The sequence below is a fragment of the Ochotona curzoniae genome, unplaced genomic scaffold, assembly GCF_017591425.1.
Source record: "Ochotona curzoniae isolate NIBS_2020 unplaced genomic scaffold, NIBS_Ocur_1.0 contig_2210, whole genome shotgun sequence".
NCBI classification, from domain to species: Eukaryota; Metazoa; Chordata; class Mammalia; order Lagomorpha; family Ochotonidae; genus Ochotona; species Ochotona curzoniae.
Genome location: NW_024465369.1, coordinates 15,194,534 through 15,266,622, shown reverse-complemented (window position 1 = coordinate 15,266,622; position 72,089 = coordinate 15,194,534). Strand labels below are relative to the sequence as shown.

General features: G+C 40.8%; 1 protein-coding gene across 1 annotated transcript; it reads left to right on the top strand.

Annotated features, from left to right (window-relative positions):
- Positions 1–46,544: 46,544 nt before the first annotated feature.
- MMADHC (metabolism of cobalamin associated D) lies at positions 46,545–63,247 on the top strand. The gene is made up of 8 exons (XM_040971555.1): positions 46,545–46,707; positions 47,388–47,445; positions 51,928–52,072; positions 54,537–54,754; positions 57,504–57,609; positions 58,442–58,572; positions 61,226–61,312; positions 62,495–63,247. Exons 2-8 carry the CDS (start codon positions 47,437–47,439, stop codon positions 62,687–62,689), a joined length of 891 nt encoding a protein of 296 aa, XP_040827489.1. The 5' UTR covers positions 46,545–46,707; positions 47,388–47,436; the 3' UTR covers positions 62,690–63,247.
- Positions 63,248–72,089: the final 8,842 nt, after the last annotated feature.

Below are 72,089 nucleotides of genomic sequence, written 5' to 3'. Positions count from 1 at the left end.
ATGGAAATGCTGATCAATGTGGGCAAAAAGAAAACTGAAGGACACAATAAAAAGGAAGGGGTCATGTATCATTCTGGCATTAAATGACAAATAATACATAATAGCAGACTCAGAAAAAAAAAATAAAGCTGTAATTTTGACCTGCAGGATGTGTTGCCCATCTCAGACAGCACCACTCTGGTATAACCAGAAACTCATGGTGCTGTAGGTCTTTTGAGTTTCATGGCTGCACCCTGGGCCTCTGGGCTTCACTATATTCCCCAAGTCCTCTGGAAACTGAAACTGAGCTCACAGGCATAACATTTTCCCGGCCAGCTGCACAGAATGTGTTCTCCTACCACAGTGGAGCTCCTGAGAGAAGTGGACAGCTGTGGGCAGAGGCCCAGAATCTAAGCCAAAATGAAGCTAAAACTGAGAAACTACAATACTTGATCTCTCCTCCAGTTACATCTTCAGCAAACACTTATCAAGCTCCTGCTTTTCTATCACGGATATGAAGATCTCTGGCAGTCTGACAGGAGCAAGTAGGAAGAAGCTGCTCTGTCACTAGGGAAGCCAAAGTTGTAGACAAGATTGTCATGATCTCACTTCTTTTCCAATGGCTCAGTGTCAAAATCTGCCCCTACTCCACTCCTGTCCAACCATATCATCCTTGGGGGACATCAGTCAAATCCACCTCTGGGTTAAAAGAGGATATCCTCAGCTGGCAGCAAACTCCAGTGTAGTCCCTCTTAGTCACAACAGATGTCATTGTCTTTACAGGGACTTGTGGGATATTAGCAAAAATCAGTAATTTTTGTTGAAATTTTCCACAGGATAATGATACTCTGGGAATTTTTAAAAATTAAAGATTTAGTCACATGAGAAGTTTATGATTCACTTCATACAAAACAAATTGTCAGTAGGAATCCTGATATATTTATTTCAACCTTTTATGAAACTCTTGCAAACTTAATGATCTGCAATAAAGATTTCTGTAGTATGGGCACCAAGGACTGTATCCCAACTGCCAAAGAGATCACAGGGAATTGGAGTGCCCTCGTTGGCCAAGAACTCTGAGGTCACCCATTCCCTATTGGATCTCCCACACGGGATGGAAGAAGCCCCGATCCTTCCTCACAGGATCTACTGTCATTGGGACAACAGCCAGGAGCCCTGAGTGGTCCTCAGAAACAAAAGGAAAAGTAAACTTCCTTTGGGACTTGGGAGGGGAGCTTTCTCTGGTCCTTACTTAGTTCCAACTTTGGCTCCCCACTCTCTCTTGCAATGACCATCAGGGTCACTCCAGAGCCCCCAAAATTAAATCTGAGAGACAGACACCAATGAGCAAAGCTTAAAACAGACAAGAAAAAATCAGCTTGGACTCCCATATACCTTATCAGGTAGGACACAAAGATCAGTTATTCCTCACTAAGGTATTGAAGCTTTCTCTGCATATCCCTCCTACAACTGTTCTGCTCCTCAATCATTAAGATATGACTCGTTAGAGTTATAAACCTGTTTGGACTAGCCTAAAATTTGCGAAGTTCAGCAACAATCACGCTTGAATACTATAAGCTGCTACATACAAATATAAAAAAAAGACATGAGACAGCAGAATAGTACCCTATAACCATTTTAAGGTTTATAGCAGCCGGTTATTTATCAACTAAAACTGAAATGTCAATGAAGTAATTACAGGATATGGTTAAGAACTTGCATTTTCTAACATATTGGTCACTCAATACCATGTCAATTAACTACATGATGCTGTAAATTTCCATGTTTCTTCCTGTTGCTGAAGATGTGTAGTGGCTTTTTATTGGAGGGAATGATACTCTGACAGCTCTACTTTCAGACCAAGGATGGTCTCCCAATGAAACTGTTGAATTTATCTGGACAATAAGATGCTGGACTCTCTGCACGGTCCATGCCCGCAATGATAAAATTATGACTGGTTATGAGCTGTACTGCTGTAACAATATGGAGGAAGTCAATAAGGGGAGAGGGTTTGGAGAGGGGTTGGGGAATCCCAGAGCTAAAGGAACAGTGTTATAAAATGAAATAATTAATTAATTCATTAATTAATTAAAGGTGTCTACCAAGGATGCTACTTTCACTGTAGGAAAACCAAAACAAAAGAAAGAAACCAAAAATGATTGTTGATCTACATGGAATTATCCTTACAGATTAATACAAAATAAACATTTTTTAAGGACTATTTGAAATTAGAGACATTCTGAGGTGAAAAAAAAATCAATTCAATACTGTGTTCCTAGATTACTCTCTAAGACAGATTAAGTTTCTACTTTTTACGTGGAATGTTATTCAGATTTCTAAAGAAAAAAATGGAAATCAGGGCCCAGCCAGCATAGCCTAGCAGCTAAAATCCTCGCCTTGAACGTCCCGGGATCCCATATGGATGCAGATTCTGATCCCCACAGCTCCACTTCCCATCCAGCTCCCTGCTTGTGGCCTGGGAAAGCAGTCAAGGACGGCCCAAAGCCTTGGGACCCTGCACCTGTGTGGGAGACCGGGAAAAGGTTCCGGGTTCCCAGCTTTAAATTAGCGCAGTACCGGGCGTTGTGGACACTTGGGGAGTGATTCACTGGATGGAAGATCTGTCTCTCCTCCTCTCTGTATATCCGACTTTGTAGTAAAAATAAATAAATCTTGAAAAAAAAAAAAAGAAAGAAATGGAAATCTTAGAAACTAAGCCTATGGAGGATATTACTGATCTTGAAGCGAAATGATAGTCTCCATTACACAGTTACTATACATCCCCTTAAATGAAGAGGCACAAAACAAGATCAATAACGGGAAGAAAAAAAAAGAAATTAACAACACTATGAAGTTAAATAACATGCTACTAAATGACTAATGGGTTGCTGTAGAAATGAAAATCAAGAAACTTCTTGAAGAAAATGATGCTATTGTATAATCTTTCATCACTGAAGAATTTAATGAGAAAGTTCTGAAGAGATGAAACTAAAAAAACAAAAATTAAAATCCATGAGATATTACTTCCGCTGATCTTTGTTGGTGAAACGTTTCTCCTGTAGGCAACAAATAGATGGGTTTTGTTATTTTAATCCAGTCTAATAATCTAAGACATTTTGTTGGTGAGTTTAAGCCATTTACATTCAGGGTTAATATGAATGGGTGGTCATTTGGTTCTGTCATTTTAGCAATGGGTTGTTCATTGATTTAGTCTTCTGTTGTTATTTTACTGGGATGTTCTTCACATTTGCCTTTGGTTTGGGTGGACGCTATTCCTTTTCTCTGTCAAGAGAACATCTTTAAGTATCGTTTGTAGGGCAGATTTAGAAGAGGCATATTCTTTCCACTTTTCTTTATAGTGGAAGAATTTTATTTCATTTTCAAAGACAAAGGAAAGTTTTGCTAAGTACATTATCCTGGGCCAACAATTTTTTGCTTTTATAATCTGGAATATGTTGCTCCATTCTCTTCTGGCCTGTAGAGTTTCCTAGGAGAGGTCTCCTGTGAGTTTAATTGGCATTCCTTTACATGTCAGTTGATTTTTTTTTTCACGTGTACATTTAAGGATTTTTTTCCTTATGTTTGGTTGAAGCTAGCTTGATGATCATGTCTCGAGGTGAATATGACTTTTGGTCAACCCAGTTGGGACTTCTGTGCCCGTCCTGGATGTTACTTCCCAATTCTTTTCTCTAAATTTTCCTAACCTATGATATGTTCAAAATTGCTTTGAAGTTAGGGGAAGTGAGAAAAGGCAGAGGAGACGAGCCTTCAACACAATGGATTAGAAGGACAGTAAGAAATGAAGAAAGCTGATTTAGGTCCTTTTTCTAAAGAACCAACTTCTTTACTGTAATGGTGGCAGCCTTGTTAGAAAAAGATTAGCTTCCAATTCTTAAAGTCCTTGAATGCTTTCAAAGCCACTTTAACATCTGCCCACTCACCTGCACCTACTCAAACTGTAAGCACCACATTTGAGAAAGGCAAGAACCCTCCCTTCTTAAAAGGAATTATTCCTCCACTTTACCGATTAATACTATTAAGATTGTATGGTTTCTATTGTTTTTATTGAAAATACAGTGTATTTAAACCAATCTATAGATGTTTTAAAACAGTCATTTTTGGTTCAATTCACAAACACAAATATATTTATATTTATTATATGAATTGCAAACATTTACATTGGAAATAAAACATATGGATCTTTCTAAAAAATCTAGCTTCTAGCACGTTCACATTTGTAACATTCAATTATTTGGAAACTCTATAGCTGAGAATTGTGAAAACAAGCAGAGTAATATTTTAGTGTCATTACAATAAATTCTGACTTCATAGATCAGCCTAAATCAGTATCTTCTTAACCCCTACATAAATTTTATTGGACAGCCAGCCAAGTGAGTATTCACTAATGATAAAGGGCAATTTTTATGGAGTCAAATGTATCAGCAAGTCCCTAAAACTGTGCCAAAAATTTTCAAATCTGTCATGTTTCAATATTTTGTTTTTTTATTTGTTTGCTTTAGCTCATTTACTAACTCCCTGCTAAAATAAGTAGTCAGCACCCAAAAGTCAAGTGTGGCTCTTCTCTCCCAATATAAGCTATTTGGAATCATGAACAAATTCAAGACAAACACTACACAAGGTAAAGTCTACTGTTAAGTCTTCCCTATAGGCTTAAAATGGACTAGACTTGAGATCTTAAGCATATAAAATCTGCAGAAAAAAAAAAAAGGAAATTGTGTGCAATATTCTAAAATCAGTGGTTAGAACCCAACCTTCCTGGAGACCAGGTTTGCCTCCCATCTGTGTATTCATCAGGGGTGTGTGAAAGAGTAGGAGAAAACATTTATTTAAAAGGATAATCTTCACAAAGAACTTGATATACCAATTGCAAATCTCCCAAAGGATGTAGATGACTTCTTCAACAGGACTGTTCTTGGGGATAAAAGAAACTCATTATTCCATCAATATTGATTTGTCATGGTGTGTACAGTCACTTCTCAGTGTAAAATTGGCACAAGCAAATACTTTCAGGCTGTCTCTAGGGGGTCCACAATGCCATCAGTTGACAGTGTTGATAAAGATATGCTCTAAGAAATATGAACTTGCCCATTATTTTTTTTCTGGGAATAGCAGCCAAAACCAATAGCCAAGAAATGACCCAATGCTGTCAGGCTGGCAGGCATTCTTTACTACATTTCATACCAATTATTTCTTCTCTCACATGATAAGCAGGCATTAATTTTAAACCCTTGACCTATATTTCACATAGCAGGGTTTCAGACCAAAAGAAACACTTGCAATCATAAAAATGCTATGACTATCTGCCACATGATGGAAAATCTAATTTAGGTGTCCAATCAACAAGACTGGGTTGAGTCTGTGAAAATTTTCATATGGTATAAAGATGCAGTAGGAAAAAGGATGATTATCCTCCATTCCTTGAGAAGTTCTCTGTTTTCAATATCTGCTACATTCAAAGATGTAGAAAAATGACGGGACAAGTAATAATCCAATAGCTGCTTGTCTTCTTATTATCTCCAAGACCTAGTAGACTCTGTCCCTGACTGCTACTACTGTCTCAAGCACATAAAAATCATCCAAGAAAAAAGAGGAATATCCTGCTGTCTCTCTGCCTGCCTGCCTTACATAATGCAAGAACACAGGATGGGCAACAGAGGACACTCTGGACAAAAATCTTATGATGGGGCATGTATTTGTGTGAATTGGATGTCATTGTCAGTGGCACTTCTGATGGCTGAGTAAGGATCTTAATATGATAGCACATGTTCATTAAAGTACTCCACTAGAACATTAGAAAGGAAGAGTACCAAAAAAAAAAAAAGGATCCAAAAGGTCCTATCATCCTGCCAGGGGCAGCTTTTTCAGGGAATGAATCTAATTCTGCAGAGACTCAAAATGTGCTCAACTCAAAAACATAATGAAGACAAATATCCAGCTCTCTAAAGCAGACCCTGGAAGCAGAGAAAGAATCAGATCACATGTTTTCAGATTATCACGAAATTAGTTGTACATCCAGCAGGGAAATTAATGTAATTTTCTAAGGTAGAAGAATAAATCAAGAATTAGAGGTTTTTAAAGGAGTTCATCTTGCCTGATTACTATATCAAGTGCTTAAATAATAAGCCAATGACTAGCTCCAATTTTATTTTCAATTTCAAATACTATTTCTAACATAAGTATGGGGCAAGGTACCTGAAAGTATATTGAATTGTTATGCAAAGTAGAGCCTCAGTATGTTTCTTTATTCATTCATTCACTTTATTCAATTGCTAATTCTTTTGAAAATGTTTTCCTATTAAATTACTTTATTTTTAAAAATTGAATAATATATAATTCTTGCACATATTTATGAGGTACACTGCAATATTCCAATGCCTACACACATCATGAAGCAATCAAACCAGGCAACTAGTCTTTCCATTTCTATTTCTTTTCTCTACTACATGCCTCTAAGCCTCTTTATTTCAGGACCTTATATTGTCAATAACATGGTATTATGAACAATAGTTTCTGCACAATGCAATGGAACATGAGAACTTGTTACTTCTAGCCGACTATGGCCTCTTATCTTTTATCCAGCATCTCTTTATCACAACTGAGCTCAGATTAACACTTGCTATAACTTCTGCATATCAGAGGGTAGAAGTTATCCAGTTTATTTGGCTTTAAATAACAAACACTAGCTCACTCCATTAATTTTTTTCTTTTGCAGATGTCAGTATTCAATTCTTTTTGATAGCTAAATAATATTCAGTTGTGCATTTACACTGAATTTCTTTATCCATTCTTCCATCAATGGACACCTGGATTGATTTTATGCATTTGCTACCCTTCCTATTACTGCAATGAATACAAGAATGCAGGTATCTCTTTCACATGATAATTACATTTCCTTTGAATGCATTTCTGGAAGGAAAATAGCTACCTCATACAACAGATTTTTTTGTTTTATAGAAACCTCCATGTCATTCTCCATAATGGCTATACTAATTTGCATTTCCAATAACAGTGTATTAGTATTTTCTTCCACATTGTAATCAACACTTATTCTGCTTTTTTTTTTCAATCTAGCAGAAGCTTTTATGTCAGTAATTAAAAGAATGAAACTAACATAATTTATACTAATTAAAACTGACCATGCAGCTCTACCTAAAACTGCTGTGTCTTTGGCCTAAATTCTTACTTAGGTACATGTTCAAGATTTTTGTACTCCACTGTATGGAGCAAGTTAACTTCTCTGTAAAAGTCTGGCCACAAGGATAATTCTGTTTGTTGTATACAATCCTGTCTGACCAGAGGCCTTCAGATTCTCAACCTGACTGTGGTATCTTGTGGCCATATTTTGTAATAAATATTTAGGTAAATCATAGCAGAGAGCAGGGAAGTCAAACCAAAACACAAAGTGTACCACAGAAACACACTATAGATGCTTTTCCAGCACTAGCAGTCAGACACAAGATAAGGAGGCCCACAGTCAAGTGCCAAGTTATTCCTCACAATTGCTGCCATTTTGCACAAAGATCCACATCTCCCCAAAAACCTACAATGAATCCACACAAATAAACATTTACTTTTGTGGTCCCACTATCAAATTAAAAAAAATAGAAAATTGTTAAGGGAAACTTGAAAACAGCATAGTCATATATACAGTAATATGCATCTGATAGTTTCCCAGTCTTCTGTCAATTATCTTCACTAAAACAAAAAATGCAAAAAAAAAAAAAAACCCACACACATGTGACCTTCAAATCCTACACACAAAGTGATGGGCTTTAGTCCATTTTCATTTGACAGGATTTCCCAAGAGTGACAAAAGTAGGGATCGATCCCCCATAGCCATTTGTTTAATCATCCCATCAATCACTCTTCAGTTGTTTGAACTATCTTCCTTTTCTAAAGAGGTAATGCTGAGGTCAATCAGGCTTTCTGAGAAAACTGTTTTGTATTTCTGGGTCTGGTCCAGTTGATTCAAGAGGGATTGGCTTGTATCCATCAAGTGCTCGACACAGTTTGCAAAATAGGCCTCAACTTCTCCTGGGGAAGTTCAGTCATCTGGCACATCAGCTGCTAAAAGCATATTTAGGTCTCCCACTGAACTGCTCCAACTGTGGATCCCCTGTGCCCAAACTCACTGCAGAGGAAGACTGTAATGGGGCACCACAATTGATGGGACACATCGCTTGCCAGGTCAATTGACAGTGGGCAGAGTATGGAGTTTCCGGCTCTTCCTACCTCCTCTCACACCATTCAAGTTAATTGAAGGCACAAGTGCACTCTGCCCCTCCTGCCTTCCACACCATTCACAACAACTGACAGTGCAGTGCCACACACCTGGCCCCTCCTGTTTCCAGTTGTGCTTTGTTAGGTTAGTTAACCACAGGAAAACTTTGGGCTCTGGTAACTCCCTTCTTACCTAAAACTTTGTACTGCATAGTTCTCAATCAAATTGGAGGATAAAGGATGAAAGCTTAAAAACCCCTGATTTTCACTGCTCAGTTCAGTGGCTCCTGAAGTGTAGCAGGAGCTGCTGCCACCAAGCTTGGGAAATAAAGACTCCTCCTAACAGCCTACACTTGGGTCCAATGTGATATCACTCACACTATGCAACAAGTTGAAGGGAATCCATACCTTCAAAGCCACTTGTACAATTCAAGACTGAACCAATAAATGAAAGTGCTTTCCCTCTAATGTTTAAAATGAAAAATACCACATATGCTTTTCTTTAAAAAAAAATTTTTTTTAATTAGAAAGTCAGATTTACTGAGAGAAAGATTTTCCATCCACTGGTTCACTCTCCAAATGGCTGCAACGCCAGAGATGAGCCAATCTGAAGCCAGGAGACACCTCCAGGTCTCCCACGAGGCTGCAAGGTCCCATGGCTTTGGGCCATCCTTGACTGAGTTCCCAAATCATAAGCAGGGAGTTGAATGAGAACTGGAGCCTCTAGGATACAAACTGGTGCCCACATAGGATACTGGTGCATGCAAGGTGAGGACTTTATCCACGAGGTTACCATGCCAGACTGATACATGGTATGTTTCTAATTCTTTGAATTGAGACTTGTTTTTACCTAACATATTGTTTTTCCTAAAGAGTATTCAATGTGATGATGAAAATAATCTATACTCTAAAGCTTTCCTATGATTTAGGTCCTACACAAGTTGATACCCACAAAATTGGAATGAAGTGAACAAGAATCCTGTCTTCACAGAGAAGCAAATCAGTTAAGCCAATTGCACATGGAACAAAAGATGAATTTTTAGCTGAAGCAAAGTGCAGGGCCTAATTACTCCATGATATACATGTTCAAGATGGCCAACCTCTGCCAAAAGTATGATTTGTAAATTGTGTTCTTCCCTCTGTTACTCCTCTCAAGCAAGTCATGAATACTTTCTGAAACCTGGTTCAGAGGCAACGTCAACTGTTTCAACAATTGTTATATGTAGAGCCAAGACCCGAGAATAAATATGAAGTTTATAAAGCACTGCAAAAACATATTACTACAAAAATTAGAAAACTTTTATAGCAGAAATATTTAAGAATTACCATTCTATTGGCTATGTAATTCAAGCCTAATAAAAAAATATATCTGCTGTCAAAGATGAGAATCATAAGAGAAAAGCAGATGGAAATTATAAGTAAACACACAGTGAATCCTGAAGAACATACAATATTCAGTTCTGAATGAAATCTCACATTAGAATATAATAATGTGTTGCTGTTTTATTTAAATAGATCACAAATCATGTAGTAAATATGCACTCTGCCTCGCACTTTTCAGAAGCAAATAGGACAAATAAGAGAAATAGGACAAATGGCCTTTTTTCTTGCAGACAAAAATGACTTTTAAAAAAGATTATTTATTCAAAGGATAGCTCACTAATGAAAAGCAGAGAAATTCTCCATCTGTTGGTTCACTCCCCAAATGGCCAGAACAGCCAGGTCTAGGCCAGGCTGAAGACAAGTGCCAGCAACTCCATCTGGCTTTCCAATATAAATGGCAGGTGCCCAAGCATTTAAGCCATCTTCAGCTACTTTTCCAGGAACATTGGCAGGGATCTGCATTAGAAACTGAGCAGCAGCGACACAAACAAGTTCTCCAATATTTAATGTTGGCAACACAAGTGGTGGCTTAAGCCACTATGCCAAAAACACCACAGCAAGTATAATTTCCTCTAGTGAACAATGAAGTTTGTTTCAGTTCATCTTAAATGTTTAAAGGAATAAATAAACTCATCCTGATTGACAATTGCATAATGCATGCAACAAAATATCATATAGTAGTATTCCAATAATGCATACAAGTTCTGTAAGTCTATTAAAAAATAGGAAGAAAAATGTTTTAAATTTCAGTGAATCCAGAGAAGGTAGTTATGGTAATTTTAATTTTTTTTTCTTTCTTACTCATCTACTTCTTCACCGGAAGTAAAGGATCTGAGCACAAAGTGAGACTTTGTTCTTCATTCTCCCATAATTTAAGAAATGTATCTTTCACAACCAAAAGCGGACATGTATTTATTCACATATGATCCAGAATAATCAGTATCAGTGATGAATATTAAAAATCAAATACAGCTGTACTCACATGCAAGAATTTTGTTCTTTGCATCTAAAACAGATAAATATAAATATTCTGAATAGCCTTATCTCTAGGTGGAAACTATATTTTTAAGAGAGGCAATGGGCAACAAATAATGCACAAGATGGTCTGCTGGTTTCCTTTTTAGGACAATGAGTGCCTTCGGAGGAGTTATTTTTAGACAGTGAGGATGATGTATTTAAATCCAAATTTGTGGAGAAATTGAAACCTACTATTGTTGGAGCAGTCCGTCAAGATTTTATTGAATGTGTCAGTACTGGGGGCCTTGTGAATACAGTGCAGCTCATCAAGACTGGTTTCTCTATCTGCAGGTTCTGGCACCTGTACCTGGGAATGTTCCAACCTTTTTACAAATAAACGGCTTGACTCCCTCTCCTTTGGTGTGGCGGGCTCACCTCGCTCTGTGGTACACTTCCCATAGGGCACAAGATTAACTGGCAGGTGATGATTTGTCTCCTACTTATGCCAGGCATGGCAGGCTGGCTACATTAAGTAAACATTCTAACATTCCAGGAAAACAGACTAGGTTGCAAGAACAAGCACATTATAAGCTTAAATTCTTAACAAATATTTAATATCAGCACCTTGTCAGCAGCAGTTGGAAATATGCAAGAGGAGCTCAAAGAAAGAATTGAAACAACATACACAAATTTGAATGTTTTCCATTATACAATGTACTTTTTAAAACTATTTTTATTTATTTATTTATTTATTTATTTGAAAGGCAGAATTACTGAGAGAGAGAATGAAAGAGAGGTTCAAGCTCCAAATGACCACAATGGCCAGAATTAGAACAGGCCAAAGTCAGAATCCAGAACTATCAGGATCTCCCATGTAGGTGCAGAGTCCCGTGCACCTGGACCATTTCATTAGTCGGGAGCTGCATGAGAAGTAAAGCAGCCAGAACTCAAACCCATGCCCAAATAGGAGGGCAGCACTGCAGACAGCAGCTTGACGCACTCTGCCACAATACTGGCCCCTGTATTGTTTTTTTAAGTATTACTAATTTATTTGAAAGTCAGACTCGCAGAGAGGATGAGATGGAGAGAAAGCAACCTCCTATCTATTGATTCATTTCCCGGATCATCAAAAGAGCCAGGGTTAGGCCAGGCCAAAGGCAGAAATCAGGAGTTTCATCTGCGTCTCCCACATGGGTACAAGGGCGTAAACACTTGGGCCATCCTATGCTGTTTTCCCAGGTCATCGGTGGGGAACAGGATTGGAAGTGGAGCGGTCAAGACCAGAAATGGTGTGCATTTGGGATGCCTGCATTGCAGGCACAGTTTTACTCACAATTTCACAATTCCAGTCCTCAGGATATAATTTTAAAGTGAAGAAAAGATTTAGATTTAAAGAGTCAAGTTCCAGTAAAGATTGTCTAAAGTGAAATATACTAGAAGAACAGAAGAAAAAGAAGGACCCTTGCCAGTTGAGTAATCACTGACTCAAGAAAGTATCTTACAGAACTAGTGCTATGAAGATTGTCTTAATCAGAACCATCTCGAGGCTGAACTCTAGATGCCTTGTAAACAGGAAATCTGACTTTGTTTTTCTCCCAGCAGCTTACTACAATTTTCATGGTTTAAATAAAAGCCAAAAGTTTTTTTTTTTACATATGAAACTTACTTATTTGATGTTTTCATTTCTGAAATCTTACATTAATCACGTAAGGTTCTGGTAGATACAGACACAAGTCATAGTATACTCACACACACACACACACACACACACACACACACACACACACACTCATCTCCACATTTTAAACAGATGTACACTCCAGGATGTGGGAACAGAAACATACTTTCTGATGGTACAAAATACTAACCTTCCTAGAATGTATAGTTTTTTCTGTAAAAATAGAATGTTTTAGGCCCTGTGCAGTAGCCTAGCAGCTAAAGTCCTCACCTTGAATGCACTGGGATCCCATATGAACGCCTGTTCGAACCCTGCTTCCCATCCAGCTCCCTGTTGTGGCCTGGGGAAGCAATCGAGGATGGCCCAAAGCCTTGGGAATCTGCACCTCCATGGGAGACCCAGAAGAGCTCCTGGCTCCTGGCTTCAGATTGGCACAGCTGTGCCTATTGCAGTCAACTGGGGAGTGAATCATCGGATAAAAGATCTTCCTCTCTGTCTCTTCTCTCTGTATATCTGACTTCCCAATAAAAATAAAGCAAATCCTTAAAAACAAATAAATAAATAATTAGAATATTTTTTATTAAATGTGAGTTCATTTGGGAGCTTAGCTAGATGACAGAAGAGGCTTAGCCTAATTTATCAACTCTAGATTTTACATCTGCAAAATTCATTAAAGTTTACAATGGCTAGTGGAGCACATGAGATATAAAAGGCACTAAGCAAATTTTGATCAAATAAAATAATATACAAGACTAATCAGGAATTCCATCATTTCACTAAATGTTTAATCATTTCTATAAATTAAAATAACATAATGTTTTTAAAGATTTATTGATTTTTATTGGAAGGATATATCAGAAAAGGAGGGACAGAGAGAAAGCTCTTTTATCTGCTGAATCACTCCCCAAATGGCCACAACAGCTGGAGCTAAGCCAATCTTAAGGTAGGAGCCAGGAGACTAATCGGTTCTCACATGAGGGTACAGCATCCCTAGGCTTTGCCTCATCCTCCACGGCTTTCCCAGGCCACAAGAAAAGAGCTGAATGGAAGGGGAGCAGCCAGGACAAGAACCAGAACCCATATGGAATCCTGGTTCTTATAAGGTGAGGATTTAGCCACTCAGCCATTGCATCAGGCCCTAACATAAACTAATTCTATCATTTTTTAAAGATTTATTTCATTTTTATTGGAAAGTCAGATATACAGAGAAGAGCAGAGACAGAGAGGAAGATCCTCCATCCGTTCATTCACTCCCCAAGGGTTGCAAAGGTCGGAATTGCGCCGATCCGAAGTCAGGAGCCTGGAATCTTTTCTCTAGGTCTCCCACATGGGTACAGGGTCCCAGGGCCTTAGGCCATCCTCTACCGCTTTTCTAGGTCACAGACAGGGAGCGGGATGGGAAGCAGGGCTACCAAGGTTAGAACCATGAGATCCCAGCACTTACAAGACAAGGACTTTATCACAGTAGCCACTAGGCTACTAGGCCTACTGTGATAGGCCCAGTAAAATTACATTTTAATGTTGCTGGGCTTGAGATAATAAAGGTCTAGTTAAAGATCACAAATGTGTTCAGGTGTCACGTCCTTCATTTCCCCAGCAGTAGGCAAGCCTCTGTTAATAACTACAAAGTGCATTGCAAGTCTCCATGTCTTAGGTTAACAAATACAAGCAGGAGGACATGAAGCAAATTAATGAAGTATAACTCACAGGATATTTAAAGGATTATTTAGTTGCAGATTTCCCCCCACAAGCTATCATTGGTGGGAGCTGAAATTATTACCATCAATCTACTTCCTGGAATCAGAGCATTCAATGCAAAAATCAAACAAAAGAGGATTCAAAAAAGTCCATCAGAAATACATATTCTCTTTAAGTAAATTTTCCATGAACTTTTTTGGAGTTCCCCTGCAGTTACAGGTACAGTCTGAATTTTTCTTATGCTTTGACACATGTGAGTTAGAATGAATTTCCAATTAAAGGAACAATTTAAATATTCCTGATTTGTGTATCCTCTCATGACAAATGCTCCGGCCTCTAGACACTCTCCATACACACTTATCCAATGAGTGTGGGTTTTCAGAAACTATCTCAGACTTGCGCCTACATAATTCCATCCCTGTTAGCTCCTGTGATGACTCCTGGACCCAGACATCATTCCTGCAGGTAATCTAGTCCTTCAGAGAACTCAGCAAAAATCAAATCTATGTAAGGTCTGTGTTAAGGAACAATTTACCAAGCATTGTCACTAAGGTGTCAGAACATCCAGGTTTCTCTCCCACTTCTTACACGTCCCTTGCCCAGTCTTCCTTAAAATGTTAGCAAGAGTTCCTCTGCTATGTCACTGCAGGTCCAGGACTCAGAGCGCATGCTAACCTTGCCTCCACGACAGCCAAGGCTCTCTGCTGAATAGTAAACCCATCTGCTTCCTTCTTCTCCAAGGACATTCCTCAGTATTTCTGCAAGCATGTTCCTGGCAAGCACAAGATAAAAAATCTGCCAAGTATGCCTTAATTTCAGTCTCACTTGAGACTACTTCCAACGTGGAAAGATGAAGAGATACATGTTACACATCTCATCTGTGAACATCTTCATGAGAATTTGTTTCCAAAATTGGTTGATATGGCAATAGAGAGCAGACCTCACCATCCTGGGGCAGAGGGGCCTTAATGAGAGGGACCACTGGGAAGAAAGACAGGAGAGCTAAGAATTAGGAAGCTGGAGACCCCAGCCAGGGATGCAGAAGACAGTATAGGCCCTGGCTATTAACAGCCAGAGGATACTGAATACATGGGCAGAGGATAGCAGAGATAAACTTAACCAGGATTCATTGCTTCCAAGAGCGAGTCTCGAAAACAAATAAGTATCTTTTTCTAATGAAATTTCATATGCAAGTTTTATCTCACAAACGTGTTACTAGTCTCTCTGCTAACTGGCTCTGTTCCATCCTTAGACAGTCAAAACATTAGTCTACACAACACCAAAAATCCAGCCAATTCAGCCATAATCAAAACTCCAGTTTAGCAGCCAGCTGTTCAGCAATCAGCTGGACTAACTGCATGCCTGGATTGATGGAAAGGACCAGATGTTTTGGAGTAAAGTAAATGTTAAGTGTCAAGTGAAAACAGGGTGTTAGCTGTCATTTTGCATACACTCTTAAATTAGCACTTGCACTTTTCCTGTGATTAGTACACAAAACCAAAAGTGATTTAAGATGTGCATATGCAAACCATGTACACACAGTCCTGAAAATGGTAATGAGTAAGCATGTATGCACATGAGACTATCACAGGTGGAAGAAGGGCAATAAGTTAATTCACACAGTTTCCATTGCATATATATGTTTGATACATTTGTCTCCATCAGTTTGTGTTTGGCATATGGAAAATGCTGCTGGAAGGTGCAACTTAAAGGCATCTCCTCTATATCCCATTTTCTCTTTTCCCTCTGATGTCTCTAGAAGCTGTAGCTCCTGCCAAGCAGTCTTTCCATGGCCATGCTTCCAGCCTGAGTCCTGTTAGTGGTCCCTCAAATTCCCTCTGTATCATCTGTGAAATCTGTTCCCTAGATTAAATTTCATCTACTGAGGGACTGACCACGATGTCTGTTTTCCATGATGGATCCTAACTAATACACAGGCTAACCTGTAAAAGTGAAGTATCTTCTCATCCCGGGGTTCAAGGGAAGTTCAAGGACTTGTTAAATGCAGCCCGAGTGTTGAACCAGTGAAGGAGGTATGCTAAGTTCTTACCCTCGCCTTCTGCTTGCCACACTAAAACTGACAAGAAAATTAAATAAATGAAACCAGTTAAGTGCTTGCTTTGGCAACACAATTAAATGATACAGAGGAAGTTAGTGCAGCCCCTAGGCACAGAGGACAAGCAAATTTGTGAGTCTTCCCATATTTTTACTATCCATATTGTAGGCCTTAAATACACATAAAATTACTGCCACTCACTTTCCTCCAGTGATTCTCATAATGGAGAGATCCCAAATCAAATGCCAAGAACACTTTGGAATATGAGGAAACTTCTTTTTTTCCTGCCCCATTCTCCATTTGTCTGTAAATAGACTTCTTAATACAAATTGATTCCATCATTAGTTCTCCTTTGCTGGAGGGAGGACAGAAACTCCTTCAAACATCCTTCACAGAGCACTTCGAAGGTGATAGCTTTTCAATTTTAAGTCAGAAGTCACTTCACAACCTCATTTATCAATTTAACACATTAGCACATCTTTGAAAAGCTTCTATAACTTCTCCCAATTACTTGTCTTCTCAGAACACTTTCATAAATTATAATAATACATTCCCTTACTGATGAGGAAAGGAAGGAAAGAGTCATGTCAAGGGAAAGGATATTTCCTCAGATGCAGGAGAAAACATTAACATGAGAGGAAGCAAATGGAATTGATTCCTTTATCTACAGAGCATCCGTTATGTGCTGGCTCTGTGCTGTGCGTGGAATACATGCATTCAAAAACCTTAGGTCCTGCTAGGAACCAACTCACACATGTCAACAGAGAACTGTGTTGTAGTGATACTGTTTCTTTCTAGATAATTTACTTGTTTTATGGAACAGTATAAAACAGAGTTAAACAGAGCAGGCAGAATCGCAGTTATCACTAATTCTGGTCCTTAGTTGACTAACATCACTGTGTATTATCCCAGTGTCTTCTCTATGCATGTATATAACATGAAGACATGTTCATATTTGATATAAATGATAAAATATTGTTCCTATTGTTTCACACTAGCAATTTACTGTGAACATCTTTCCACACTAATAAACATCTTACCTAACCATTTTATGGATATTTCTTGTTGTATGGGATGATTTATTTAGACATAAAAATGATGTTCAACATATTTAAACTATACATATTATTTAAATTTAATAAGAAACATATCATATGTTATGGCTTTTCCTTATAAAATGCTTTTACATTTATACTTCTAAATATGCAACAGACTAAACCTCTTGTAATACATCACAAAATTGTCCTTTTTTTCAGGAGGCTTGTAACAATTCATAATCATTGAACTGTGTAAGAAAATAAATTGATATGCCTCTACTTTACCAGAGCTGGGCTTTATGATTCATTCACATATTAATCAAATTTCATGATGTTGAGATTGTATCAACAGAATGTATTATATCAAGGGAACAAGAATGGGATGCTACAAAATAGTAATATTACTAAAGTATAGCTCTGATTAAACTAAGAAATGGAAAATTTGGTGGAACTGTAGGATATAAATTGAGGATAGATCTATGCCAAATGAAGACATGCATACAAGAAGGACAAGATACAAGTAAACAAACTCTAGAAGTAAATGTTGTCCAAGAAAATGTGACATGTAAGTATTATAAACTAATCTAGAGAAAGAAGGGATGAAATATAAGGAACTTTAGGAGGGTTCTAATTTGAATTAAAAGTTAAATTAGAAACATGACAGAAGGAGATTAATGTTGAAAAGAGTCAAAAATAAATTAACAAAAACCACAAAGCAAAAATCTACAATAGATTAAAAAGCTTAACCATGAAAGTGTAATAAAGCTAAAAGCTTGCAATAGTAAAATATGACCTATCATTAATTGCCTTAAAATGAACGGGTTGGAGCCAGCACAGTGGCTCAGTAAGCTAAATCCTCTCCGTGTAGTGCTGACATCCTATACCGGCACTGGTCCGAGTCAAAGCTACTTCACTTGTAATGCAGCTTCCTACTTATGATCTGTAAACGCAGTGGAAAAATGGATTAACCTGATGTGCTACAATGTCTGCTCCTAAATTCACCTTTTTTTGTCTGTTTAATTTTCTCACAAAGCTTTTGAATTACCCTCTTTGTTGTCAGCTTTTACAAATATTTTGTAATTTGTGTTGTTTGTGTTGTTTGTACTTTGTATAATTTTCTTAACCTAAATATTCATTTCACACCTCTAAAATTAAACCACAGTAGAAGAAACAGAAGAAAAGAAATTAGAATATATTCCAACATGAAAAACGGAACAACATGGTAGACATGAAAGAAAACCACTAAAACCATAACAACAAGGTTTCAGATATTTTAATAACAGGATTTTTTTAAAGATTTATTTTTATTATTTTTTTATTGGAAAGGCGGATATACAGAGAGGAGAGACAGAGAGGAAGATCTTCCGTCCAATGATTCACTCCCCAAGTGAGCGCAAAGGCCGATGCTATGCCGATCCGAAACCAGGAGCCTCTTCCTGAGTGCAGGGGCCCAACACCGGGGCTATTCTCTACTGTTTTTAAGGCACATCTGCAGGGAGCTGGATTGAAAGCAGAATAGCTGGGGCTCTAACTCGTGTCCATATGGGATGCTAGTGTTGCAGATGGAGGTTTATCTTAGTATGCCACAGTACTGGTTGCAGAAATGTCCTTATTCTACATATGATAATGATTTTACCACATTTAATTTCAGATTGCAAGTAATTTCTTCTAAAATTTTTTAAGGCATTAGTTCCATTAGTCTCTGCCTTTGTGAGGCTTGCATCTTTGTACACTCTGGATCTCATGGAATATATGATTTGCCAACCCTACACCATCCTATTTATTTTAGAATTTGGTGATTATGCTTAGCGTCCACCTAGAGTGCTTCAATCTGGGAGATGCATTAGGGTTTTTTTTTTTTTTAAGTTTTTTTCTATGATGACTTTCTCTTCCGTATAGTCCCTTTGTTCTCTTTAAAATCCTATTATTAAAGGGCCCGGCACGATGGCGCAGTGGTTAAGGTCCTTGCATGCCCCCAAGCTGTATAACATAAGAAACAGGACTTTCTGGAGGAAGACCCAAGAACTGTATAAAACCAAGTTTGAAGATTTGTTCTGGACAAATCAGGAAGTGGCTTTTTTCAGGGTGCTTACTGTGTCCAAAAATTCTGGAAAAATATTTCCAATACTGAAGGTGGCTTTTGTTTAGGATAATGATAAGGTCATAGAAAACTGGTCCCGGCGGCATGGCCTAGCAGCTGAAGTCCTCACCTTGAACACCAGGATCCCATATGGGCACCAGTTCTAATCCCGGCAGCTCCATTTCCCATCCAGCTCCCTGGGAAAGCAGTCGAGGACAGCTCAACGCTTTGGGATCTTGCATCCATGTGGGAGACCTGGGGGAAGTTCCTGGCTCCTGGCTCTGGATTGGCGCAGCACCAGCCGTTGCGCTCATTTAGGGAGTGATTCATCGGATGGAAGATGTTCCTCTCTGTCTCTCCTCCTATCTGTATATCTGACTTTGTAATAAAAATAAAATAAATCTTTTTTTAAAAGGTCATAGAAAACTAAAAGAGCAAAAAGGAAACAAGATAAAAAGAAGACCCTTCGGCCAGCATGCACGATACCAACGGACCTGGCTGCATAGCCATGTGAGAGAGGTAGCCTGGCAGGGCCTGGAGGGAGCCTGCCTAGGTCCCAGCAGCTTGGGTACCATTGGTGCTAGGTGAAGCTCACAGGCCCTATAGCTGTGCCCTCTGAGCACTTGAGGGTGTGGGCTCACAGGTGGTCTGGCACAAGTGGGGCATGCAAGGACTTTAAGGCTCACTTTCAGGTGAGGAATGACCTCTGAAGGGCTTGTATGGACAATGACACTGCAGATCTGAGCCTCCTTAGCACCTTAGAGTAGAGGCTGATATACCCAGGTGCAAAAAGAAGATATGGCAATCCATTGGGGCCTATAAAAAACACCCACTACCATAGGAGAGAACAGAGAACAGATTGCTCAGGTAAGAGTTGGGTAGATGTGTGAGGAGGAGGACCAGCGAGGGAGTGTGCTGCAAGTGAGGAATGAATACTGAGGCACTTCCATCTACAAGGTGACTATACTTGCAAGTAAACAAGGGGGCTGAGACTGAGTGGTTTGGAGGGGGAAATTGGAAGACATTTTAGAATCAGACCAAAGTGCCAGTCTACATGGGGGCCTGGGCTGGGGTAGTCAGCATCGACCACAGCCGAATACCACTCACTGGAGCACACTAAAGCTGGGCTGGGAGACTGTCTGACGGGGTAGATCACAGTACCTGCCAGTGAGAGTAGGAACAGGATACTGGCAATGTTGGCTAGCCCATGACACTAACTAGCATGTGAGGGAATAAGGTCTGGGAGGAGAATTTGTGAGGGTATATGTGGGAATGCCCCTGTGGAACTACAATTTCTGCTGGTTTGCTTAAAAGCTGGGGGTCGTGATGGGCTGAGTTAGGCATGACCATGGAATTCTCCGACATTCATGGGTACTGAGATTGTGTACAGGCCAGGCTGGACCAAGCTGCAGCACTCACAGGTACACCCAAGAATACTCTATGGGACAGGTCAAGCTGCAGCATCCACCACTTCAAACACAGGCCAAGATGGAGGGTGAAAACTATGTTGGGTAAAGGTCTAGCACCTGCTGGCATGTGTGGGATCTAGATCTGGGGTTGGTACTCATAGGGAAACTTGGGAAACTCTCTTGATGGGCCACAGCTTCTGCTGGTAAGCATCTGATTCATGCCTGGGTATTGATTGGACTGGGTACTACCCGTCAGCAAGCATGTGTGTCAGTTCTCAAGGGGAAAGGAGTAGACAATGCCACGCCACCCTTAACCCACTGGCAAATGCAGGAGCCAGACTGGAGTATGGATCATGCTGGGCTAGGTTATCATACTTACCAGTTTGTGTAAGTCTTTGATGGGAGCAGATTGGACAGGACTAGGCTACAGCACCCACCAGCAAGAGTTGGGACTGGGAGCAGGGTGGGTCAGGCCAGGCTGTAGCATTCAAAATCAAAGGCCAAGACGAGGGATGGGCTACGCTGAGCTATTTCAGAGCAACCACTGACATGACTAAGAGCTATGGCTGGGAACAGGCCCAGTCAGGAAGCTAAGGGGATGCCTCAACTGGGTTGTGGTTCCCACTGGAGAAGGCTGGAATGGGGGTGGCATTCTAAGTTGGACATGGCTGCAGTGTCTCTCAACATGGGTATGGACTAGATCTGGAACTCACCAGACTGGCTAGATTCTAGCACACACTGGTGCTCCTGAGAGCCAGGGTGGACTGGACTAGGTCTTAACTTCTGCTGAGCCACACAAGAGCTGTGCCTGGGTGTGAACCACGTGTGGTTGGGTTGTAGCACCCAACAGTAAGAATCAGAATGGGAGTGAGCCAGTTGAGTAAGGCTACTGTTCCTGCCAGGACAGCAGGTAAACTAGGTCAGCCAGGGGCAAGGGCCCACTGGTATGCATGAGATTGGTCCCTTGGAGGAACCTGATGGAGGAGCTTGGAGAACTCCTTTGTCAGGACCTAATTCCTGAAGGTGAGCACAAGAACCAAGACAGGGAGTGGCTCAGACCAGGCCAGCTTACAGTACCCACTGGCTTACCTTTGGTTCAAGTCTGGGGCTGGGCCAGGCTGAGCCAATTCATGACACCCACAGGCAGATCTGGGAACCAGGACAGAGTGTGGAACAGGCCAGGTCAGGTCACAACACCAACCAGCCCACTTCAGGGCCAGGGCTGGAGGCTGGCTGGGCAAGGTTAGGCAACAGCACCCACCAGCACAAGCTGAAACTGGGGGCAGACCAAGCTGGGCCAGGATATAGCACCTGCTGGCAAATGTCAAGGTGAGACAAGCCATGCCAGACTCAACTGCAGTACCCACCTGCACATGCGAGACCTGGCGGGGGGGTGGGGAGGCTGCAACTTAGGTAGGAGGAAGAAGGGGGCTCTGCTACTGGGACACTGCTCCTGCTAATGAGCATGGGAACTAGGACTAGGAGTAGATTAGACTAGACAGGGTTACAATACCTGTTTGCCTGCCTGTGAACTGGATTAGAGGGAGATCCAGGCTGGACTAACTGACCATACCCACTGGTGCATGCATGTGCCAGAGTTAAGTGTAAGCTGGTTGGGCTTTGCCACAGATCAGCTGGAAAGTGCTAGGACTTGGGGCAAATCCTGTCAAGCTAAGTCACAGAACCGCCTGGAGAGTGCAAGATCCTGGACTGGGTGTGAGCCCAGTAGGAAAACAATGGGCACGTCTTTAATGTGTTGTAATTCCCACTGGTGAACATGAAACCAGGACTGGGGCTGGCCTGTCTAGAAAAAGAGTGGCACTTGCTGACATGATTGTGGGCTGGAGGGGGGAGTCAGTTAGGATGAGTCAGGCTTCAACACCCAATTATGAGTACAAGAGCTGAATAGAAGGGGGAATAGACCAGACCAGTCCACTGCACACATCCTGTCAAGCACAGGAAACAAGCTAGGTGCTAGCCCAATTACGGTTACTGGAAGTCACTTTGACTAGGCTGCAGCTCTCAATGGTGTACGTGAGGGTTGATGGACAGAGCGGTCCCTGTACTGCCAAGCACATACAAGAGTCAGATCTGGGATCACTTCTGATGAGGTTTCTTTGGGGATCCACCCAACTGAATGCTGGACACAGAACTCCAACCATGCAGAGAATCACAGGATATGTGACCTTACCATAGATTGCATATGTCAGAACTGGGCCTCTGCATTGGCTTAGACAGAGCAGTGGATGGCATACCCAGATGCACATGGAGGATATGACAGTCCATTGGAGCCTGCAGAGGACATCAAGTACCATAGGAGAGGAATGAGGGCAGAACAAATTGGTCAACTATCCCAGTGAAGCAATTCCTAGACAAGTGTTACACTGCTGAAGAGAAAAGCAACCAATAGCTAGCAGGCATTCTGGGTCTAATTAATGCCAAATTTGTATTAATTATACCAGTATGTATGCCAGCATAGCTGCCTATTTTTTTTTTTAAGATATGTGGGAGGAGGGCAGTGGGACAGCCCCTGCAGGCACACCTGAGAATTAGGTCCAGGGGCAAACTAGACTGCAGCATCCACCAACACATGCACAGGCTGGAACTGGGGGTAGACTAGGCTGGGCAGGGGCTTAGCACCACCATCACCCAAGACATCCAGGTCTGGGAATGCACTTACTGGGGGAACTTGGAGAACTCCCCTACTAGGTCACAGTTCCTGCTAGTGAGCACAAGAGTCAGGGTTAGGGTAGGCCAGGCCAGTCATGGCTGCATCACTCATTAGCATGTGTGCAGGCTGGCTTGGTGGGTGGATGGGCAGTCCAGGCCAAGCCTTAGCAACCATGGTTCACATGAAGGCCAAAATTAGAGGCAGGTTGGGTAGGGCTAGTCTGCAGCACTTCCAGGCTAGGAAAGCCAGGCTGCAGTATCAGCTGGCAAGTGCCCAGACTTAGAGCAGGCCATGCCACGCTGGGTTGAAGCACCACCAGCAGATGCAAGATCTGTGCTTAGAGCAAGCTTGATAGTGGAACTAAGGGGACTCCCCTGCTAGGCTGCAGTTCCTCCTGGTGAGCATGAAAGCTGGGGCTGGGGGAAGATGGGGTTGAAATGCCTGAAGCAACCCTTGGCATCTATGTGGGCTGCATCCAGGGGAGGGCCGTAGTGGGCAAAGCCCCAGCACCCACTGGCATTTGCAAGAGCCTGAGTGAATGCAGGATGGAATTGACTAGGTTGCAACATCCACCAGTCCACATGGGTCTTGGGATGAGCCAAGTGGAGCTTGGCTGTAGCATCCTCCAGTGTGAGCTGAAATGGGTATGGGCCAGTCAGTCAAGCAGGGCCACAATAACTGCTGGTGAATACTTGAACTGGAGTCAGGCCATGGGAGGCTGGGTCAAACAACCAATGGCATGCATGTATGTGAGATCTGGGGCTAGACGCTGATTTGAAAGGTGAACTTGGGGAACTCACCTTTTAGGCTGCAGTTCCTACTGGTAAGCATAAGAGCTGAGGCTGGGGGCAGCCCAGGACTGGCTATAGTACCCATTGGCATATATGTAAACTGGGTCTAGAACAGGCTAAGCTTTTCAATCCAAAGCCCACACTGGTGTGAGCAAGAATGAGAACAGAGTGCAGGTGATGTCCGGGTTGAACCACAAACCTGCCAGTTCATATGAGGGCTGGGTGTGGGCCAGGCTGGGATAGGCTCCTGCACCTGTCAGTACAAGCTGGAACCTGGGGGTGGGCCAGGCTGAGCCAGGCTGTAGCACCCACTGGTGAATGCCAAGATGAGGTGGGCTATGACAGACTGGGCTGTGACACCCACCAGCTGGGGGCAAGCCTGGTGGAAAAATTTAATGGAATCCCTTGCTAGATCACTGTTCTCACTGATGAGCATGAGAGCTGGGACTCACGACAGATTAAGCTGGGTAGAGTTGCAATACCCACTGGCCTGAATATGAACTGGGTTTGCAAGAGGACTAGGCTAGAATAGGCTACCACATCCTCTGGCACATTTAAGAGCTAGGATAAGTGCAGATCAGCTGGACTTTGCCAGCCAAGCTTTGCTGCAGCATCAGCTGGTAAGTGTTAAGACTGGGTGCAAGTCGTATCAGGCTGGACTTCAGTACATCCTGACAAGCACAAGATGTGGAGCTAGGAGGGGGCCTACTAGGGGCACTGTGGACATTCCTCTGCTGGACTGCAGTTGCTGTTGGTAAGCATAAGAGCTGGAACTGGTGTCAGGCCAGGTTTGTCAAAGCAGCAGCCTCCACTGACATGCATGTGGGCTGGAGCTGGGGGGTTGTCAGGCTGAACAAAGCTGCAGCACCCATGGGTGTACACAAGAGCCAGATGGGTTGTGGGATTGACTGGCCTAGGTTGTAGCACATGCTGGCACATGCAGAAAACGGGGCTGTGGACAGGCCTGGTGGGGGTCATTAGGGGTTGCCCCAACTAGATTGCAGTTTCCATTGGTGTACATAAGGGCTGAGTTGGTGGTAGGCTGGGCTGGGCTAGGCTGCAACACTTGTCAGTTAGCGTGGGAGATGAGGCTGGGGTTAGAACTAACCAGGCAGCTTCATTCACTGGTAAGTGCATAGGCTCATGTGGGTGACAGACTGAACCAGACCTTGCACTAGCTGGCATATAGAAGTGTCAGGTCTGGGATTATCCCACATGAAATTTCTTGGGGGACTCCCCAACTAAACCTCTGGACTCAAACTCTAACTACAGGGGAAATCACAAGATATGTGATTTGACCTTGGCGTGCTTGTATCAGAACTGGGCCTCCTCAGTTGCTGATGCCTGTGCAGTGCCCAGATGCACATAGGGGACATGACAACCAGCTCATCTAGGCTAGCAGAGGTCAAGTTCCTCATCAGAGGATGGAAAACAGAACAGGTTGGGTAGTTCTCCTAGCCAAGCATCTTCCTGGGTTTGTGGTTGCAACTAAGGTATACTTTGTCAACCAACAGACCTCAGAAAGATTTTCTCAACCCTGAAGCAATGAAGCCAACATCTCAGACTACCAAAACCACTCAAGTAACACTCTTGGAACCCTCTTCCCCACATTGGGGTCTTTAAAATGACATCAAATGGATGTCCCCCATCTCCAGGTGGCTGATGTAGTTTGGCAGCAAGGAGCAGCTCCCTCCTTCTACCCTATCCCTGCCTCTGCAGATGCAAGAGAAAAAGAAAGAAACTGGAAAATTGCAAACAGTTTTCCCGCCCTCTTTCTTCTACACCTGACCCTCCCATCCTAATCAGTGGCTCACATTGGCATACCTCCTTCTCAACTATGTAAACAACATTAAAAATAAAATATAATTTTAAAAGCTTAAAAGAAGAAGAATTTATGTTGAAAATATATATTAAATTTGTGAACCATCTTTTGCAATTAGCATATGACATTTTTTTCACATAAGAACTATAATACAATATAAACAAAGATAAGATTTATGTTATCACCAAAAAGAACAACTTATGTATGTGAGATACACAGTTATCCCATAAATCCACAGGAATTGGTCATATGGTTTCTTTTCACTACATTTCTGTTGTCTCAGATAATATCACCTGAACACATCTTCTGGTGGGCAATCAAAGTAAAGAATACAAAAATAGTTAACAGCTACAACTTGTTCTTTAACAAGCATTTATTTTTACTAAATATCTGAAAATGCCTTACTTTTATTTGTATGTGAGCCTAACAACCAACACATGATTACCAGATCTTCCTATAATGAAACTGGAGAAGTACAGCACACTCTCAATGTGGCTCAGAGTGCAACAGTCACTTGTGCCTCTCAGATTTCCCATGTTCAAAACCCTGGAAAAATCCTACCTGCTATTTCTTACCACATCATAAGTCTCTATTTGGTTTTATGTGAGCTTTTTCCCCCCTAACAAATGAAAGGTCTACAGAAATTGGACAGAAAAAGAAGACAAGACACAAGCCCACTCAAAGGAAGATTGATTACTTTCCTGATATGCTGTAAAAGGAACAATAGAATCTGAAGGAGCTAAAACATTTTTCTTATTCATCAATATTTAAAATAAACCTGTAATTGAATCATTTGGTACTAACCACTTCTTTGATTTACAGAAGTAGATTCATTATAATTGGTATTTAAACATTCATGTCAAAGAGAAATTTATTAGAATTCCTGGCTAAAATTTATAATTGGCTATTAGAAGAAAATTTTTCTATTAATGATGAGATATTTTTCTATGGACTATTTCTTAAAGTACTTAGCATTAAGATATAGTAACCAGGGATTTAAGCTAGTTCTTAAAGATAGTTAAAACTGCCACAAAAGAAAAAATTTCTCTCAATCTATTATTCAACACGACACTACAAAATCCAAGCAAGCTCTAAGAAAGAAATGAATTCACATAATATTGCCTGGAAAAATACCTCTAAGTGCACAATAATAAGAGCAATTTTATTTGAAAAATCAAGATGTCTTAAAAGTCTAATGAAAAGAAAATGTTAAAATTATAATATTTTATACACTTTGAAGCTATATACATATATTCATGTGTGTATACATTAGTATTATTTCTAAATTGCATTACTCTGTTCATGAAAATGTTGTATTCTTTTTCAGGAAGATTCAGAGGCTAAATTTTGCACTGATGCTCTAGGGATTTGTGTCAATGCTAAAGCAATATATCAAAGCAAAATTCCAGAAGCAGCTGTTTCTAAACAAAATTGAATTGAAAGGCAATAATGTATTTATTTATTAGGAAGTTACACAATAATCTTTTAACATGAAGCCACAAGCTTAAAGATGCCGCTCATTTACCTATAGTGCTTCACAAACCATTAAGATAGTAAGTATATAAATTCTACTGTGCCCCTTCCTGGCAATTGTCTGCCAGAGAGAAATTTAATAACCTCTTTGAGCTTCAATTACTATATCTGAAATACAGTAATGTGTCCTCAAATTCTAAGACTTGCAGACTCCAGCAGAAAAGGACACTGTATTTCATAATATTGCTCCACTATTCTTGTTATACAGCTCAAATAGCTATATAGTTCAATCAATCTGTGATTTTAGTAAAAAAAAAAAAAATCACCATTACCTAGCTTACTAAAATACACAGGCATGGGTCTTGTTAATTTCTGGCTATTCTTTTTTTTTTTTTATCATAAACTGGAGTGCAGAGGTAAGACATTAGGAAGTTCAGGATCATCTTCCAGCACCATTAGGGCCTCCACAGACACAGTGCTACAAGCTACAAGGGAAAAAAAAGTGATGATTTTAGAGGCAAGTCTTTGGAGTTATCTTGAGATAGCACTGGAACACCTGCATCTCATATCCAGTTCCTAGCTTTGAATATCAGCTCAGCTTACAAGTCCAGCTTTCTGCTAATGTGCACCTTGGTAGATAGCAGGTGAGGACCAAGACACTTGGGTCACTGCCATCCATGCAGCAGAACCAAATGCAGTGCTTGGCTCCTGGCTTCAGTGTGCCTAGAGTCCCATTAATTTGGAGAGTGAACCAACAGATGTAAGACCTCCCTCTCTTTCCCTCTGCCTCATTCTCTCTCTCTCTCTCAAAATTAATTAACTAATTAATTAATTTAAAAAACCCTTTCTTTAGAAAAATGTGTTTAGCTTTGTTGTGATATCCATGTTATAAATAACAAGAAAATATGAGAAAAGGAGATTTAGAAACAGAGAGAGGCATACAGGACTGTGGATCATAAAAAAAAAAAAAAGAACCAGTTGATAAAAGATCAACCAGCTTAACTCCTCTAGACAGTTTCCAACTGTAGGCAGTTTCCAAGCAATAATAGTCAGGCAGTCTCCCAGGGGTGAAAAAGATGTTAGAATGCAAGCATTGTACAGGGCATAGTACCACAGAGGAGAAACCACACAAAAATGGATTCCAGAGATCTGCCACAAGATCCATAGAATATTTTGGATGAGTACACATCTATGCATTCTTGACAGGAAATATCTCAATTAGGGAGAAAAACAAAGAATGAAGCAGAAAATTTCTTGGAATTCAGAAAACTAAAAGTAGTTCACATTGCCACCAGCCAGAATGCTAATAAACACCAACACAATAACAAAACTAGATACAGAAGCAAGTAGCAAACTCAACAAAGGATTGTATTTTAAGGCACTACATAACCAAACTGCTGAAAACTAATGACAAAATAAGGAAAAGAAGATGATTTTTGAAGGTTCATATGAGACAATAAGAGAAGGAAGACAACAGACTCATCATAAACTGTGAAGGCCAAATATACTGAAAGTGAAAAATAATCTGTTTACTTACCATTCTTAAACAACAGAAAATACCTTTCAAAAATAAAGGGCAGAAGTAAGTCTGAGCAGCGGTGCGGGTATCTGGATCCCTCAGCCACGTTGCCAGGACAGACTTCCTACTGGGTACCATGGCACCTCCATCCACCACTGCTAGGCAGGGGGAGGATTATGGGCTTGTGGGTGGCCAGAACACCAACCATTGGCAGTTTTCACCCGCTCGCTGGCCACCCAGTGGCAAACTCTGGGGTCTTGAGGATATGGAATTACTGCACAGGGACATTCATGGATAAGGTCACTGTATGCGTAGGTGAGAAATGAATCCTGAGGGACATCCAACGACAGGGCCACTGTACTTGCAGCTAAGAAAGGGGAATGAAACCTAGTGGTTTGGAGGGAAGAGACCCAAAGTTCTTTATGGATCACACTGATGCACCAGCCCACATGGGAGTCCTGGATTGGGTTTATTGGCATGGAACATAACTGACTACCACATGCCAGCACACACGCAAGCTATGGCTGAGGGCCTGTCTTGCAGGGCTAGATCCTAGTACCTGACAGTGAGTGTTGGATCAGAGGATAGGTCACATTAGGCTAGGCCATGACACCAACCAGCATGCAAAAGAACCAGGTCTGGGGGATGGATTCTGTGGGATGCATGTGGGCCCAACCCTATGGAACTACAAGTCTCTTTGGTTAGCTTGAGAGTTGTAGCAGTGATGGGCTGAGCTAGGCATGACCATGGTACTTACTAATGCTCACCAGTATACTGGCTGGGAACAAGCAGGGCATGTCCAAGCTGCAGCACCCATATCAGCACCCTAAAACATGGTGTGGGGCAGGCCAATCCATACTAGCTCATACAAAGGCTGGGATGAATGGAGCAGGCCATGCCATGTAAGGACCAAGCACGCTCTGGCATGTGATATTTGAGTCTGGGAGTGGCCCATTTACAGTGTCATGTAGAGTGACCTGGGGATACTGGGGGAGGGAGGACCTGAGAAACTCCTCTAATGGGTCATAGCTCCCGTTGATGAGCACATGGTTCAGGCTTGAGTGTTGGGCAGGCTGGGCAGGGTAGTTTCACCCATCGTCACGTGTGTGAGTTGTTTTTGGAAGGGGACAGATGGGGCAGGGCTGAGCAAACCATAACCCACTAGCAAGTATAGAAACCAGGACAAAGTGCAGGTCATGCCAGGCTAGGCTATCATACCTACTGGTTGGCATGAGCCAGGGATAAGAGCAGACTGAGCAGTGCCAGGTTACAGTGCCCACCAATGAAAGTTGGGACTGGAGGCCAGTTGGGCCAGGCCAGGCTGCAGTATCCCAAAGAAAAGCAAGACAGGGGAGGGGCTATGCCAAGCTAGGTCAGAGCAACCACTAGCATGTGCTAGATCTGTGGCTGGAATCTGGCCTATTTGGGGAGTTAAGAGGTTGCCCTGGCTGGGTTGTGATTCCCACTGGTGAATCAGAGTGGGGACTTTGGTTTGATCTGCACATGGCTGCAGTGTCCCTTCACATGGGTATGAACTGGCTCTAGGATGGGCCAGACTGGGCTAGACTCCAGCACCCAGTGGTACTGATGAGATCCAGCATGGGTGTAGACCAGGCTAGGCTAGTACTTCGTCCCCGCTGAGCCATGTGTAAGCTGTGTGTAGGTGTGGACCTGGCTTGGCTGGGCTGTAGCACCCAATAGTAAGAATTGGAATGGGTGAGGACCAGTCAGGAAAAGCTATTGTTCCTGCTAGGACAGGAGGTGGACTAAGTAGGGCTGGCCCATGGACCCACTGGTGTGCACAAGATCTGGCATTGGGAGAGGTTCTAATGGAGGACCTTGGAGACACATTCCTTGCAGGTAAGAACCAAGAAAGGAAGCAACCCAGACCAGGACAGGTTACGATACCCAGAGGATTACTTTTGGCTCAGGTTGGGGGGTGAGACAGGCTGGGCCAGTTCATATTACCCTCTGGCAAATCCCAGATCCAGAATGGTGTGTTGGTCATGCTGGGTCAGGCCGCAATACCAGCCAGTTCACATAAGGGCCAAGACTAGGGGCTGGCTGGGCTGGCAAGACTGTAGTCCCTAATAGCATGAGCTAGAATTGAGAGCAGGCTGGGCCGGGCCAGACTATAGCACCCGCTGGCAAATGCCAAGGTGAGGCAGGCCATGTCAGACTGTGCTGCAGCACCCAACCAGCACATGTAAGAACTCAGGGAGAACGGGTGAATTTTGTAGGGGGGCTGCTGGGAATTCCCCTGATGGGCCACTATTCCCACTAGTGAGCACAAGAGCTGGGATTGGGGGCAAGCCAGGCTGGGCAGGGTTACAGCACTTGTTGGCCTGCACATAAGATGGATCGGAGACAAACCAGGCTGGGAGGACTGTACCTACTGGCACATGCATAAGCCAGAGTGGGTGAGGGTTGGTTGGGCTTTGCTGCAGCATCAGCTAGCAGATGCTGGCATGGGGGAGAAACTGCAGAACCAACTGAAGAATGCAAGATCCAGGAGTGGGAGTGGGTCCATTAGGGAAATAGTGGGCACCTCCCTCTTGGGTTGCCACTCTGACTAGTGAGCATGAGAACCAGGACTAGGACAGGCATGACTAGACAGAGAGTGACACCTGCTAGCACATGTGGGGGATGGATAGTGGGGCTGATAGGGTTGAACTAGGCTTCAATGCCCATTGACATGTATGAGAGCTGAATGGGATGTGGGCCAGACAGGACCAGTCTGCTGTACATACTGGCAAGCTCGGGAACCAGAGCAGGGGGTTGGCCTGGTGGGGGTTGTTGCAGATTACTCCTACTAGGCTACAACTCCCACTGGTTTGTGTCAGGGCTGAGTGTGTGGTGGACAAATCGGGCTGCACTGCAACACCAATTAGTTTGTGTGGAAGACAGGGCTGGAGACAACTGACCCAGCAATAACAACTGTGTGCACACAGGGTGATTTGGGCAACAGACTGTGCCAGACCCTGTACTGACATGCACACACAAGAATCAGGTCAGGGATCACCTCAGATGAAGATTCTTTGGGAATCCCCCCAACTGAACCAGTGGACTCAGAACTCCAACCATGGAGAAAATTGCAGGTTCCATAGTCTGACTGCAGAATATGTGTGTCAGAACTGGGCCTGCTCAGTGGCTTAGACAGAGCAGCGGACAGCATAACCAGCAGCACATGGAGGATATGTCAGTACCCTGGAACCTGCAGAGGATACCTGGTACCATAAAAGAGGATGGAGGACAGAACAAATCAATCAACTTCTCCAGCCAGGCGTTGGAAGTGAATACCTGGGCAAATGGAGAATTTAAAGTAGACTATGTCAGCCAGTGGAGTCTAGAGAGATTTCGTCATGATTGGAGTAGCAAAATCAGCAGCAATCCAGAAGTGCTGAACTATCAAAATCCCTTGAGCAGGACCCCTGGAGCATGTCCCACACTGGGGACGCTGAGATGGTTGGGAGGCTGTGTATGACTTCTCCCCTTATCTCTCCCCTCTGCCCAGAAACAAGAAGGAAAAAAGAATTGTAGAAACAATGGTCTTACATACTTTCTTCTATCCCTTGACCCCTCACACCCTAATCAAATATGTAAAAATTATCAAAATAAATTTTTTAAAAGAGTAAATAAATATTTCAGGATGAAAAAAAAAACAAAGAGAATTCATCACCAAGAGAAATAACCCTCCAATAATGTTAAAGGAAGTTCTTAATATAGAGCTAAAATAACACCAGTGAAACCTAAGGAAGATGCCCCAACTGCTTGTTCCCCTGCACTCATGTGGGAGACCAGGAGCAAGCTCCCAGTTCCTGAACTGGCCCAGCTCCAGACATTGCAGCCATCTGGTGAGTGAACCAGCACGTGGAAAAATTTCTCTCAATCTGTGTATGTGTAGGTGGGTGCGTTGGTGGGTGTCTTCTTACTCTATGTTTCAAATAAGTATTGAAGAATGCTAGAAATGTGAATCACATAGGTGAATGTTAAAAATTTTTTTTTCAAAACCTAACTGACTATATAAAGGCAAAACTGAGAACAGTATAGTGTGGGTTGTACAACATACGTGAGAAGAAAATACATCACAATTGCCTAAGTACAATGTTGTACATTCCCTATGCTGTATATATGGAAGTCTAATAATTGTTTATATAAATCAGGTTAAAGGTACATATTGGCCACCAAAGAGAAGTCAATAAAAAATCAAACAAGAAGGTATTCCCAAAATGTTAAAATATGATTATAAAGATTACGAAGTTATCCCATGAAAAGGAATGGAATCAGGAAAGCAAAACAAAGAGCAGGCAAGGCAAACAGAAGATAACAAGTTAGTAGGCTTTAGGTAACCAACCTAATGATAACATCAAGTAAAAGTAGTCTCAATATTTTAGCTAAATGGAAAAATTTTATATTTTAAACCCAAAAATGCAAGAAATAAAAGGATTGAAAAATACATATCATGTTAACACAAAATGAATGGCATTATTAATATCAAAGTGTGATAGAACAATGAAAAATTTTAAGGGACACTTCATAGTGAGAATTGAAGTTAATTTCTGAAGAAAATATAACAATCCAAAATGTGTATGTACCTGACATCACTGAATTGTGCGGCCCCACAATTCATCTGCTGCAATCCTGACCCCTCTGTACATGACTATGTTGGAAATAAGGACTTTACCAAGGTGATTAAGGTTATATGAGGTTATGAGAATTTAGGCATAACCTACTAGAACTGATATCAAAAAGAGGAAAAGATCTTAGAAATGTTTCTCGGCTATGAATGACAGTGAGATGACCATCATCTGCAAGATAGAAAAGTGTGCTCACTAGAAACTGACTCTGCTAGCACTGTTATAATGTATGTTTCAGTACACAGTCCAATGAGAAAACGCATGTATATTATTAAAGTCAACTAGTCTATGTTATATTATTACGACAGCCAAAGCAGACTATTCAACACCTACTAACAGGACTTCAAAATGTAAGCATTAAAACCGACAGTGCTGAAAGGAGACATAAGCAGAGCTCCAGTTATTCGGTAGTCTCACCTTACGATGGTTTCACTTTCCACGGTTTCAGTTGTCCACAGTCAAATGCAGTCCAAAATAATGAAGGTAAAATTCCATGAATAAACTATTCATGGGGTTTGAATTGCTTATTGTTCTGAGTAACATAACAAAATCTCATGATACCCCACTTCATCCTGCTCAAGACACAAATCATTCGTATGTCCAGCATGTCCTTGCTACATACACTATCCATGGTAATACGGTGGCCACAATGAGGGTCAGGTATTAAAGTGCTTGTATATTCAAATAACCTTTATCTTAATAATGATGACCTCAAAATAGAACAGTAACATTACTGAATACTCAGATATTCCAAAGAAAAGCTATACAGCGATTGTGTTAAGTGGTAGCAGTTCATCATAAATATGTGTAACAGGAAAAAATAGAAGTTATCTGTTTTCATATCCACATGGACATAGATATAGCTCAATACCACCTGTGCTATTTGGACATCCCCTGGAGGTCTCTGATTATATCCCCCACAGATCAAGGAGGACTGCCGCACTTAAAGAATGATGCTTCTCTCACAATAATTAATAGAATAAAGAGTCAGAAAATATGAAGGATACAAGACGTGAACAAATTGTCAACTAATGTGATCTGATATTCTATAAAACACTACAATCAACAGAAGCACAATAAACATATTTTTAAGAACTCATATTAGTACCATAAAGCAAATCAATAAGCTTAGAATTGAAATCCCACAAAATTTTGCCTTTTCTAGCAATGTTGAAAACCTCCAAGTATGCAAAAATTAAATGACACACAAGTAACTCACAAATAAAGACTAAATGAAAAAAAAATAGTGTCCTACTAAAATAAAAAAAGAATGTCTTAATAGCATGAAAATGAAAACATAACTTGTTGACATAGATAGTATGAAGATAAATCAGTTTATTAAAGAAATTAGGAGAAATGTTTATGTCTGGAACAAAGTATGATCTCCAAAAACTTACCATAAGGCACTACAAAATAATTAAAAATTAAACCTAAAGAAAGTAGGAAGAAGGAAAGGATAAAGAAATAAATGGAATCAAAAACAAAGAAAAACAAAGCAAAAATTAATACCATAAGAAAAATTAATAGAACTATTATATTTGCAGTTAAACTAATAAAGAAACAAAGAGACGCAGCACAACTACCAAAAATAATAAAAGGGAAGATGTCTTCCTCAACAGAGTTCAGAATGTAGATGGTAGGAAAGGTTGTAGTCACAGTAATAAATGAATAATGTTATAATCATAGTGATAAAAATAATAACCTACTGATCAGTTTAACATGCAGGAACAGCTCTAAGTACTTTATGCACATAACCCATTTAATCACAGCACAACTCCAATTAGATAAGTAATTAACACTCTCCTACAGATATGATCCTGAGCAAGGGACCTTGTCTGGGGTAGGTATGTAATGTTGTATGAATTCAGAACTAAGAGGAGAAATCAGGAGCAAGAGGAGAAACTGATGCTTGTCCTGAGGAAATTGTCGCTGAAGACAGAAAGCTTCAGCAAGCTCAAGCAAGGTTTGTGCTGATCACTGCCAAGTTTTTTACACTACATGTCATAGTCTAATATTATCAAAGATCCAGAACTTCAGCCAACTAATTCAATCAATCTCTCAGCTGTCTCAACAACCATTTTTAAGCACTTACTACGTTCCAGGCTCCAGGATCAGGGGAATGACCAAAGGATAGATATCTTGAAACTATAAATACAATACATACCACATTGCTAAATGCCATGGGGTACAGTCCTGCTCACAAAAAGCTTATATGTCATTAATTCTTCATGGTATACATTTGTGTGTGTGCATGCATGTACATATGTGTAGCTCTATGAAAAAGCAACTAAGACTAGGTTATCATTGCACAGTGAACTGAGTAACACCGAGGATACTTCAGCCATGGATGCAACAAGCCACAAACTAAAACTATTCAGGGGGGGAAAAACTATGTCTAAATTTAACCTGCACCATTTGTTTTATATATGGAATTTGCACGCCTGTGGACTTTGGTGTCCATTGCATTTATAAAAGAGCAAGTCCATATATCCTAGTTTAGGAAGGAGAAACTGACCTTTACTCTGGCTTAGGGACAGTAATAAGATAGCTGAGGACAAAGCCAAATGCATAAAGGGGACTGAAAGAATATGAGTCAGAGCATGAAAATTAACCTGAATTTCAGACTGCTGAGAATGAAGCCTAGATAACTTTCATCTGCAAACTCTAATGCATTCTAAATCATCTGGCTTACTTACATAGGAGGAAGGGCAAAAATACAAGAGTGAGTATAAACAGTGCCCAAAACAATAGGAAAGTGAAGTTCAAAGATCGCTTTATATTCCTATGATTGCCTTGGAATTAATAAATATCAATGAAAATTAAAATATAGGAAAAATTTAACTGCTCCAAGACGCTTTGACATTGTTAGAGCAAAAGACATCTGTAGACAATTATTACACATGGGTCACTGACTCAAACATCATCCAACAAGGAGAACTTTATTCCAAAGAACAACACTGATATTCCCACAAGTAGGGGGACTGGCACTCTGCTTGATAGGCAGGGTCCTGGATTTTCAGAGTTCCAGCCATATTCCCATTCCAGTTTGTCAGCAGATCAGCAAATGTTCTCAGTGACAGGAGTGCACCATCCAGGTGATGTTCTTATCCTTCTGTTCCACTCAAATGACCTCAGCATGACATCCCTCGGCTCCTGCGATTTCCTCTAATGGACCCACATGCCAATTACATGCCTTCTCCATCACTATGTCTAAATCTGGACACATGTATCGGGTTTGGAGGCCTAATGAGACTAATTAAGTACTTTGCAGAGTGAGAAATTTTCAGTTCTGGAATGGAAGAAAAGAGAAAATCCCCAGCAGTGAACCTGACACAATTCCTGTCCCTAGTGAAGACTCGTAGATCACAGCTGAAAGAATACTCTACCACAAATTAAAGGACTCTGTTAACAGCAGGAAACAAAATCTCATCCCACAAGTGTTCCTCTCACTAATTCAGTTTTTCCACCACAGATTTGAAAAGCTTTGCCTTGCTGTATATTGACACCTAGTGTCCAAAGTCAGGACAACCAAAAGGTGACATTCTTACCTCCTCTTCCAGGGGGTTCCAGGAATGAAAAACAAATTCAAACAGGAAAAAAAAAATTTTTTTTTTGATGATGTAAGTGTACAGACAGCCTTTTTAAAACTACATTACTGTCTGAATCAGATGGGACTTTAAAAAAAATCGGACAAAATGTATAAAAATCAATTAGAGTTTGAAACACAACACTTACATAATTTTTAAAAACCTATTCATCATATATCTGAAACTTAATAACACTTTGCCTATATTTAATGCTTTGTAATAAATAAATTACTTCAAATTTATTATATTTTCTGAATCAACCTCATGAAAACCCTCACATGGATATCTCTATGCCCATTTTTATAGCTCACAGATATCTCAGAATTGTCGTGATCCACACGAAGGTATATGAAAAATCCATAAGTTGAATGCAAATTTCCTGGTATAGTTCAAGTTTTCAAATAAAGAAAAATGTAATGTGGATACTACACAAAGCTTTCAAACTAAACTATAGGTGAAAATGACTGGTAAATCTTTGTAAAATCAACATCATGACCTCCACCCAGAAACATGAGAAGATATTCTCAGATTCGTTGAGCCACTTCACATACTTTCAAACTTCAGAATTCAGTCTGGTTTTTAAACCACAAAACCATTCACTTTATTTCCTCAAACACAGTGAAGCACTAATCTGAGTCGGACTTACTTGCATGCATCCAAAATCTGTAAATCTCCAACCACTGCTCTTTGTAAGCTATTTACACATCTTAGAGATCTTCGATAAACTCTGAATCTGTTTACTTAGAACTAATTTTCCCTAGAAGTTTACATGTCAAATTGAGACAATGTTTTTCTTATGGTTTTTTGCCACTGCTAGTCATTTTTAAACTGTAGAATAGTGACAGCTAGTGTTCACACTGTGTATTGCACCTCTCACTTAAGCTCAGTTTCTTTTTCTGTGTTCCTCAATTCCTCTTGTTCATACTTAAAAAAGGGGGGGGGGAGGAATTTATTGAAATGAAACTGTTAAGTGCACACTCTCATAATCATAATTCAGACTCTGTATATCCTAGGCCAGGTACATTTCACAAGCTCCGGCAGCTACCAGTCCTATGTGTAGTACATCTTGGCTAATTTCATTCAAGGGTCTGTAAAAATGTTTGTCAAACTCGACAAAAACCACAAAGCACTAGAAATCTTTTTAAAATACAGATTCTGAAATAAGTGTATGGATGAATTTATGTATTCTGCATTTTTAACAAACCCCTTGGCAGCTTTAAACTTCCATTTTTACCCAAAGCAATTCCACTTTTACAAAGTAGCTAGGTAACCACAGTCACATTTACAAAAGGGATACTTCTTGCACAGTGGTTAAAGAGATTTTGCTTAAGTCTTTCCCTTACCTCTGATTTCTATTTGTTCACTGTTCAGACTCCTAAAAGACAGCCACAGTCACCTCCAGAAATAGCTAGTAAAATAGGCCAGGGCCCGGCACAGTAACTTAGTGGCTAAATCCTCACCTTGCTTGCCCCAGGATCCCATACGGGCACCAGTTTGTGTCCCAGCTGCCCCACTTTCCATCCAGCTCCCTGCTTGTGGCCTGGGAAAGCAGTCGAGGATGGCCCAATGCCTTGGGACCCTGCACCTGCACAGGAAACGCAGAAGAAGCCCCTGGCTCTTGGCTTTGGATCAGCTCAACTTGAGTCGTGTAGCAGTTGGGATGTGAATTAGCAGACAGAAGATCTCTGTCTTTCCTCCTCTGTATATCTGACTTTCCAATAGAAACAAATAAATAATAAGTAAATCTTAAAAAGAAAATAGGCCTACTCTCTAATAGAAATTCCACCTATATCTATGTCTTCTCTCCAAACTAAATTGCTTTTTGATACCAAAAGGACAGGCATGTCCATGACAGTCAAAGCAACTTACTATATAACCACTTCCCTACCAGAACAGAATCCACATAGTTGAATGTTATATTGATGACAATATCCCTAACATTTATTGGCTAAGCGCCGTGCACTGTGCTTAGTTTTTTATATGGATTCTCTACATGATCTTCTAAATATTAGTAGGTAGATAACATTACTAGTAGGTAGATAACATCACTGCTCTCAATGAAGAAAAAGAAAAAAGAGCAAACAGATAAATCACTAATATCATAATTAGGAGGTATTCTTGTTACACAGATTGTTAAACCTCTGTGTGTGATACTGGCATCCCATTTGGAAGTACCAGTTTACTTCCAGGCTCCTCTGCTTCAGATCCAGTTGCCTGCCAAAGTGCCTGGGAAAGCAGTAGAACTTGGCCCATGTACTTGGGTCCCTGCTCCCCTTGTGGGAAACCTGACCCCAAAGATCAGACCGCTATGGACGTTTAAGTAATGAACCAGCTGACGGAATGCATCTCTCTTCCTGTTTCTGTCACTCTGCCTTTCAAATGACTAAAATAAATATTAAAAAAAAAAAAAAAAAAAAACTTTTAGGGGCCCAGTGGCTTGGCCTAGTGGCTAAAGTCCTCGCCTTAAGCCCCGGGATCCCATATGGGCGCCAGTTCTAATCCCGGCGGCCCCACTTCCCATCCAGCTCCCTGCTTGTGGCCTGGGAAAGCAGTCAAGGATGGCCCAAAGCTTTGGGACCCTGCACCCGCGTGGGAGACCCGGAAGAGGCTCCTGGTTTCCAGCTTCAGATCTGCGCAGCACCAGCTGTTGCGCTCACTTGGGGAGTGAATCATCGGACGGAAGATCTTCCTCTCTGTCTCTCCTCCTCTCTGTGTATCTGACTTTGTAATAAAAATGAATAAATCTTTAAAAAATTTTTTAAATATATCATATCTGAGGCCCAATAATAAGTCACCGTGTAAAAAGCCAAAATATTAAGTCAAGGCACTTTTTCCATTATGTCCCAAAGATACGCAACATTTCTCTTTAACATTCCTAAGCTGCCACTTAACAAAACATTTCTGGAAAATGACAAGGGATATTCAGAAAAGCTCAGGTTTCCAGTAACTGGCCAGTGCATATGCCTGCCTCGGAGCATCCAGTACTGAGCAACAGCAGCTACCTGCATGCAGGCAACTTACAAGGAATCCTGTGATCAACTCTAAGACAACCCCGTTCACATACTTTTCTGTTGTCTCCACTTTTTTTTAATTCTTCTTCTTGTCATCTTGTTACTTTCTTGGAACCAGGTATACAGATCTATGGAACTTTTTTTCTTTAAATAATACATAATATTGTCTCTAAACTTCTAATGTGCTTTAGATATGCTTAATTGAGCAGACAATAGCTCCTTTTGTCTCTTTTCATTTTATAATTTTATCACCTTTATAGAAAGAGGAGGCAACATAATAACAGTCTTTCAGGCTGAGCACTTAAGTATGTATCCTTTGTTGTTGAGACCTAGTATTTTGTAGAATTTAAGAGGGAAGTCATTTGATTATCAGAAAGCATTAATACAGGCATCTGTGAGAATGAATGAAAAAAGCAACTTCAAGGATTCTACATTAGCCTCTGAATAATCTCATAACTAGTACTTTGATCAACTTTGATAGCTCTGAGAGCTCTGCCTTGTCTCTGAAGCAAAACAACAAATCAATAGGGAGCAGAAAGAGAAAATCAGCAGACAAGTAAAAATTGGAACAATATTTGAGTCAGTTACTCACCTCTTTCTCCATAGTTTTGTTGTGTTGGAAAGAACAGAGATTTCTGAGTAGCAAATATCCAGGTTTGAATCTCATATCCATCTCCATGCCATGCAGGTGCAGCTGCATCTGGCAGTTTATTTAGCAACAGGGTTTCAGTCAGTTTCCTCACTTATGCCACGCAGGGAATTCCACTTCCCTGGAAGAGCTATTGAGAAGATAGATGTTCAGTAGGTATGGAACCTAGAAATACAACAAAGAGCAGCTGTTATTAATAGCAGCTGCCACTATTTCCTCATCTGTCCAGTTTTCAACACGTATTTATTGTTGTTGTCTTTGTGGCAGGACAAATAAAGAACAGATAAAATCTCTGTTCTCCATCATTTATACTGCATCCTTTGAATATCATGGTCATTAAACGTTTATCCTCCACTATTTCACTAAAAGTCCATTTGGCAAAGTCACTATTGTCCTACCTATCAGATAGGATGGACCCTTCTTGGTTCCAAAGACCTTTGTGTGGTACCTAATACTATTGAAATATTATCTTCTTGGTGTCTAGAATACCTCTCTCTTCCTCCCTTGCTTCTCCCTTGCTAAGTTTCCAAATAACTTACTGGACAATTCCACATGTATATTCTTAAACTCAGATGTCTTAAACTCAAAATTTCCCAAATCAAACTCATTGCCTTTGTTGTTAAACCTATTTTCCCCCTGAAAGATGGTGTCCTGTGGGGAAGGAATTTTGAAACCAAACAGATCTACAATCTAACCCATGCGGCTCTAACAATATGCTTATCATCTTTATCTTTTATTAATTTATAATGTAAGTTCAGTAATACTTGCATTTTCTATGTTATTATATGGACTAAAATAGATATTGGGGAAAATCTTTATCTTATATCTGCCATACAACACATATTCCACAAATGCTAGTGATATTACTGGATCCTCAGCCTCAGGAAAAATAACTCCATTTACTAAGTATCCTTGGTCTCTCCAGGTCGCACGGCAGTCTAGTTTGACAGGATTTGCCACCAGTCCCAGCACCTGTCAGCTGATTTGGGGTGAAGCCCAACCAGCCTGCCCTTACTCTGGCCTATGCATCTACCAGTGGATAGTTAGTTGACCCAGCCATGTTCTCTTCCTACTCCAGTTCACATGCAGGGTCTCCTGTGTGCTTGGGCCCAATCTGGAATGGCCTGCCTCATCTTGACATTTGTTGGTATGTGCTATAGGGTGAACTGGTCTGGTCTACCCCCAGTTCCAGCTCATGCTGATGGGTGCTACAGCCTAGCCCGGCCCAGCCAGCCTCCATTCCTGGCCCTAACGTGAACTGGCTGTTGTTATGGCCCAACCTGGCCTGTTCTGCATTTGTCCGGTTCTCACATCTGCCAGTGGGTATTATGAACTGGCCTAGCCTGGCCTGCCTCCAGACCTAAGCCAGATGTATGCCAGCAAGTACTATAACCTGGCCTGGTTTCCTGGGTTGCTCATAGCTTTGGTTCTTGTGCTCCCCTGCAGGGACTGCATTCTGACAGAGGATTTCCCGAAGCTCCTGTATCAGCTTTCCTTCAAGTGGCAGATCTCGTGCATACCAGTGGGTCCTTGGCCCAGGCTGACTGAGTTCCCCTCCTATCCCGGCAGGAACAGTGGCCTTACCCAACTGACCCACAGCCATCCCAGTTCTTACTGACCCATACCCATTCCAGTTCTTACTGTTGGGTGCTACAGTTCTGTCACAGCTGATCCAGGCACAGACACAACTCTCACATGGTTCAGCAGGTACTGAGACCCAGCCCTGCCCAGCCCATGCTATACCCATCCTGGTTCCCATGAGCATCAGTGGGTCCTTAAGCCTAGCCTACTCTGGCATACTCCAAACCCAGTCTACACCCATGCCAAGGAACACTGTAGTCATGTCCAGCCCAGATCACTGGCCCCATTTGAACTCTCACACGCATCAATGGAACTAACAACCCAGTCAGGGCATCCCGTTAGATCCCTGACTAGGCCCATTCCCAGCCAGATTTTGTGCATGCCAGTGATTGCTCTGACCCAGCTCAGCATAGCCCATTTCCTGACTTGTCCTTTGCTATAGGATGCTACAGCCTGTTCTGTCCTGGCCTGCCCCCACTATCAACTCTTATTGGTGAGTACTGAAGCCTAGCCCTGCCTGGTCTGCACTCATCCTTGGCTCATGCAAACCAATGTAATAGCCTAGCCCAGCATAACCCACACTCCATTCTGGCTCTTGTACATGCCAATGAGCTAAGATTTGGCATGAACCTGCTTGGTCCCCTCCAGAACCAACCCACACACTTGCCAAGAGATGAATCAGCAACCAACCCAAATTCACATGTTCACCACTGGGAAATGTGGCCCACCAGAGGAATTTCCCAAATTCATCCACCAGGCACTCTCAGATCTCAAGATGCTGACGGGTGCTAGGCCTTGGCCAGTGGGCACGGTTTGCCCTCTCCATCCTGGCCTTTGTATATAAGGTGGTGGATATTGCTGCCCAGCCCACCACACAACCTATTCTTGGGTGCACCTGCAGGTGTTGCAGTCTGGACCAGCCCAGTCTATTCCCAGCCCCAGTACCCATGAGTGTCAGAGTGTTTCATGGTCATGCCCATCGCCAACCCTGGCTCTTAAGCAAACCAGGGGAAATTCCACAGGGGTGGGTCCACATACCCCCATAGAATCTGCCCCCAAAGTTCTCTTACAAGCTGGTTAGTGTCATGGCCCAGCCTAACGTGACCCATCTCTGTTTCAATACTCACTGGTACGTACTGTGATGTAGCCCTTTCAGGTAGGCCACCAGCCCTAGCTTTTCCTGCACCTGTGGTGGTGGTTAGTGGGGGTCAAACTAGCCCAACTCAAGTCTCCCACTTGATTGGGTGCATTAATCTAACTCAGAAGGTCCTCTAGCTTCCCTACCTTCAAACCACTCAGTCTCAGTGCCTTCATTTACCTGCAAGTACAGTGGACTTATCAGTGGAAATTCCTCAGAAGTTATTCCTCACTTGAGGCATACTCCCTCAGCAGTATTCCTTCCCTCAATTCCCCATATCTCCTTCCCTGAGCAATCCACAGTCCCTGTGCCCAGGAGTACATGGCTTCCCCAGGCTGGTCTTTCTAAGCCCAGTCTTCTGGTAAAGTGACATACTGGCCTGGAGCTCTGCCTGCCCAGCAGAGACCAAGATCATAGCTGGGTTCCCAGGGTAAATACGCTGGCACAGAGTCGGTATGCTGGTGCGTGCACAGGTCTGGGGCCTTACCTCTCCACTCACCTGGGACACAAGTGTGTGCGTGAGACCCCCAGGCCTGGCCCATGGGCACATTACACTAGCCCGGCTCCTTTCCCTCCCTCTTACCCACCATCCTTGGAACCAAAACACATGTGTGGTTTCAAGCCCACTCCATCAGCCCCCATCATGAGTCCGCAGAACTCATGGAAGAGAGCAAAGTTGGCTATGCAAAGGCAGAAGAAAGCCACCTGTGGCACTGGCTCCACAAAGGCAAAGGCTCCTGAAAATTTCTATATTCTACTCCGCCCTCAGCTCTGGATGTGTTGCTATATGAGTATTATCTATGTATTAACCTACATAATCTTCACAGAATTTTTTAAATTACTAATATTACCCATCTTAGAAGGATAAGACTAATGAAACCAGTGAAGTGGTATGGCAAACTAAGCTTTTGTCTACTGGTATCCACATCCTATGTGCACTGGTTCATGTCCTGACTGTTCCACTTCTGATCCACCTCCCTGCTTACAGCCTTGGACAACAGTGGAGGATGGCTCAAGTCCTTGGGCTCCTATACCCATCTGGGAGACTCAGAAGAAGGTCCTGGTTCCTGGCTTAGGATTGGCTCAACTCTGGCCTTTAGGGCTATTTGGGGAGTGAACCAACAGTGGGAAGATTCATTCATATTCTCCCTCTGTCTCTCTGTCTCTCTGTCTCACTCCTCTCTGTGACTAACTTTCAAATAAAAAAAAAAATATTTTTTTTTAAATTGGGAAACTAAAGCATAATGATACTTAGTAATTTAACCTGATATACCTGATATATGACCCAATTAAAAACACTGGGCTGTAGCCTGCCTATTTAGAATAGCACCTGCAGAGGGAGTTCAGACGGGTAACTCTTGGCATTTAGAGACAACCTAGAATAATCTCTTTAGAGCCAGAAATAATTTTATGCTACTTAGATTTGCATATAAAGGCCCCAAATGAACAATTTCTTTGGAATGTTTTTGCACTTTATACTCCTGAAGGACCTGATTTCCAGATTTGACAAAGGAACAACAAGCACTTTCCCCCCCTCTTCCTGGTCTTGCCATATATCTAAGGTTATCTCTGAGAAAATATGCATTTCTCTTTCCACTTCAACTCTCAGCTTAATTATAATGACCTTAACCGCGGTACAATTTTTAAAATAAATTCCCAGCATTTTAGCACCAGCTTAGAAAAAAAAAAAAAAAGACGATTCGAGACAAACAAATGCTTCCCACCCTGCGTTTAAACAATTTCCTAGATGACACTGATAAATAAAAAAAAACAAGAAAATAGGGCAACAGATGAAGCTCTCACACAGAGGAATTTCAAGTAATTGTGAAGCTATTCTGCCCTCAGAGAGGATGGGCCTAACTTCGCAGTGCCACACCCTGGCCTGTGTATGCTGAAATTCTTCCAAAGAGTAGCACATGGAATGGGGTGGAAAAGTCTACAGTGGAGAAACTCAACAAGCACTTATCTTGGCAAGGTGAAAAAAATTAGCATCAGTAGTGATAAGCCTACCATGCCCATATTATTCACCGCTGGCACATTGTGATGAGAAGGGGACTATTTTTTTTTTTCACCCAAAAAGTGCATAACCTCAGTCAACGTCAGGTTAAGCTCCAAGGAAGGGATGTTTGATAAAATGACTGATGAGAAGGCTTTAAAACTGTCGAGGGGGGCCCAGCGCGGTGGCGCAAGTGGTTAAAGGTCCTCGCCTTGCACGCCCGGGATCCCATATGGGCGCCGGTTCTAATCCCGGCAGCCCTGCTTCCCTTCCAGCTCCCTGCCTGTGGCCCGAGAAAGCAGGGCCAAAGCTTTGGGACCCTGCACCCGCGTGGGAGACCCAGTAGAGGCTCCTGGCTTCGGACTGGCATAGTATCGGCCCGTTGCGCTCACTTGGGGAGTGAATCATCGGACGGAAGATCTTCCTCTCTGTCTCTCCTCTCTGTATATCTGCCTTTCCAATGAAAATAATAAAAATAAATCTTCAAAAAAAAAAAAAAACCTTTCGAGGGAACTAAAAGCAAAAACGGGCTGAAGAACCACCACAGTCCAGGATCTAAGGGGCAGAGGGTGGATATAGTGTGACACGGCATTCTGGACAGAAATGAACATCAGGTCACAACCTAGCAAGACCTTAGCGGAATGCGGGTTTGCGGAATGCGGGTTTCTGACAAAATGCACACGCACACCCACGAGCGTGTCTCCTCCTCTCCTTCAGGTTACTAGGAAGTTCGGGGTGCCCTGAGGTACAGCACAGCCTCCTGCTTTGGTGGCACCCTTTAGCGGGTCCCAGACTGCTCAGCTTCTCGCCCAGCTCCCTGCTGGGGCTCCTGGGAAAGCAGCAGAGGTGGCCCAAGGGTCTGAGCCCCTGCACCCACAGAGGGAGAAGCTCCGGACCGCAGGCTTTCGCGGCCTTTTGGGGAGTGAACCAGCTGACGCAGAATGGATAGCTCGCTCTCCCTAATTCGGTCATTGAAATAAATCTTAAAAAATAAAAAGCTTGGCAGGGAAGAATACATCAAAAGAGTCCCTGACACAAATAAAACACTAGAACCAAGCTCCCTCCCCTCTAGCCTTTTAGGTCACCCCGCCCCCACCTTTCCTCCTCAGGTGTTGTCTTTCCGGTCGCTCTACCGATGCCTACGTGACGCGCGTGCGCAGCATGGATTCGACGATCCTTCGCATCGACGCGCTCGAAAGCAGCTAGCCGAGCCTGGTTGCTCCCCGCGAAGACGCTGCTGTGTTTTCGCCGCCGCCATTACCGCGGCGGGAAGAGTCTGCCTTCTGAGACAGCTGGAGGAGGCGGTGGTGACTGGTACGGAAGCCTAGCGCTCGCGTTGGCTCCTGCGGGGTCTCCCGTGTTGGAGCCACAGCCCTGAACAGTACCCCCACGCGGAGGGACTCCTGTGGCCCCGCACGCTGGCGTTGAGTGCCTTTCTGCTTGCTCATCCCAAGGAACTCGGTCTGAACAGCTCGGAGCTGTGGCCGCACAGCCCGGCCGGGTGTCACGCCTGCCGCGACGGTCCTGGGGCCCCGGGCGACCCTGGGGGTCCTCGGGGGGCTCCGGCGGCCCGGGAGGAGCTAGGGGGGCTCCGGGCGGCCCTGGGGGAGCTGGGGGATCGGGAGGAGCTGGGCGCTTGTGCCCACCCGCGACCGCCGTCGGTACTCCCGAGTCGTTCTGGGGGGGCGCTCTGGGGGGTCCTCGGGGGGCTCCGGGGGGAGCTGGGGGCTCCAGGCGGTGCTCGGGTGGAACCACGGGGTCCTCGGGGGCTCCGAGCCGTTCTGGGTGGCTCCGGGCGGCCCTGGGGAGTCCTCGGGGGGCTCGGGGAGGCCCTGGTGGGAGCCAGGGACCTGTGCCCACACCAGCGGGTGTGGGGGTCGGGCATGGACTTTGGTCCTGTCCCGCACGGGACACGCCCAGGTGGAGATCGTGGACAGGATCCGGGCTGTCTGCTTAGAGTTCGGTCACCCCCAGCCTGTTTTCTCCTTTCCCAGGAGTTACTTTACAGAAGGGGGTATTCCACATCCGATTTCTGCGCTCGACATGGCCAATGTGAGTAAGTCCTCCTGAAGTTATTGTTAGAAAGTGTCTCTGTTTTGCAGCACAGGACTTGTTGCACAGAGCCCATAATAACACGGGTGGACTCTGACTGATTACATCACACTCTATACACAGAGGGTCATATGGGATAAGGGAGGAGGTACTGAGCTTATCAACAAAAGCTGTCAACTGTTTCTATGCTTATGTTTGGAACTCCCTTTGTTTTGTATATTCCACCAAGTGTTCTCAATCACATGATGTCCACTAAACTGTTCTCATACAAATGATATCCAATCAGTTATACAAAAGGTATCCATTCCCTTGTTCTCATACAGATATTATCCAATCAATTGTAATCCTGTGCCCTCTGACCTTCCAGGGTCACAATATCCTTCTACAAGGAAAGAGCAAGTGGTTATGAGGGCCTTGAGGCTGGCCTGTGACACTGAGTACCTCCAAAGTGTGGAAGACACAGTGCGAAATGCTGCTGTCCTGCTTTGCGGGGAGCACAGGCCATTTACATCCACGCTGCCGTCTTTGTCTACATGTTTATGTCAACGTGTACTGCGAGCATCCTTTCAGTATTTCTTTAAAGACGTTGTTTCAGTAAATAGGTAAAATATTGAAGCCACTTTTGATCTCCTTCAGTGTGAGGGAGGACTTTCTGAATCCAACAAAATGAACTCAGGAGCATGTAGTGTTCCCAAACAGGCAAGATCCTACTGTAGGAGTTCCCATGGTGGGGTGGGAGGAGTGAGAAGGCCTACTGCTTAGAAGGCTTGGGAAAAGACAAGTGAAGAGTCAGAACCTGGTGACCAGGGGGTGGGAGAGTGGGACACTTAATGGGTTGAGCTTTTAACTTGAGTTTTGAAATGGATGCTCCCTGGGAGGATACAGATGTAAGTAAGGAGGATAAGAGGTGTGTTTAGAGCTTTCCCACCTTTTTCAGAAATTAAGTTGTCATTCCTGCCTGCTGAAGTGAAAGCTGTGGAAGAAATCAATGGGGAGAAGTTGAAGAACCTTAGTATTAAAGTCCCAACCATTTGTTCATGGCTCATGGCTGCTAAGAAACTGTGTGAGCTTGGAAGCTAAACAGCCTCTGTGACCTTTAGCACTGGTGGGCCCCAATTGCTTATGGATCGGGACCCACCTAAGTGATTATCTCATAGGTGGCTCCAAGGCATGGGCTGTCCAGCTGAGATAGGTTGAGAATGTGTGGTATTTCCCCTCACCTTGCAGGCTATTGTGGACTGCCCCTATAAAAACCCTATGAATGTTCTGTTCCAGGCCACATTCCCAGTAAGGGGTATTGTGGCTGGCCGGCTGGCCGGTTGGTCAGTGAGCTGCCTGCTCTCAACCAGGACCCAGGCTCAGCTGTGCTGAGCTTGAATAAACCATCCTTGTGCACTTGGATCGACTTCAGACTCCTGGTGATTTCTGCGGATCTCAAAATCTGGGCACAGCAAAGTTTAAAGGTGTAACAAATAATAAGCATGGGTAGCTAGTCTGAGATAGGTTTTTTTTTTTTGTTTTTAAAGATTTATTTCTATTACTTTTTCATTGGAAAGGCGGATATACAGAGAGGAGAGACAGAGAGGAAGATCTTCCGTCCGATGATTCACTCCCCAAGTGAGCGCAACGGGCCGATACTATGCCAGTCCGAAGCCAGGAGCCTCTACTGGGTCTCCCACGCGGGTGCAGGGTCCCAAAGCTTTGGGCCATCCTCGACTGCTTTCCCAGGCCACAGGCAGGAAGCTGGAAGGGAAGCGGGGCTGCCGGGATTAGAACCGGCGCCCATATGGGATCCCGGGCGTGCAAGGCGAGGATCTTTAACCACTTGCGCCACCACGCCGGGCCCTGAGATAGGTTTTAAAATGGATGTTTGTCAGGCAGTAACCTGCACAGGAAGCAAGTATTGTTTAAAAAGAAAATAGTATATAGTGCTTTTAAGGAAACAATTAATTCATATACACTAAAATGGTAATAAGTGACTTGACTCTAAGATTTATTTATTTTTTGGGCCCAGCGCAATAACGTAGTGGTTAAAGTCCTTGCATGCGCCGGGATCCCATATGTGCGCCAGTTCTAATCCTGGCAGCTCCACTTCCCCTCCAGCTCCCTGCTTGTGGCCTGGGAAAGCAGTTGAGAATGGACGAAAGCCTTGAGACCATGCACCTGCTCAGGAGACCCAGAAGAAGCCTCTGGCTCCTAGGTTTGAATCAGCTCAACTGCAGCTGTGTAGTATTTGGGATGTGAATCATTGGATGGAAGATGTTCCTGTCTGTCTTTCCTCCACTCTGTATATCTGACTTTCCAAAGCACCTAGGGTTCAAGTACTGTCTCTACTTCCAATCCAGAGCTTCTGGCTAAATCGTGTTCTGGGCAGCAGACTGGTAGCTGGAGCCTTAGGCCCGTGTGGTGACTTGGGTTGAGTTTTGACCCCCAGCTTCAGCCTGGCACAGCTTTTGCTGTTGCAGACATTTGTGGCGAGAGCCAATGTATGATAGCATGTATTCTCATGTGGTCTCACTCTGCCTCTCAGACTAATCAATTTGAATTTAAATTGAAGAAAATGTTCATATATTATTGGTCTTCCTATCTTGAACCTTTGTACGAGATTATTTGGAATTTTAATTTTTTAATTGCATTTAGATCCTGAGTTACCTTCAGCTCTTGGCCTTGTCATAGATTGGCTTCAGTTGATGTGGACATTGGGAGTGTGAACCAATGTGTGGGATCTAGTGCTTACATGCTTGCTCTCATTCACTCACTCAAATTAATACTTTTATATGTACATTTTCCCAGTATATTTCTGTTTCTTCAAAACCCAGTAGGTATAAACTTTATGAAATGTTTTTACCTACTTCCCCAGGAGTCTTTCTCTTTAAGATTTATTTATTTTATTTATTTTTTTTAATTGGAAAGTCAGATATACAGAGAGGAGCAGAAACAGAGAAAAATATCTTCCATCAGTTGGTTCGTACCCAAGTGTTCACAATGACTGAAGCTGTGCCAATCCGAAGCCAGGAGCCTGGAGCCTCTTCCAGGTCTCCCACACAGGAGCAGGGTCCCAAGTCTTTGGGCTGGCCTCAACTGTTTTCCCAAAGCACAAGCAAGGAGCGGGGTGGGAACCGGGGCTGCCGAGACTAGAACCAGTATGTATAAGGTGAGAGCTTTAGCCACTGGACTTTTTTTTTTTTTAATTAGTTTTGTTTGAAAGGCAGGATTAGAAGGGAGAAGAGGCGAAGAGAGAAAAATTTTCGATCTGCTGATTCACTTGCCAAATGGCCACAACAGCCAGGGCAGGGTCAGGAACCTGGAACTTTCTCAAACTCTCATGTAGGTGGCAAGGGCCCAAACTCCACTTGGGCTGTTATTTGCTGCTTTCCCAGAATCCTTAGCAGGGAGCTGAATCAGAACCAGAGCAGCCAGGGCAAGAACCAGCATGCTTATTGGATGCCTGCACTGGAGGAAGCAGCTTAATAGATCACGCCATGGTTGGGGCAGTGGTTTTCATGGGCCTCCAGTATTTGTTCATTCATTATTCAAAGCTACAGGGGTGGGGGATGAGGAGCAGTCTTCCTTCTGCTATTTCATTCCCCAGATAGCCACAATGACTGTGCCAGGCTGAAGCCAAGAGCTTCATTTGAGTCTCCCATGTGGGTGGCGGGGCCCAAACACTTAAGCCATCTTTTGCTGCTTTTCCTCAGCCATGAACAGAGAGTTGGAACCTAAATGGAACAGTCACGACACCAACTAACAACATGGGTTAGTTAATAAACAAGCTGAGTTTACCCTAACCCCCCTCATCACCACCACCAAGGACTCTTAATTGCTTATCTCTTAATAGGATTTCACAGTTGATAGAATATTTTTTTTTGTATACCTTTTTTGCAAAACTAAAAATTGTTGATTAATGTTAAGAGCCAGAGTTTGAGCATTTGGGGGCTGTCGGTTACATCTGTGTTGCAACTACTTCAATCTTTCCCTTATGTTGAGAGAGAGCAATCATAGATTGACTGCTTAAATGAATGGTATGGCTATGTTATAGTAAATCTATTATCTATTAGAACAGTAGGCTGCATTGTGAAATAGTGTACCTATACAACTCTCAGTGGCCACAAAGGTTAATAACAAGGCTAGTGTCTGACCAGAGTTGAGCTAGAAATTGCTGCGTAAGGAGACTTGTGAAATTTTTGTATGTGTAAGGCTGTGGTAGCCTTTGTGTAATATTGTAATTTGCACAGATTTTGTAAGAACTCTGTTGTCAGGCAAGTGAGCCTAAGGACCAACCCCCTTCGTGACTTTCTGGGTACATTTATCTTGGTTTGACAAAAGTGACTCTGTCGGTTCTAACATTGTCCATTATTTTTAATCCTGGTACACAGCGGATATTCAGTAAAAGTAAAGCTCAGTATTATGATTTGCAGAAAATGTCTGTGTCATAACATTATTATCTAGAAAAGTAATTTTTAACTTGTGTATTGTTCTCAGGTGCTTTGTAACAGAGCCAGACTAGTTTCCTATCTCCCAGGATTTGGCTCCTTGGTTAGGAGGGCTATCAACCCCAGAGCTTTCTCAACTGCGGGCTCCTCGGGCTCTGATGAGTCTCACGTGGCTGCTGCACCTCCAGATGTATGTAAGTAAGGGTTACTGCTACTTAATGTCGCAAAACATTCTAAGTTGTGTTTCCTTTAATATTTCTTCTTGGGTTTTTAGAAATACTTTTTCAGTTTTTATTCCATTGAAAATAAATCAAGGCTTTACATATATATTTATACCAGAAAGCTACAATTACAGAAGGGTGAAAAAAGAACAAACACAGATGCTCCTTGACTTATGATACAGCTTTTTAAAAATTAAAAATACCTGTAAGTCAAAATACATCTAATACACCTAACCTAACATCATAGTCCAACATCACAGAATTCTGTAAGAATGTCAGTAATGTACCCACATGCATAGCACTAGATGCTGCACCATAGGTATATTGGTAGGCAGGAAAAGATAAAAATTCACAATTTAAATATAGTTTCTAATGAATATATATTGCTTTGCACTGTTGCAAAATGGGTATCGTCCGTACTGGTTTCCAAAGCTTATTTTCTTGAACTTCAGTCTCTTTCTATCTCCAGCCATACGCAATCTCCTTGAAACATTTCTCCTGTTCACCTACGTTGCCTCTTCCTACCATTATTTCCTAAATTTATGTAGCTAGCTGTTATATAAATTAGTCTTTATTGAATCAGTAACTTACCTACTATGTATAAAATCTGTATCTTTGAATTCACTGTAAATATCACTATTAGGCTTATCATGCTAAATATTCTAATCCTGTCAGTTTCTTGATAAACTTTGTTTTTACTAGCAGTTCCTAAACTAACCTCAAACTATAAATCATTGTTCATGATTAAAGCAAAACAAACAAAAAGGCTAAATATTTCTGTGTTAAGTTTAAGAAATGCTACCTACCATATTCCTATATTAAAATTGATAATGCAATATTTCTGTGTTAAGTTTAAGAAATGCTACCTACCATATTCCTATATTAAAATTGATAATGCACACTAATATGTTAAAGACCATTAAAAACTTAAAGTGTCCAATAAATGTCATACATGGAATCATCTTTTCATGAAACTCGCTACTTGCAGTGGATTTGAAGTTCACTTGGGCATTCAGAATCTTCCATATTGCACCATCCCTGACTGATCTCCAAATAACTGTAGTTATCAAAAAAAAGTGATTTGCCCGTCAACCTATGCAAAGGATTGGTCTCCTGAATATATAAAGCATTTGTATAGATGAGTAGCAAGAAGAGCCCAATAAAAACCCAACAAGTACAATAAATGAAGATACAAGCAGACTTTCACATTAGAGGAACACAAATACCTGTGAACTATGGAAACTTCTTACAGATCCACTGTTGGTGGGAGGCACTTTCTGAAGAGAATCAGAAGATCTTAAATGTAGTCTTTTCTTCCAATTTTAGTATCTGTGCTGCCGAAGCGAGTACATTGTCTTTCAAAATCATGTTGTTCATAAATATCTTCATTTTATGACCTGATTAAAATTATAAGTAGCTATCTAGAGCTTTGTTAACTCGACACGATGTACCTTGGTATCATCTGGGAACTTGTTAGGAGAATAGACTCTAGAGCCCCACTTTAGGCCTGATAAATCAGAATCCACATGTCAGCAAGATCCTACATGTATCTTAAGTGGTTTTTTTGAAGTTTGTGAAACACTGAGTTAGGGTGGTTGTTTTGTGTTGGGGATTTTGAGATGGTGTCACAATCCAGTAAGAGCAGGTTTCCTGATTGTTGAATGATGGTGTCATACAGAAGTAATCAGGTGATACAACGAAGAGGGAGCCTTGTTTATGTAATCTTTTTCAGTTACTCAGCTCTGGCAGAGTATTGAGAAATAATTGTTTTTATTTCCAAGTAATGTGAACAGCAGTTGTCCCTTTGTTGTTCTGAACTAAAACCCTACTCTGAATAATTAGACTTTTTTTTTGGATCATTTAAATATTTTTTGTGTGTGTGTGTGTGCAAAATTTAGGTTTCTTTGTTTTTGCTCTTAAGGTTTGTTCTTGCTCTTACAAGTATGTTATCTGAACCTAAAATGACTTTGAAAAAATTTCTTCTGTATGAATATAAGGTAGTTTTCCATCATATCCTAAAGAATAATCAAAACAGGGCCCAGCATGGTAACCTAGTAGCTAAAGTCCTCACTGCGCATGCACCAGAATCGATGTGGCTGCCAGTTTGTATCTTGGCTCCTCCACTTCCCTTCCAGCTCCCTGTTTGCTGCCTGGGAAAGCAGTAGAGGACGGACCAAAACCATGGGACCCTGCACCCATGTGTGTGACTGGAAGAAGCTCCTGGCTCCTCACTTCTGATTGGCTGAGCTCCAGCCATTACAGCCACTTGGACAGCAGTAAAACAGTGAACAGGGGATCTTTCTTTCTGTCTTTCCTTCTCTGTATGTCTGCCTTTCCAATTAAAAAAAATTTGTTTTAAAGCAGCAGCAGCACAATCTCTTTGAGTTTTTTAGTGCTCTCAATTGTGAAAGGAAACCTGTTTTGTTGTTCTCTCTAGGCACGCGAACAGTGTGGCCTGATGAAACGATGGGACCCTTTGGACCTCAGGATCAGAGGTTCCAGCTGCCTGGAAACATAGGATTTGACTGCCACCTCAATGGCACTGCTTCACAGAAGGCAAACCAGACTGCTAAAGCTTTACCTGATGTTCTAGTGGAGCCCTTATCCAGTGAAAGACATGAGTTTGTCATGGCACAATACGTTAATGAATTTCAAGTAAGTTTTTCATATTGGTTTTTTTGTTTGTTTGTTTTCAGTTACAACAAATATGTTATAATCATTGAAAAGGTAAACGAAAAATCAAACTTAACTCTAGTATATACAGAAATGACATTTAAAATGTGATGGGTCCTATTTTGTATATAAAAGTAAAAATTTTTTTTACTTAGTTTTATAATTTTTAGGTAAAGTAATATCTTTTTATGATAATGACTTATTTCAAATATTGGTAAATGTGGATTACCAATTTAAATTTCACTTTTGTAATTGGCAATTATAATTTGAATATGGACTTAATTCCTGCTGCTTGTATGCCCCTGTAGCCATTTAGAAGTTTAAGGAAAGATTCCTGAAATTGTTCCAAGATAGTAAACTGAGAAGGAAAAGTTACGGCTGTTTTAAAAACAATATCTGAATGTTTGAGGGAAGAGTTCTTGAGTTTTATTTGATTTTTTTTTTTTTAACTAGCATTGCTCATTCTGAGGCAAAACCACATGAAATTCAGGGTGTTTGTCAATCCCTTTATGTTTACCATTTTTTCACATTTGTGATTTCTAGCTGAGTGCTTTTTTGGTTTTTGTTTTGTTTTGTTTTTTTCCCCTTGTTGGAAAGCCAGATTTACATAGAGAAGGAGTTACAGAAAGATAGAAAGATCTTCTACCTGGTGGTTCACTGTCCATGTGGCCACAACAGCTAGAACAGAGCTGAATTGATCTGAAGCCAGGAATCAGGAGTTGCTTCCGGGTCTCCCACACCAGGTACCAGGGTCCCAGGGCTTTGGACCATCCTCTACTGCTTTCTCAGGCCTCGGGAAGCTGGATGGGAAGTACATCAGCCAGGACGCGAACCAGCACCCATTTGGGACCCTGGCACGAGCAAGGCGAGGATTTTTATTTTATTTTATTTATTTTTTTTTTTCAAAGATTTATTTATTTGATTGGAAAGGCAAGTATACAGAGAGGAGAAGAGACAGGAAGATCTCTCATCCAATGGTTCACTCCTCAAGTGGCCAATCCAAAGTCAGGAGCCTCTTCCAGGTCTCCCACATGGGTGCAGGGTCCCAAAGCTTTGGGCTGTCCTCGACTGCTTTCCCAGGCCACAAGCAGGGAGCTGGATGGGAAGTGGATCCTCCAGGCACCCATATGGGATCCCAGCGCGTTCAACGCGAGGACTTTAACGCCTGAGCTATCATGCTGGGCCCGCAAGGCGAGGATTTAACCACTGGACCATTGCTCAGGTCCCATGCCTCTGAGTTTTTTTATCAGAACCATATTATTAGCAGCAATAATATCCCTCACAATTATGATGAGTTACATATATAACCAGAATTTGGGATTCATTTGACTGCCTCTGTGTTTTTGTCTCAAGTGTTTTTGTATATTGGCTCCTTGTTTCTCTTCTGCCTCAATGAAATTATGCATCTCAGTTTTTTTTGTCCTTCACACTCATTTAAATAACTTCTTGGTCACTTACACCCTTCGCTTCTAACACAGGGTATGTTTTATAATTCCTAACTTGCTGCTTCTATTTCTGACATGCCGTGGCATGGCATTTCTCTGCCAACCAAACATAACTGATTTTATTCCTACATTATTGGTGTCTTTTCAGTTTTCTGCCAGAATCTAAAGGCTCTTTACATCATCTGGATTCTTAGAGACATTATCCTATGAGGGACTGAGGAGTTAAATAAACCTGGGCTCAAAGGTTGGCTTTATCTCTGACTTTATTCTGTGAACCTGAGGAAGTTGTCTTTTTGGGCCTCAGTTTCTTTATTCATAAAATGAGGATAATATGCCTATCCAATAGGACTTCTGTGAGGATTAAGTATAACTGTGTGTATGAGATGCATGAATTCCCTTTAGATTAAATGAAAAAGTTAAAAAAAAAATTCATGTCACAGCTTTGAACACTTCCCTGTATCCCACCACTTCTTTATCTCATTATAATCCAACCACAACTTATTTATTTATTCATTTACTTATTAATATATGATTGTGTGCCTTTATACTGTTACTGGATCTTCTGTTTTTCCTTCTGAATTCCTGGTTTACATTCCACTTGTTCTTTATCTATCATATAAGCACACTAGATAATAGGTAGCTCAGATATTACCATTTCATCTGTTTCCTGATTCCGCCCAGCAAAGCAAATTCCTTCCTCATCTGAACGACTTTCACCTTAACTCTGTAGAACTCTCCATATTCTGTTGAATTGGTTTCTCTATGCTCAGTTTTCCTCTTCTAGATCTGTTATACCTGAGAGTGAAGACTAAATTTTCGTTTTCATTTTCATTTGCTCCTGTCATAATAGCTTAGCCCTGAGAGGCTCCCAGTAATTTTCAGTTGAATAAGCCACCTGTATTTACTGTAGGAGAAGCTATGCTAATGAATCATGGTATTACACAAGTTAGCATTATAATTCCCATTTTATAGATGATAACATAGAAGAAAAGATAGTTAGATATCACAAAATATGAAAAGACATCATGAGAGAGTTAAATCTCTCTGTATTACCCAATTTCAGTTCATGATGTGTTGGAATATCAATATATGTTCAAGTATTCTGTTTCAAAATTTTTTTAGAATTTTCAAATATTTCAGAATGTTTATAGAAAACATTATTTTACCTTCCAGTTAGATTAGAATTTATTTTAGAAATCCTTTCAACATAAAACTTCGTGATGGTCATAATTTGATTTGAACTCAATTATTTTCACTTATATATATATATCTCCATTTCTTCATAGGGCCGTGATACACCTGTTGAACAAGAAATCAACAGTGCAGAAACTTACTTTGAAAGTGCCAGAGTAGAGTGCGCGATCCAAACGTGTCCAGAACTGCTGCGAAGAGGTGTGTTGTACTTTATGTGCCAAAACACTGTGCCGTACCAAATCATATACAGGAATTGCAAATGCTTTGTGCCTTATATGTTAATGTGGGCAGATAAAATTATGTGGTCAAGACAGAAGCATTCATCTTCTGACATCTCACATTCTGTTGCTAGTAGAATTTATTAAAGTAAATTTTTTATTGTAAAGTCAGGGAGGAGGAGAAACAGAGAAGATCTTTCCTCAGTCCAATGAATGATTCACTCCCCCAAGTGGCCGCAATGTCTGGAGCTGAGCCAATCCAAAACCAGAAGCCCGGAGCCTGCTGCAGGTTTCCCAGGCCACAAGAGGGAGCTGGATGGGAAGCTGGGCTGCCTGATAAAGGCCATATGGGATCCAGGGTGTGCAAGGCGCCCATATGGGATCCAGGGTGTGCAAGGTGATCATTTCAGCTGCTAGGCTACCACACTGGACCAAAAATGGTAGAATTTTTAATAACCTTTCTCTCAAGCTCAAGTCCGTTTTACTCCTGGGTCATTATTGCATATATAATTTCATAAGCTAGTAAATAATTCTGGGAAAAATCTTAGTAATAACCTTTTTTAAAAAACAATTATTTTAATCCCCAAAACATGTAACCCTGTTTATTCATCTAAACTATTGGCGTTGTATGTCAGCTCATCCAACAAAAGCAGCTGTGAAAAAAACTAAAATTCATTTTTTCAAAAATAATACACATTTATAAAAGTAATATTATAATGATTTAGCCTGATTGTTTAAAGTATTTTTATATAGTATTTTTTTCCACAAACCAAATTATTTCTTCTTTTTTTTTTTTTAAATTTTATTTGCAGATTTTGAATCACTGTTTCCAGAAATGTCTAATAGCAAACTAATGATTCTGACTGTAACACAAAAAACTCAGAATGACATGACTGTTTGGAGTGAAGAGGTGGAAACTGAAAGAGAAATGCTCTTAGAAAAGGTAATTAATTCAATTATTTATTGTTTTATTTTGGTCAGATTTTTGTACCATTGAACCACACAGTTTTAAAACAGTTAATCTCATCTTCTACCCTTTATCCATTCTTTATCCATTAAAATATTTTAATTCTGGAGACTTTGTATGTATCTGTTTCAGGAAATTATAAAAGTACAGTAAAAACTAACCAAAAAATAAAATACTGTGCTACCGCTGTCTCTCCCTCTTTCTGTAAATCCTCCCCGCTCATCTACTAGTTTAATTCATGTCAAATAAAGGAGTAAATGGTAACAATGGAAAGTATGGTGATCATGCCCACATTTTTTTTTCCTCTTGCTGTTTAAACCCAAAAATATATTTGGATACTTTTTTAATAGCATGATATGCAGCTATAATTCATTCTGTAAAACACGACTAAAAATGTTTAATTTCCTTAATTTTTTAGGTTGAAAACAAACTTGCCTTTACAAGCAGTACGATAGTTTAAAAAAAGTCTTTGTACATGTTTTTATGAGTACTAATCTCTATAAATTCCTGTGTAGAGAGTCGCTGAATCAGAGGATTTTTACATTTAAAATTTTTATAGACACTGCCAATTTGGCTACCGAAAAGATTGTTCTAATATGTGGTTATCACCCTAACATGCATTAGGCGTTAACATTCTTTTCATTTTTGTCTGTCTGGGAAGTGGTAAGTGGTATTTTACCATCTTATGTTTTAGAACCTGTATAATTATTTTTCTCGTAAGAGTTTGGTACTGGATTCTAGCAATCTCTTTGTAAGACAGAAATATTCCTCTGCCTGTTTGACAGGCCAAAAGTGACTCAAGAGCATCGAACTTTAAGTTGAAAACTCCTTTCCTGATTTCCTTGCAACATAGTGTTAAGAATTATTTTGTATTTTTTTAGAATTGGATATCTGGTCCTCCTCATTTATAGCAACATTGTAATTTCCATATTCCTACCAAAAAAGAAATTGCAAAAAAGGCCTAAGACATTCTCTAAGGATATCTGAATTTAGACAATTGGGATTTAAATGGGCAGTAACTAGCAATAAACACTTTGTCTACATATGAGTCTAAGGCTTAGTGCTTATCACTGCCATGGAACCATTAGGGACCTCTCGCAGTTGCACTGCAAGATAGCCCTAAGGTATGATGGGTTAGTTTCTGAGCTAAGCTCTAACTGATTCTAGTGTGCTTTTAAGTCAGATTCTGATAACTGGTTTCAGGACTTTGAAATGACAACATCCTTGTTATCGAGACTTTTTTAAAAATAATGACTAAAGCTGTTTCACTATGAGGAAAAGATACATTATTGTGAATATATTAGTGATTATTTTAGAACCATACTTAGTATGGTATATACCTAATTCTAATTTTTTCCAGCAGATGTCAGTATTTGATCTTGATGAGCAAAAATTTTTAGGGTCCAGTGCCATGGCCTAGCGGCTTATGTCCTCACCTTGAAAGTGCTGGGATCCCATATGGTCACCGGTTCTGATCCTGACAGCTCCACTTCCCATCCAGCTCCCTGCTTGTGGCCTGGGAAAGCAGTCGAGGATGGCCCCAAAGCCTTGGGACCCTGTACCCAGGTGGGAGACCTGGAGGAAGTTCTTGGCTCCTGGCTTTGGATTGGCTCAGCTCCGGCCGTTGTGCTCACTTGGGGAGTGAATCATTGGACAGAAAAGTTTCCTCTCTGTCTCTCCTCTCTGTGTATCTGAATTTCCAATAAAAATAAATAATCTTTTAAAAAAATTATGTACTTGAAAGGAGAGTAACAGCAAGAGATCTTCCGCTACTGATTCACCTCCCCAAGGACCTGGGTCGAAGTGAGAAGTCTGAAATTTCCATGTGAATCTCCTGTGTGGGTGGCAGGGGCCTAAGTTTTCCGGCCGTCCTCCACCATCTTTCTAAGTGCATTGGCTAGGAGCTGGATCAGACGCAAAGCAAACAATATTCAACCCCCTGCACCACTTTGTTTTCAGCTGATTCTCTTAAGATTATCATCTCATCTTAGTGTTGGTTACTAATGCTTCATTACTTGTGCTTCTGATAAAGCTGACAGTGACATAGACTTTAGCATGGAAAAGCTAAAACTGTGGTACAGGTTCGTGGTATGTAGTGATTATGTGCTGTGGTATACAAAAGATACATAGAGAATACAGAATCCTTTATTGTCATGTTCCTTTTCAGAAATGTTTCATGAAGTCTTTTGAAGAACACATAAATATGTTTTGAAACAGCTATCATTTAAACTGATGAGTGATTCAAATCCTTTGACTCCATTTTATTTTCCTTTTATTCATTCCTAACACCTTCATAATGATATAAAATAAGCAACTACAATTTATTATTTAGGGTAAATTCAGGAACTGATAATATAGAACTGATTAGAAATATTCTATAAAGTATAAAATAATTTAGAAGAAAACAGAAAATTAAGACTAAACTAAGAATTAAAATGTTATGCTAGCCATTAATCTTTTGGAATGGTAAGTTTTCGCAACTTGTTTCTAATTTGTTTTTGGTTTTGGTTTTTTTTTTTTAATGCTACTGAATTCTTTTGTAAGCCGAGATTCATTTTAAAAGTTGTTTTAAAATCAGGTAATCTGTAGGTGCTTTCTTGAACATACTATTTGTGCTGTTTTTATCCAGTTCATCAGTGGTGCTAAGGAAATTTGCTATGCTCTGCGAGCCGAAGGCTATTGGGCTGACTTTATCGACCCGTCATCTGGTTTGGCAGTGAGTAATTAAATTTAGTTTGAAAGCCAAATTATATAAGTGAATTTTATTATAAAATTATTATTATAACCTTGGTAAAAAATAGATCATTGGTGGTATTTAGATATTGCAGTTAAACCCAGGAAGTACTATTAGAGGTCAGTTGCATTCAGAAGTTTTTGGTTTTTTTTTTTTTTTTTTTTAAAGATTTATTTTATTTTTATTGGAAGGACAGCTATACAGAGAGGAGAATCTTCCATCCAATGATTCACTCCCCAAGTGAGCGCAACGGCCAATCCTCTGCCGATCCAAAGCCAGGAGCCTCTTCTGGGTCTCCCACACGGGTGCAGGGTCCCAAAGCTTTGGGCCGTCCTCAAATGTTTTCCCAGGTCACAGGCAGGGAGCTGAATGGGAAGTGGGGCCGCCGGGATTAGAACCGGCTCCCATATGGGATCCCGGGCATGCAAGGCGAGGATTTTAACCACTTGCGCCACCGCGCTGGGCCCCAGAAGTTTTGAGAGACCTTCATAGTCAGTTCTGTTTCTCCATCACTGCAACTTTTGTTTTATTTAACCACAGTAGTCATCCTTGCTAGTTATTAATAAGCCTTGGTGTTATTTGATTTCTGGTGGTATGTTTACTATTTTTGAGCTGAAAATTAGACTTCAGTGTAGTTTAATTTCTGAAAGGAAGAAAGGTTAAAGTAGTAAAATAAATATTTACAAGGATAATTATTTTAGAAATTACTGTTTGTAGGTTATACTTTGAAGAAAATAGCTTTACAATAATTGTGGTCACAGTTTCAGTTCTAGATGTATCGTTCAGTTACAAGTAGTAATAAAATCATTTTTTGAATCTAAGATAGAAATATGTACTATTTGTTCTCAAAGGAAAGTAAGGTACAAATTATGACAGAAATGAAAAACTGGGCTTTAGCTTCCTTAAAATGGAAACAATAGTGAACTTCTCTAAGATTCATTTTGTCTTTAAAAGTTATATAATATTACACATTTGATTTGAAGCACAGAATTTGCTATATCTTTTAGCTTTTCTAGGTAATTGAGGAAGGTAGTTCAGCTGTTGAACAGACCTTTTTAATGCTTGATTTTAAAAGTCTGGATTATTGGTAGGGATGTAATCATGTTTACATGGGAAGTATTACCATAATGCCTTCTAATGAAAATATTACTTTATTTCTTCCAGTTTTTTGGACCATATACAAACAACACTCTTTTTGAAACAGATGAACGCTACCGACATTTAGGATTCTCCGTCGATGATCTTGGCTGCTGTAAAGTGATTCGTCACAGTCTCTGGGGCACCCATGTGTTTGTAGGAAGTATATTCACTAATGCAACACCAGACAGCCATATTATGAAAAAATTAAGTGGGAACTAGCAAGAATGTCAGTTTATTTGCGGTACCGTTTGTATGTAATAGATTGATTGATAAACTCTGTCAAGGACTCCAGTTTTAAAATATACTTATTTGTAGGTATTTATTTTAACATTTCTGAATTAGCAAGATTGACAATTGATTTGTGGTATTTAAATTTCCAAATTCATGTTGAGCACATCCACATTGCACAGAGTTTGGCGATTAACATGTAGTCTGGGTATGGTCTCCTCTTACTCCTCCCCTTTATTGGAAAAGCTTCAATTTTAATTATTTTTCTCCAAAAATAAATCATACTTTTGGTTATGATAATGTGTTTTTTCATTACAACATTTTACTGATTTTAAAGATCCTTGAGAAGCTCCAAGATGTTTTTGAATAACACAGTTGAAAACTATAATCCAAAAGATTTCCCCATTTGTTAAACATTCTAATGCAGTCTTATTTTTAAATCATGCAAAAGTAATATAATATGTCTTTATGTAAATAAAAAGTATATAAATGCTACACATGCAAAAAAACTAACTCCTGAGATGACAGATAAATACAGTTTATTTTCCATTAAAAGTGTGTTCTTGTTTCTATAACGTGTGCGATGGATGGAAATTGCATGATTTTTTTTTTTAAAGATTTATTTTTATTATTTTTTTATTGGAAAGGCGGATGGATATACAGAGAGGAGGAGAGACAGAGAGGAAGATCTTCCGTCCAATGATTCACTCCCCAAGTGACCCCAACGGCCGATGCCATGCCGATCCGAAGCCAGGAGCCTCTTCCAGGTCTCCCACGCGGGTGCAGGGTCCCAAAGCTTTGGGCCGTCCTCGACTGCTTTCCCGGGCCACAGGCAGGGAGCTGGAAGGGAAGCGGGGCTGCCGGGATTAGAACCGGTGCCCATATGGGATCCCGGGCGTGCAAGGCGAGGATCTTTAACCACTTGCGCCACCACGCTGGGCCCAATTGCATAATTTTATATAAGTGCCTCATTGGGACAGAGTCTGTTTTAGAGCTATATACCTTAAGAGAATTATCATTCACTTGCTTGGCTTTTGCCAATAGTAGTAGAAAGATTTTGTAGCAAGCACAACAGCTCAACTGGCTAATCCTCTGTCTTGTAGTGCTGGCATCTCATGGGTGCTGGTTCATGTCCTGGCTGCACCACTTCCAGCTAGATTCCTGCTTATAGCCTTGGAAAGCAATGGAGGATGTCCCAAAGCTGTAGGATTCTATACCCATGTGGGACACCCAGAAAAGGCTTCTGGCTCCTGCCTAAAGAACAAACAAATTTTTTTTTTATTGATCACATTGCATTATGTGACACAGTTTTATTGGCATTGGGATTCCTCCCATCCCTCCCCAAACCCTCCCCCCATGGTGGATTCCTTCACCTTGTTGCTTTACCACAGAAGAACAAACAAATCTTAAAAGAAAAAGAAAAGATCTCAGAAAAAAAAAACATAACTGGTATGAAATGAATTAACTGAAGGAGATAACTTTCTATATTTTTAATCAAATGCATATTTTTCAAAGGTTTGCATAAAGGTGACCTGCTTTTAATCACTTGATAATGGATATTATAATGTAACCAGCAACAACTACAAAGTTTTCTGTAATTATAAAGAAGATAATCCATGATTCCCATAACATTGTAAAATGTGTATACTGGAGTGTGTGGGGGGGTAGGGTAGAGACATGTCACAGATGCTTGAGCAGTTTATATGTGTGTAACTGGCATCCAGACGTCACCCCTCAGAGGTTCATCCTGCTCCCTCGCGGGTAGCTGCTCTCCCAAGGCTGACTGCTGGTGGGTCTGCATAACATACTAAAATGCTTTTATCTGTTCTTATGCTTTCACATACATATATAAAAGCATATAAAATGTTCACTTTTGTGTCAGACCTCATTTACATTGTGGGAGATAAGCTTGTTGTGCATCATTATAGATAACTTGAGAGAGCTTTTGTTTTCTCAGTGATATCAAATTTTGGCTTTTTTTGCCCCTAAAGAAAATTCAAAAATATAAAGTGTTTTTTTTTTTTACAATTTTTTTCATTTTTTAAAGATTTATTGATGATTTAAAGGCAGTTACAGAGAGAGGCAGAGGTCTTCATCTACTGGTTCCGTTCCCAAATATCCACAGTAAGTGAGCCTGGGATGGGCCAAGATTAGAAGCCTGGTGCTTCTTCAGGGGCTCCCGCGAGGATGCAGATGCCCAGGCACTGAGCCAGCCATATGCAGCTTTCCCAGGCACGTTAGGGGAACTGAGTCGGTAGTAGGGCAGTCAGAACGAGAACTAGTGTCCATAGTGCCAGCTTCACAGCAGTAACCCTGGGTCTGGAAACAGTTTTGATCACCCTAACTGGGGAACAATGTGTGTGGGGAATAAATAAAGTCGCAACATTAGCTGAGTGGACACCAGTAGCTGCCAGAACATCCCAGGATGCAAAGTTCACAGGGCCATGATTGGTCTCAGTATTTCTGACATGCAGATTTCTTAGGTGTTTCCTACCTTGTATGTTCTGAGCTACATGCCTTTGAAGGTTCAACATTTACATTAACAATTCAGAAGTGCCTTTCCCCTCTAAATGACCATTCTGTCTGGAGGGTAAGGTACTTAATGGTATAACTCCTCACTTTGCTTTCTAACAGTATCTAGAAACAACATGATAAATAGTTACTGACAAATAAAACAGTAGAAATTAGTGTGCCACTGTATACTGCAATGTAAAAAAAACTCAAATATCATATTCACTTGGTCAAGTCCCTAATGAGCAAGAAAATATTTACCAAGTTAATCATCTTAAATATACTACCTTTTAATATAGAACTGAACTATGAAATTGATACTAGACTTGTCACTGAGACAGAAACATGTCTTACTGTGTCAGTTAAAATCTTTAAAACTTTGGGCCCAGCATGATAACGTAGTAGTTAAGGTCCTTGCCTTGCACAGGCCAGGATCCAATATGGTCACCAGTTCTAATCCCAGCCGCCTGCTTCCCATCCAGCTCCCTGCTTGTGACCTGGGAAAACATTTGAGGACAGCCCAGGGCCTTGGGATCCTGCACCCAAGCAGGAAACTTGGAGGAAGTTTTTACTAAGACATGTATTTAAAAATTCAGTTGTAGCATGTCGCTTCATGCAATAGTTCTCTGACCCAAATGTAAAACCTTGGGGCAGGCCCTGTAATTCAGAGTCAAACCTCTGCCTGTGGTGCCAGTTTTCCCATAGGGGTACCTATTGGAGTCCTGGCTGCTCCAGTTCCAATCCAGTGCCCTGCCAGTGTGCCTGAGAAAGCAGCATCAGCGGGCCCCTGCACTCACATGGAAGACCTGGAGGGAGCTCCAGGCTCTTGGCTTTGGGCTGGCCTAGCTCCAACTGTTGAATCCCTTTGGGGAGATAACCAGCAGAGAGAAGACCTCTGTATCCTATTTTCTGTAAAATCTGCCTTTCAAGTTAGAAATAAAAATTTTAAGATGTAAAACCTCTGTGTTTTTATTGGGCTTCCATCACTAAAACTGATATTTGAACAAAATTCTGTGTTCAGTTCCAGCTGTTTTCTATCCTTTGTTCTTTTCTGCATTATTATTCTTTATCAATTTATCTGTTGTAAGGGCTGTCCTTTATATTATGGGACATTCAGTAGCAGTCCCTGGCCCCATCAGCTGGATATCCAGGGTAAAAATGTCTCCAGACATTGCTTTATTACAAAGTATTAGCTTATCTGAATGTAAACTTAGGCATTTTTGCATCTGGATATGGGGCAAGGCATCTTCTAAATTCATTGCTCCTCAACCTTAGCTGTATGTTTCAATCAACTGAGATGTAAACATGGTTTAACCCCACATCCACAACTCGATTTCACAAGGCCAGTACATTTTGAGCACTGTTGTTAAAAAGCTTTGTAAATGCTTCAGTCTGCAGTCAAGTTTAGAATCATTGGTCTATTTTAAGACTTGAAATAGCGAAACAAAAGCTGAGTATGAAAATAAGATACCCCAAAGACATTAGCAAACAAACTAAAAGACTTCCTGTTTTCAGAGTGACCTAATCAGAGCCCAATTCAATTCAAGAGTTCATATGAGTCCTGCTTGGTAAGATTTCCTCTACTGCTTGCACTGGTCTTGTCCTTTGTGTTGTGTAGTACTTGGTTTACACCACACCATCTTGCACTTTCGTACTAGGACACAAAGCACAGCCCTCAACATGTAATGATAAACTTCACTCTACTTCCATTACAAATCAGAATATTTCAAACATTTGTTGGTTTTTGGTTTTTTATTTGATCTGCCCATCCCTCTCTTTGTCAATAGAAAAAGTTGTAAATTACACAGAAGATGTAAAGCTTTGTGTATTTGACGTCCAGTGGTTACTGAAAGTTGCAATCACTTAAAACCTAGTCCCTTTTATAGAAAGCATAGAAGTAATTGATTGATTTATGGAGAAGTTTACATTACAGTGAGGAAAGGATTTTTTTTTTTTCATATGTACTATGGGGCCAATGGACATTCATACAGGAAAATAATGCATTTTTATTCCTTGTATCTTACACAAAAATTTCCAAAGTCTTTATGACTTTGAAGTAGACTTTGTTTTCCACTTATATTTGGCAGATTTTCCATTTGCTGGTTCACTCCCAAAGATGCCAACATATGGTTGGGCCGAGCCAAAACCAAGAGCCCAGGACCCAATTTATGTCTCCCATGTGGGTGGCAGGGATCCACTTCCTTGAGCTGTTGCCTGCTGCCTAAGTAGGAGGCATGTTAGCAGAAAGCTGGATGGGAAGAGGAGCCAAGACTGAAGCCATATGCTTTCATGTGGGTTGTAAATGTCCCCAAAGGCGTGTTAGTCCTAGCTTACCTCAATAAGTGTAATTTGTTTTTTCTTGTGAAAGCAACCATATAAGAAGGAACAATTGTCAAATTGCAACATACTGAAACAAAGAACTTCAAAATGCAAAAGTAATTAACAAGTGGAAGTATGCATATATCCAGCAATCCAGTGATATACTGTACCCCGCAAAGGACTAATTAAAAATACATAAAAACTAGAATCAGAAAATAAAACCAGCAAAAATGAAACCAGAAATTTACAAAGAACGCTATTGAAAAGGCCAACCAACATGAAATGGTGCTATACTGCATCACCAAAAATGTAAATTAAACCCAGAATGCCATATACACTAGAACGACTAAAGTGATTTTTAAAAACGCAAGTATTGACAAAAATACAGACCAATTTATAATTAGTGTATAATTATATACTATATATAAGTGTATGTTACATAGTCATAAATAATATATGCAAATATAATTATATATGAAATATAATTGTATAATTATATGTAATTATACAAATATAGATGTATAATATATGTTGGATATGTAAATACATATAATTATGAGATAACAAGATATAAATTATATAGTTATAAAATATTTTATTGAAATGTAAAATGTTAGAAATATTTTGGAGAACTCAGTTCTAAGGCCTAACATACACTTGTAGACAAAACAAAAATGCAGACATATGTTCGCCAAAAGATTTTAAAATTCTATACTACAATTAAAAGCAGTAGCCAAAGTAGGAAACTGCTTAAATGCACATTTACTCTTAAATGGATCTATCAGTTGTGACAGACTCGCATAACGGAATGCTACACGGTAATGAATATGTCTTGCTTACAACAAGTGAATTAAACCAATGAAAAACATGCACAAGAGGCCAGATACAAGAGTACTTCATATATAATTAATATATACTTAATATAGAATATGAGATGCAAAGAGAAAACTGCTCTGGGAAGTTGGGAAAGTGAATTCTGGAATGTGGGTAATTTTTTTTCTGAATTTCTCAACTGGCCAATTTAGTTGTGCAAACTTACACATTCATTATAACTTGCTTTAGTAACAAGCTTTTAAACACACAGCCAAGTCTTACAACATAGCACTGGAAACTATTCAAAGATAACTGCTATCAGTACATTCTCTCAACTGAATTCATTTTAAAAAAGAGGCTAAAATTTATAGTCAGTTGAGGGAATGATGAAACAGTAACAGGTTTTTTTGAAATACTTAATTTCAGCCATACATGAATGCTTCATTAAACAAAACAAGTTGGCAAAGCATTTCATTTTTGTTACTATGCCATGTCATTAGACATTTTTACATTTTTATAGCATAATTAAATTTGCAAGAATTTTGAGTTTTCCTGTTAACCCTGATAGGTAAGCCATTCTTTCTTTTAGTTCCCAACACTGAGTCATTCTTGTTGATTTCCCCCTTTAATCATTAACTAATCTGTTTTTTTCCCCATCTTCTCAATTAATTGGTGAAATGTTACACACATTCACAAGTTTATTTCAATATATTTCTATGATTTGTGTAGTCCTTAAATTTGCTTTACTAAAATGAAAGCAGCCTAACCAGGTGAGATTGCAATGCCATAGCCTTCTTTGGTTTATGTTCTGCATAAAAGCAGATTCCTACTACTTCCATTTTGTGTTATATAAGATTATACTTAAATTACAACTTCTTACAAATTCCATTATGAAGATTATGTATCATCATCGTGTATCATTAAATTGACACTCGATTTAAGCTGAGTGACAATTTAGTTATACAAAAATAGCCATTAAACTTCTTAAACACTGGTTTTGTACTCATAGCCTATCTTGTTAGTGTATAGACCATTTTGCTGCAAATTGAATATTTTACAAGTTGAGTTATTGAACAGTGCAAAGCCATTATTTTCACAGAATTTCCTGAACAAGTACTTAATGGTCCTGCTTTGTAACTGAAAGGATATCCAGTGTATTTTCTGTTCCATGGATGCTCAGTGGTAGAAGCTATGAACAGATGCTGATTAACTTAATATAGGTTAGAAGCAGAAAATCCAGATAACAGGATCAAACTGAAGGATGTTCTTGGTATCCATTTCAAAACAAAAAGCTGATACAGATCTCCAGTTTGTTTCAGATTAGTTCAGCCTGTTCCCAATTTCAGCACTACATAAGCAGCACATTTAGAACAGTGCGTTAATGAAATATACTCTCCCAAATACTCACACTAAAGAATATACTCTCCCAAATACTCATACTAAATAATTATTTTTCTGATTTCAATTATATCTTATGAGCTACTATTTTTGTTTGTCAACAATCTACTGACCCTATGTAAATTATATCACTGTTAAACAATAATTATTTTTCAGTGAGAAGTCTGTAGGAGGACTTTATAGTACTACCAAACTCATTATAAAAAGGGTTCTAAATACCTAATAAAGTTGAAAAAGTCACAAGCTGCTAGTATACCGAACTGTTGGGTGTAGGGTTAAACAATGTCTTCCCCATGGCAGGAAGTCAGTCTGTAACCCCAGAATTTTCCCTTTAATGTTCGTGGTTAATGCTGATTGACTGTTATTATATTTTCTTGATTACTTTAAAAGTGTGTCACTCTGCTGGCTCTACCTTCAGACCAGAGATGGTCTCCACAAGAAGCCGTTGAACTTATCTGGGCAATAAGATGCTGGACTCTATGCTTGGTATATGCTTGCAATGAAAGAATCTTAACTGAACTTGAACTGTGACAATGCAGCAAGGTGGAGGAATCCACCATGGGGAGAGGGTTTAGGGAGGGGAAGGGGGAATCCCAATGCTTGAAAAACTGTGTCACATAATGCAATGTAATAATAAAAAAATAAATTTTAAAAAAAGTGTGTCAAAAATCCTCAACACTGAATTCATTTTTTAGAAGAATTTCATTCTCACAATCTCAGTTGACTACTGAAGGTTTTTAATCCACTTGCATTTGCTTACAGAGCATGTGACATCGTTTACTTTGAACACTATTTTAAATAGTAAGCATTCCAAGTCATGTAATCTTAAATGCCAATTGCAGGCTGTGCAGCCATTCAGACTGAGTTGAAATGCTAGCAAGGTCAAAAGGAAGACTTAGTTCTGCAACTGAAAACAAGCTGGGAAAAGAAGGGAAACTATGTTCATTGCACTGTAACTGAGTTATAATAATAAGATTAGTTTTATATTAAGCCCAGATGAATAGAAATATTTTTCAGAGTCAAGTGATCACTCATGGGAAACAGATTAACTTTCCTGGGACATGGGCGCATGCATTAGTGATCTGGAAGACGTAATTCATTTCAAAACAGTGAGCACATGGTTTTTAGATTACTCCAGTTATAGTTTCTTTGGAATAAAAAAGTACATGATTCCACAGTATTGCTTTATGTAGATAAGCCAAAGTTCTACATTGATTATTAGGCAATAATACCTCCAAGTGGAAAAAAATATATCTTAGTATATTGGGAGGAAAAATGGCAGTTTTGTGGTCATTGAAACAATCACGCTCCTGAGTGAACCAACAATTAGAAGAGTCCCTCTTCCTTCCTTCTCTCCTTCCTTTGTTTCCTTCTTTCTCACTCTGTCTCTGTCACTCCACCATTCAGAGAAATAGATTGCTTAAATTAAAGAAACTAAAGTTGTATGCTTCTGATTTTGCAATCTTATTTAACTCTACTCACAGATGTTTAAGAAAATTTGCAGCAGTTAAACGTTTGGCCGATAGGTGTCACCATCTAATTACCTAGAAAAGTCTTCACATTAAGGACTTAAATGGAGGCTTCTGATTTTATAAGCATGGTTGAACTTTTTCAGTTCCACAAGTTTGTTTTGTACATTGCTAATGACCGTTTTTCTCCCCTATTGCTATTGCCCAAACGCCATTATTTAAACTACTTACAGTCTCTTCAATATAGGAAATAAATTTACTTACATTTCATTTTTTAAAATTTGAACTAAATTTTGGCACAGAGCAATCTAGCATCTTGAACCATGGGAGAAATACTCTCAGCTACTAATATTTTTAAAAGGGACAGCAAAATCAATGCAATAAACTGCTAAATACAAAAATGAAAATAGGCATGAGACAGCTGAATAGTATCCTAAAGTCATTTTAAGATGGATAGAAGCCGGTTGTATATACACTAAAATTGAAATGTCAATTAAGTAGTCACAGGATGTGGTTAAGAACCTGAATTTTCTAACATATCAGTCATTCAATACCATGTCAATTAACTCCATAATGTTGTAAACTGTTGTTGATGTTATGTTATGGTTATAATTTCTCGGGACGATAGTCTGCCAGCTCTGCTTTTAGATCAGAGATGAACTCCCCAAGAAACTGTTGAATTTATCTGGCCAATAAGATGCTAGACTGTATGCATGGTACATGCTTGCAATGAAAGAAGCATGACTGGATTTGAACTGTAATACTGCAATAAGTTGGAGTAATCCACCATGGGGGGTACAGGAAGGGGTTGGGGGAACCTCAGAGCCTATGAAACAATGTCATAAAATGAAATGCAATTTAGGGCCCGGTGCGGTGGCGCA

Excerpts from the sequence above, each read along its gene's own strand:
- MMADHC (XM_040971555.1), top strand. Across the intron at positions 54,755-57,503 it reads AATACGTTAATGAATTTCAA|GGCCGTGATACACCTGTTGA; the intron begins GTAAGTTTTTCA and ends ATTTCTTCATAG. Across the intron at positions 61,313-62,494 it reads ACCCGTCATCTGGTTTGGCA|TTTTTTGGACCATATACAAA; the intron begins GTGAGTAATTAA and ends TATTTCTTCCAG.